Raw genomic sequence first — 72,089 nt, 5'->3', positions numbered from 1 at the left:
AGTGAGTATGTATATATATCATTGGGAATCTTACTACATGGAGGATTTGTCTTATCTCTTCAGTTGTTTTGCTTAATTATTTATTTACAAGAATGTGGACTCATTGATAATTATTTTATATTTTGGGTTATGATCTAATATTATGTTACTTATTTTCTTGCTCAAATTCCTCCAACTTTGGTCATTGGAACTTCTATCACTTGGCTCCTTGATAGTTTCATCACTTTATTTAGTTTTTGGAGCACTCTTTCGGAGAAGGCAGTGGCACCCCACTCCAGTACTCTTGCCTGGAAAATCCCATGAACAGAGGAGCTTGGTAGGCTGCAGTCCATGGGGTTGCTACAAGCCAGACACGACTGAGCAATTTCACTTTCACTTTTCACTTTCATGCATTGGAGAAGGAAATGGCAACCCACTCCAGTGTTCTTGCCTGGAGAATCCCATGGACAGAGGAGCCTGGTGGGGTGCCGTCTATGGGGTCGCACAGAGTCGGATACGACTGAAGCGACTTAGCAGCAGCAGGAGCACTCTTTACTTTCCAGCATTACTAGATGCTTCAGGCTCATCTTCTATCATCCTGTCCCAGGTTTAAATCAGTCATTTCTCCAAGAAGCCCTGGTTCCTTTTATTGGAAAATGATACTAGAAACCGAGATCTGGGTGTCAGGTAAGCTCACTGCTACTGGAGTGTTGTTGCTTTGAGGTCCTCTTGTCTGCCTGAGCAAGGAAATATGTGTGTGTAGTAACCATGTAGCTATCGTATTTCCATATGTAACTGTCTATATGAAGCCAAATATGAATTCATATTTATGTCTCCAATTCTAATCCAGCTTTGTCTCTTTGCTTATAAACTCTTCAACAGAAATAAACCTGGATTCCGTCATCTGTCATTTATTTATTTGATTGTGAATTCCAATGCGAATCGTGAATTGTATTCACAATGTGTTGTGAATTCCACACATACAGTGATTAGAGATTTGTTAAACTACATCTCAGTGGAAAACAATTTTATCAGAGCACAGTTCTACGTGCCGTTTCTTTTCCCGGTAGTCTTACACTCTCCACTCATTTCCAAAGTTACATACCTTTCCCCTACCCTCTTCATGGATATTTCTTTCACGCATTTGCAGTTCAGTTGGATTTTTTGGGTCACATTCTGCATTCCACCCGGGATTTCCCTGATAATTCCTCCTAAATAATTTATTTCTAATTTGGACATATTACAATTTTACTTTTTTTGGGACGTCCCTGGTGGTCCAGTGGTTAAGAATCCACCTGCCAATGTAGGGAACACACGTTCGATCCCTGGTCCAGGAAAATCCCACATCCCTTGGAGCAACTAAGCCCATGTACCACAACTAGTAAGTCTATGCTCTAGAGCCTGTACACTGCAACAGGAGAAGCTACTGGAATGAGAATCCCCTGCACTGCAACTAGAGAGCTGAGCCTGCTGGCCACAACTAGATAAACTGGTGTGCAGCAACAAAGACTCAGTACAACCAAAAATAGATAAATAAATAAATAATTTTAAAAATCTTTAAAAAAATTTACTTTTTTGCTGAAAATTTCTATGAGTTTTTAATATATAGTATTGCCTGTTTATTTTTTCTACCTGCTGTTATGGTAAAATTTTAAGCAATTAAAAAAGTCACTTCCATACAAACATAAGATATATCATAGTTTAGGCCAAGATGGTATTAGGGAAATTAAATGGAGAAAGCCTTGTTAAGGCTTCAGAAGCAGGAGGACTTGCCTCTGACCTGCTTCTGATCTGGCTGGACACTGTCCAGATTCTGTGTCTGATTGCACACACAGTAAGTTAGGTGACACTTTAGATAAGAAAGGGAGTGGGTCTTGGAATTCTTGGGCCCTCAGAAGTCTGGCCAACCCCCAAGGGTCTAAGAAGTCTTATAACTCACAAGGTGAAACAAACAGCATTGTTAAAGTAAATCCAGAGCTGCATTTTTGCAAGCAAGCTGATGAGGATATCAGTTTTCAGCCTGGGATTATAATCAGAAGCCTCCCAGACTACAATTTGAAGTTTCACCCGTGAGGTGCATCGTTCAGGACCCTTTCCCCATTGAGACTCCAGATTGCTGTTAATGTGGGACTTCCTAGTTGCTGTTCAAGTCTGGATATAGGTGTCAGTTCAATTTGGTGATATACAAGCTGTTGCTGCTGCTGCTGCTGCTAAGTCACTTCTGTTGTGTCCGACTCTGTGCGACCCCATAGACGGCAGCCCACCAGGCTCCCCATCCCTGGGATTCTCCAGGCAAGAATAGTGGAGTGGGTTGCCATTTCCTTCTCCAATGCAGGAAAGTGAAAAGTGAAAGTGCAGTTGCTCAGTCGTGTCTGACTCTGTGCAACCCCATGGACTGCAGCCCACCAGGCTCCTCCGTCCACCGGATTCTCCAGGCAAGAGTACTGGAGTGGGGTGCCATTGCCTTCTCCATTACTTCTCTCTATTGCTTCTATTTTTTTTTCTAAATGACTATATATTGAAATTAAGTTAAATAATGTTCTATTAAAAGTTGAAATTGTTTATTTGCATGTAATGAGTGATCTCTTTTGTCAGCAAATCCTTTGAACTTGAAATTAAAACTTTCAGGAAAATAGATGGCAGAGCTCGCCTCCTCTTGAGTGAAGTCTCTCAGTCTTCACTTAAAAAGAGATGTATCAGAGATTATATTTAACCCAATAATTACCAAAGGAAACATTAAGATGTTTAGTCCAAAGAATCCAAGTACCAAATATTGGATTGAGAACTAAATTAGATATAACAGTGGTTATTGTCCAGTAGGGCCATTAGTCTTCAATTCTGATACTATCTGTTTCATGGCAAAGAAAGTATTTTCATCTCCACCATACAAAAATATACAAACTAACTTCTGCCTCAACAGAGCTATAAAGTTCAGGCAATAGACTCAGTGGTCAAGAAGAGCACTGTACGGGGGTAACATCCAATAACAGTTTTTGGTTTTTTTTTTTTTTGAGTTTTAGATGGTTTTTCAGATACTGAGTTGGTAAAAGAATGAATTTGAGGTATCTAACAAAACCACCTAAATGGAAATAGGGCAAGAATAGATAAATTTATGACAGAAAAATAAGGATAGAGTGAATCTAGGGGTAAAGCTGTACTCAGAAATGAATACCTGAAAGCATGTGATAACTCCTAAAGAAAGATGGCAAACTCTACTATGAGGTTTCCAGCTCTCAAAGCAGAGAGGTAGCTAGGGGACTCCTAAGATTATTGTTATGCTTATAGGTGGTTCTGAAATACAGACGTTAGGTCTGATTTTTCATTAGAACACACACATAGACAAAGCTGTTGGTTAAACTGTTGCCAGAATGTTTGTAACTTCAGAAGCTAAAACCTATGGGACTAGAGAAGACCGCAGACCCTAAAGGTTCTTAGGTTTTCTGTCAAACTCCACTCTCTTGGGTGCTTCTACTCACAGTCCTTTGTTAACTAGACCAAGGTCATGGGCCCTAATCTGCTATAAGAGCAGAAGCAGCTCTCTGACGTGGCCCACTACAGTGTGTCTGGCTAGGTTAATTTTCCATAGATATCACCTCAAGGCTGAGTGCTGAAGAACTGATGTTTTCAAACTGTGGTGCTGGAGAAGAGTCTTGAGGGTCCCTTGGACAGCAAGGAGATCAAACCAGTCAATCCTAAAGGAAATCAACCCTGAATATTCATTGGAAGATCTGATGCTGAAGCTCCAATACTTTGGTCACCTGGTGCAAAGAGCTGACTCATTGGAAAATATCCTGATGCTGGGAAAGATTGAAGGCAGGAAGAGAAGGGGGAGACAGAGGATAAGATGGTTGGATGGCATCACTGACTCAATGGACATGAGTCCATTGAGCAAACTCTAGGAGACAGTGAAAGACAGGGAAGCCTGGTGTGTTGCAGTCCATGGGGTCGCCAAGAGCTGGACATGACTTAGCAATTGAACAACAACAATCACCTCAAAAGTTTGTAAGGTTGTATTAGCGGTGACAAAATATTAACCCCCCCACCAAAATGCCTATTACTATAGCTGATGTTCCCAATCTCCTGAAAGATTCCTATCTAAGGGGTGGGGGACTAAGAATTGCCAAGAGAGCTCTTTAGGCAAGAAACAGGGCTCAGAACAGAATTCAAGTCAAAGGTCAATCATAGAAGAATCAGAAGCCTGTTCTTTGCCTGATGTTGCTCCTATATTGTTTTGATGTTTTCTTGTTTAATCTCCCTATAGTTTCTACATTTTAGCTAAAGATCCTTTTGAAGTGTCATCTTTTTTTCCTCTGTCTGCATTTGGGTTTTAGAGATGGGACATACTGGATCTCTGTAGGTGAGTTTCATTCAAAGTATGAAAGAAATACTAGAGGGAAGAAAAAGCTATCTGAGACCAAAGTGGAGGTTACTTGTGTGGTTGGAACTAACCCATAGCTGCACTTCCCAGGAGCACATCTTTGCTCTAGCTTTAAAGGAAAACTTTATATAAATAGGTTCTTCTAAGGGTGATCCCCTGACTATGTTTTTATGTAGAGCTGGAGTTGAGACCCTTTTTGCCTGAATCATCTCTCAGTCTAGAAGTTCTGTGGGATTTCTTGCCCAAACAGGATTAATGGAAAATGGTTTTCTCTTTGAAAGGATGCTGGAAATACAATCTCTTCATTGGTCTCAAATTCAGGCAGATCATTTCCAAGATAAGTATTTTTTTTATTGAACTGTTTTCGTCTTCCCAGTGAGGTCACCACTCTGCCTCCCCCAGAGGCCTCCCACACAGGGAACATCACACCATCACACAAGCCCTGGAGATCCTATCTTGCTGCCTTGGCCCAGGTCCGAAACCTGAGACATGGAGAGAGCAGATATGGCCTCCTCCTCATCTCACCGGCAGAGATGTGAATCTTAGCACTTAGGGTGACAGTCTTGTGGTTTACAGATGGTGAGAAGTACTCATGGAATTGAAGCAGTAATCGTTTTAGCTGAGGGTGCTATTTAAACCCCAAATGTTGGGTTTAAGGCTACAAAAACTCAGAGGAATTTTCCATTTTTATCAGTATTTCTATATGATAAATTACCATAATGATTAGCTCCTGAAACATTCTGAAGGCCAAGGTAACCCTGATTTTCATAGGAGAAAAAATTCTAAACATCACAAAATCTAGTCACACATATGCCGAGATACGTTTTTTCATTACTTATACCAACACCATCATAAAAAAACCAACAGAATGGATCTGCCTAGAGCACCTAAAAATGTCTCCATATTTCCTGGGATTTTACTTACAAAAGATAGTTCTGAGTTAAGAAATCTCTCTAATGTTATAAATTATCCTCTACATTGAGGGATGCATGTGTGCATGCTAAGTTGCTTCAGTCATGTCCGACTCTTTGTGATGCAAAGGACTGTAACCCACCAGGTTCCTCCATCCATGGGATTCTCCAGGCAAAAATACTGAAGTGGGTTGCTGAAGTGTCCTGAAGTGTCCTCCTCCAGGGGATCTTCTCTACCCAGAGATCGAACCTGAATCTCTTACATCTCCTGCATTGACAGGCAGTTTCTTTACCACTAGTGCCACCTAGACATCAATCATTGACACTTAGGTGTTGTTTAATAACTTTTCCCCTCTAACATCCTTTGTATCAGCCCTTAAGGAAATGAGTTTTACTGGAAAGGAGTGGGAATCAAGTGAGAAGAACTTAGATTGGGGACACCGGGCCATATCTAAGAGCCCTTCAGACTTTCTCCTTGAATATTCTTTCCTTAAAAAATGTATGTTCTGTATTAAAGCCAATCTGGAGTATAATATGTGGCTATATTAATACACACCTGAGGATAGTCACCTAACAGAAACAGTCAGGGGCTCCAGCTCATTTAAGTAGCAAGAGAGCAGAGTCCAGTGAATAGCTTATTGGTCCCTGTCTAGTGCTTAAGGAGCGCTAGAGCTCTCAGTGGCTATGACCTTGAGGTGAGTTAGGAATATGGAAAGGCAAGTGGTACCTTAGTTTGGAGGTGCTCTCAGGCCGTTGAAAGTGAAAGTGAAGTTGCTTTATCGTGTCTGACTCTTTGCGACCCCATGGACTGTAGCCTACCAGGCTCCTCCCTCCATGGGATTCTCCAGGCAAGAGTACTGGAGTGGGTTGCCATTTCCTTCTCCAGGGGATCTTCCCGACCCAGGGATCGAACCCAGGTCTCCCGCATTGCGGGCAGACACTTTAACTTCTGAGCCACCAGGGAAGCCTGTTAGCATACGGCATACTCTGCAGCTCCCTCAGCTCCACGATCATCTCTGTCACTCTCTTACCCTATCCCCTCCCTTGGATGACATATGACCAGTTGTAACACAACCTCATTCATTCATTCATTTCCAAACAGGTATAAACTAAAGTTTAAAAACTGCAAACCACAGAAGCAGACTCTAATTTTAAAAAGGGTTTTATTATTAATAGAAGATAAAACAGGGAGCTGAGTAACAAAGTGCTAGTAGTTTGCAGATACGGCCATGGTTTTCCAGCCCTCTTTGTATCCACATCTTTGGCAATGTGTCTTTGCAGCTCCTTCCATCGAAGAGTAGAGTTTAATGCCTACCCCCTTGAATCAGAGCAGATCCTGTGACTTGCTTTGGCCAAGAGAATGCCATGGAAATGATGATGTACTAAGTTAGAGCCTGTGCTGTGTTTAGCTGCTCAGTCGTATCCAACTCTTTGTGACCCCATGGACTGTAGCCCAGCAGGCTCCTCTGTCCATGAGGATTCTCCAGGCAAGAACACTGGAGTGGGTTGCCATGCCTTCCTCCAGGGGATCTTCCCAACGCTAGGGATCAAACCCAGGTCTGGTGCCTAGGGCTCAGCAACCATTGTATGCTGCCACTCTGTCTCTTGGGACTTGCCCAGCTGCATGTGAGTAAATCCAAGCTAGACTGCTGGAAGATGAGACATCATGTAGAGCAGAAGTAGTCCCAGCTGAGATTACCCTAGACAGCCAGTATCCAGTTTATTTGATAACTATAAAATTTCTGGATTATTTGATTATAAAAGCTTACTGGTTCCAAAGCCTTGAGAAGAACAGATCCAGGAACTAGGGCATTAGTGGCTCTTCCAGAGAAGAGCACCAGATGACATATATAAAGTTGCCCTTCTGTCTTTTTGAATGCTTCCCATTCCTGGGTAAAAGGACTTGATTGGTCCATCTTGGGCCATGTGTCATATCCTAGGACGGGGGTGGGTTCCTCTGGTTTAATACCCTTGCTTGAACCAGAAGGACAAGAGGAAGGACAGTTCCTTAAAGGAGGGAGGGGTGGCCTCTGTTATTTTTAAGAAAAGGAAAGAGGAGGTCCAGGGTAAATAAGAGGAGTTAAGACCCTTAGTCTTAGCAAAGAAGTCTTGGTCTAACGTCTAGTATCAAGCAAGGAACAGTGTGGTTCTTGTTGTCACAGAGGGGCAAGAGGTGACTTTGACAACCCAGCAGCAGGACACCTAACCCAGACTCACTCCAGGAAAAGACTCTTAGAGGAGATGACAGAATTGAATTTTGTGAGATAAATGATGAGCTATGTGATGAGGCAGGAGTGATAAGCATCACTGAGGTTCTTATGGGCACTTGGACTGGCATGATTGAAAGCCTAGAGCCACCAAGAGTCATCTCATATCATGCTTATGCCTGGTTCAGTACGACTTCTTAAAAAAAGAAATTCTTATTAAAAAACCCAGATTCCACAAGTTTATTGTTTTATTTCCTTCTGTTCTAGAAAGCCTTGTGTACCATGAAGGAATGTGCATTTTCTACTACAGAGAATGGGGAGCTATTGCAGGCATTTGAGCAAGGGGGAAGTTGTGCTTAGACTCATATTTCAAAAAAATTGTTCTGGCAGCAAGTAGAAGGAAGATAGGGGCAAGAGAGGAGGCAGGGAGGTGAGTTACGAAGCTATTGCTGTTTTCAAGACAAGAAGTAATGGCTTCAACTAAAGGGTGTGGATGAGGAAATGGTGAGGATGGGATAAATTTTTGTAATATTGTTGAAGGATATATGAAGATGCCATTTACTTCTGTCTTTAACACTAATGTTGTCCTTTAGAGCGAAGTTATAATTTAAAAGGCCTTTGTTATTGTTAAACAGGTCTTCCTTTATGTCAAATAAAACATACCTCTTTTGGAGAAACAGTGATACACTAAAGTCTACATGATGCTGAGACAAAAACAAAAACCTCCCCATTCTTGTTTAGAAAAATAAATAACTCTCCTTGGACTTGCTCAACCTGCCAGAGAGCTAAGCAATTTCCACACCCACTTAGAGTCCTCGTATAAGACAGAGGGGCATCAAAGTCCAGATAGTGGAGGGATGGGAGAGAATTCTTGCCAGAGACCAATATCCCAACTTTTTGCTTTTTAGTGATTGGAGGTTGAATGTTCAGAGAAAGTACATCTTCTGCTTTAGTCACAACTCCACCAACTGAAATTCAATGAGTGCCTGCCTCATGAGGGATGATAGGAACAGCTTTCAAGAGCTCCATGCCAGGCTTCTGGGGAGGGAAGGCTGAGGAAGTGGTGGGGTCCTTGCTCTAAAGGGTTTGGACGGAAAGCAAAGAAAAAAGATGGAGTTGAATTTTCCTCCTTCAGTATCATAGAGTAGACTTGGGGAATAGGTAGAGATCTCTAGGATGTGGATGAACTGGGAGGCAAAAGAAAAACTATGAATTTAAGAAGGAGTGAAGCGCATTTTTGTCAGCTGGGACTTACAAAAAAACTTGATATTCAACAAGTATCAGTATTTCACTTACTATGTACGTGTTTGTTGTAAGTGTGAGAAGTCATAGCAGAGTATATGACCCTTTCAATCTGGCAGGAAGGCCAGACATTTGCACGGAAAAATGCCATTGTTAATACAAGGAGTGAAGGGTAATAGCAGCTAGAATCTATTGATGTTGGTGAAGGAAGGAGGTGCTTAAGGAAGGCAGTTTGGCAATGAAACCCAATTTTAGACTTGTTCTTATCTCCAAATGATTGAATCGCAGAGCTTCACTGACATGCCTGGAAGATTTTGTACATTAGAGAGATTTACACTTTGGTCTCCTCACCAGGCCACGTTGTCTACACAATGTAAGCTCAGTGCATTACTTGTTTTCCATAAATCTTGAAATTATGTTGTCAACTGCACACCTGTGGCTCTGCATGTGTATGAATGATCTGCTAAACAAAACATTTCAAGCAGATGACATGTTTTATAATCCTGTTTGTTGGGCTTCATCCTGCAGACCTGTAAGCTTTATAGTTGCTTAGCCTTGAGGCCGAAGAAAGAGCCCAGAGATAGCAACTAGAGACATTAATGGCTTAAGGGACAGGGAATCTTACAAGTCTGAAGCAAGATCCTGGAGGAACACCCCACCGTGTGTGGTAGATGATGAGCAGGAAGGACGGACAGAGGAGTAGTCTGCTACTCAGAGGAGGAGGCTACCATTTATAGGGGGAATTGATGGCAGGTGGGCTCATCAGCTATCACACACTAATGAAGCCCTATAATTAAGAGGATTGGGTATCATGTGAGTGAAGCAGGAGATGTACAGAGAGCAAGGACTGGTTGGGGACTAAAGACTAATAGGAACTTTAGATAATTGGGACTGCTTGAGCAGAAGATGTATAGTGAGCAAGAGAACAGCCTTCGTGAGTACCTGGCCATACCCTGTTTTTCCATTTTTAAATTTCAATTTTATTTTTGTACTAAACAAGGCAGTTTCAGACAGCGAATGTGAATCTGCCCCCTGTTGACAGTGTAGAGCTCCAGATTGCAACAGAGGAAATGTTAGGGCTGATGAGTGACCAAATAATAGTAATTAGATAGCTCAGCTGGTAAAGAATCCGCCTGCAATGCGGGAGACCTGGGTTCAATCCCTGGGTTGGGAAGATCCCCTGGAGAAGGGAAAGGGTACCCACTCCAGTATTCTTCCCTGGAGAATTCCATGGACTGTATAGTCTATGGGGTCGCAAAAAGTTGGACACGACTGAGCGACTTTCATTCACTTCACTCACTCACTCTTTATTGAAGACCTATATGAGCGAGTTACTTTGCCCATAGTCTTTAAAATTAAAAAAAAAATAAAGTAAATGCATTTATAGCAGAAACTACAGAGAAATCAGATGAAGAAGAAAATAAGTTAACCTGTAACACTGCAGGAAATCCCATCACTGGAAACCCCTCTTGGAAAGCAACCATATGATCTCAGAATCATGGTGCCCCAAAGTCGGCTGAAGTACCAACACTGCTTCTCCCTGGCCCATGGGACAGAAGGCATGGAAGAAAGTGAAGAAGACGCTGTTTCAGGGAATGAAGTCAAGAGAGGTCTCTCCAATATTAGGCACTACTCACTGCCAAGGGAGCATAATTCTGAGGTATCAGTGAAGGCAAGGGCCTCCCAGAACAGAAGTGGGGAGGATGGGGGGCTGCTCTTTAGAAAGTGGCCCCCAGTCTTTTCTTTCAATATTTCTCCTTTCCTGGTGGGGCTTCCCTGGTGGCTCAGATGGTAAAGAATCCACCTGCAATGCAGGAGACCTGGGTTTGATCCCTGGGTTGGGAAGATCCCCTGGAGGAGGGCATGGCAATCCACTCCAGTATTCTTGTCTGGAGGATCTCCATGGGCAGATGTGTCTGGCAGGCTATAGACCATGGGGCTGCAAAGAGTCAGACACGGCTGAATGACTAAGCATAGCACAGCACAGCCTTTCCTGGTGAGATGCCCCAAGCTCTTCTAATCCATTGGCTCTGCCTTTGGTGCAATCCATTGCACACCTAATGATGAGCACCTGGGGGGAAGAGCATGCTACCCCCTCACCCCCGCTACCCCCCAACTCCCTGCCAGGAGGCAGAGGATGAGCCATCAGAGCCTTTCTCAGACCTAAACCACAGAGCTGCTGGTCTCTCTATCCGCTGGGATTTTGTTCCTCTGCTAACAGTTTACTGTATCTTCCTTATGTGCTTCTCTTTCTACTCCTGCCAAAGGTCAGGGGAAATATTTCTCCTGGTGAAGAAATCTCCTTTCACTGAAGTGTTTCCAGGAGGGGTATAGTTTAAAGGCAACAGGACACTGTGTTTAAAGCGGGGCCTTGGTGAGCCCTACCTTTTCTTACTGTTGGAGTCCCCACCACGTAATGTATCAAACATACCAGCTGCACCCATATCCCATATAACATATACTTTTTAAATAACTTTTATAAAGATTTTTATATTTGTGCTTTAGGAATTATTTGGCTCTACATTACTCATTTAATTTATGATTGGCTATGAGTTCCTAATAATTACTGTGCTTGCTTAGGGGGGTTTGTGAAATAAGAAAATTGAACTTGTAAACTATATTTGATGGAATGAAATCGTTATGAATACTAAATTGAACAGTGAATGAAGCTGGCATGTTGGTACGTTTCGTAGGCATTTAATTAAGCTTTTATTCAGTTTTACATTTATTGTTTTCTTTTGGTAGATTTGGAGCCAATGACTGTTTTCTATTTGGGTCTCATACATTTTTTTCTAGGCCTATGAAAGGATCTTACATTGGGGATCTCATTGCATTGGGACAGGTTCTGATATAATAGTGATTCTCAAACATTGTGGCTTCAGAATCATTTTACATTCTTAAAAGTGATTGCGGGCCCTGAAGAGGTTTTTTACTTTTTATTTTGAAATATGGGTTAAATCTACTAATATTTATGTACTAGAAATTATAACTGAGAAATTTAAAAATCATTTATCTACTAATTCATTTAAAGATAACAATCATGAACTAATTACATTATATAAATAACATTTTTATGATAAATAATTATATTTTCCAAAACAAGTCATTGAGAAGAGTGGCATTTTTGTAAATCTTTTTAATGTGTGTCTTAATGGAAGACAGATTCTTATAATCTCATAATTCTGCTTTCACTGTGTTGCCATATACTGTTTTTCTTGCAGTATAGGAAAAAAAATTAGCTTTATGCTGCTATGTAGTTGGAAAAAGGAGATACTCAATAGGCTTTTTGATAATCGAACCTTGACTGTCAGGTTCTTAAACTGTTGTAATGTGGAATCTGAAATCATATCAGTGAAACTTTTATACTATATTACCTTAAAATCCACAGGCTATTTTATACTTTGAATCCATGTTTTACCTGTGCATGATTTTGCAACTTGATGCTTTGGACATTTAAGAAGCATTGGTGCCCTGAATTTTGCAGATATTTGAGATACTCACACATTTTTTTGATAATATCAAAATATCACATTTATTATCGTTACCACAGATCTCATCAGAAAAATCTGTAAGGATTGGGAAGCTGGCAAGTTAATGGAAACATCTGTGTTTTCCAAAGTTCTAGTTTTCACTTGAAAGCTCGATTGTTACCATTAGCAACAGATACTATTAGCTGTGCTTTTCTGTAACACATTCACTTAATTTTTGAGACCATCTGCCAATTACTTACATCTGAATGGCTATAGTTTTTCATTTGTTCTTTTAAATACAAATGGTAATCCAGGAAAAAAAAAGAGTTCAGATCAGATATCAACTCAGTGGTTTGTGCAGGTGTCTTTCCTTGAGAAAACAAAGGAACTTGAACACGTGTAGAAGTGAATGATGCCATCTTCCCTCATCCTCATGAAGAATACAGAAAGACATGTGCTCAAGGGTTGAGATTTAATAAAGGTAATAATTATTTGGCTTCATCAAAATCATAATGAAGTGAATTAGCACTTTTTTCCCGTTGGAAGAACACAGGGACCACGAGTATCCTTTGGTACACTGCCTTGATTCATGCTACGGCAGTGACATTTTCCCCCACCTTTTCTTTTACACCATTCAGTGCAAATGTCAATACACTGGGAAAGGAAAATAACCATTTTAGTGTTATTATGAACATTGTTTTGACCTTGTAGATCCCCTATCGGGGAGACACAGCCTCGCTTTGATACATAGCCTGATATAAGTACCTAAAAAAGATGGTGCCAGGCCCGTAATAAATGTTCAGTCAGTTGTAACTGAAACCATGTTTTCTTTGGCTTTCTAAGCATCATTTTCTTCTTTTTGAGTTGCATGAACCTAGAGCCTGTTGCATGAGTGAAGTAAGTTAGAAAGAGAAAAACAAACATTGTATATTAATGTGTATATATGGCATCTAGAAAAATGATATTGATGAACCTATTTGCAGGGCAGGAATAGAGACGCAGACATAGAGAATGGACTTGCGGACACAGCGGGGGAAAGAAAGGGTGGGATGGATTGAAGAGCAGCATTGGAATATGTACACTACCATGTGTAGAAGAGCCAGTGGGAAGCTGCTATGTAACAGAGGGAGCTCAGCCTGGTGCTCTGTGACGCCCTAGAGCGGTGAGATGGGGGGTTGAGGAGGAGGCTCAGGAGGGAGGGGATATATGTGTGTGTGTGTGTGTGTGTGTGTGTGTGTGTGTGTGTGTGTGTGTACTTAAAGCTGATGCATGTTGTTGTACGACAGAAACCAACACAACATTGTAAAGCAATCACCTTCCAATTAAAAATAAACTTTTAATAAAAGTACGGTTACTATTACTTCATAGGGTGGTTGTGGAGATCAAACGCAGCAAAATATGTAAGATGCTTAGTGTTCAGCATATAATGCGTTTGTGATGAATATGAGATTTTATTAGCATCGCTAATAATAAGTCATATAAAAGCTTCCTGGAGAACATCAGCAGGATTCCTCCCTACTGTCAGTGCACGACTGGACTCCCTTTCCTTTTGAGACTCTTAAATGAGTCTTTTTCTCATTTGGTCTTCATGCCTCAGACTAAGGCTGCTGCTGCTGCTGAGGATCCGTTCCTATGCACTCTGGGAGGAGGGCCTCTGCCAGGAATTTCCACTTGTTCAAGGGCCACAGGAAGCTGAGGTCATCCCCCGCCCCCCGCCCACTCCCCAGCTCTTACAATCTTGTCTAGACACTCTGAGGAGGTGGGGGATATAATTACAGCTTGAAACCCTTTACAGGCATCAGCAACTCCACTCCCCCTGAACGTGTGTGACTCAAGCCCCAGGAGGCCAGTGAAATATGATGACTTGCTTGCCCAGATAAGCTGGAAGTGAAACTCTAGAGGTCCAGGGTCCAGATGCCCTTAGCACACAGCATCTTTTACTCAAAACCAATTTCTTCATTTGGTTCAGTTGGATTAAAAGCAGCAAATGCATCTTGCATGCCTCCTAGACGTCCGCCCTCTGTGTTCCATGCTGCACCTGCCATAGTGCTGGTTATCCCCCACGGGCTGCTGCACTCTCATGCCTGCTTCCCTCCGGCCTGCTCTGTGCCTCGTGGTTGATCTCTATCGATGACATCACCAGGCTCTTTTGCCCTCTGGCCTGCAGCTTAATTTGTCTGTGGCAGTAGTTGGCAGGGCAGAGTTCAGAAGGCTAGAGGAGAAATAGGTGGGCCCTCCCCACTCATAGCTAGTTCTCCTTTGACTACATACTCTATGGGGTGCCTCCCCATCATAATCTAGTAATACCATTTTTGCCCCTTGTCCCTTCCAGGACGGTAGCAGCCTTCCTCTGTGGCTAGTCCCTGGCAGGTCACTACCTCCTGCTATTCCCTCGTCCTGCCCACATCTTTTTACACACCACCTTCACTGTACTTTTTGTTGGCCGTCCAGTGCAGCATGTGGGATCTTAATTCCACCATCAAGAATCGAACCTGTGTCCCTGCAGTGGAAATGTGGAGTCTTAACCACTGGACTGCCAGGGAAATCACAACACTCTTTTGAATTAAGACGTTCAGCGAACCATCTGTTCCTTGGCTGGACCCTGACTGACCCAGACAGGATCCTGCCTCAGAGAAGCTCACAGTCGGCTTGGACTGGTTATCTCAAAATCTGTCAGGGGCGTGCCACCTCACAGCTGCTATATCCAAAATCCAGTTCTATTATGCACTAAATATTTGTGCTTCACTTGCCCCACTGTTGTTTTTTTTTTTTTTACCATATATTAATTTAGGTTCAAAAAGAGACTTTTTATCACCAGCTAAATAGAAAAAGACCATACTTGCCAAAATAGAAGACAAGGGTAAAAACAAAACAGTATTGTTAAACTTGACCTTAGCAGTGTTGTGGTTACGAGCACACTGGATACCCTATCTAGGTTGGAATCCTGCTTTGCCCACTTTCAGGCTGTGTGACCAAGACTGAGTCACATAACCTCTCTGTGCCTCGGTTTCTTCATCTGTACACTGGGAATCATGATTCTATCTACTTAATAGGGTTGTGGGGATTAACTGAATTAATTAGTGCAAATATGTGTCAAGCCCTTAGAGCTCTTCCAGGCACACAGAAAGCCTCATATGAATTTCAGCTGCCATCGTTTTGGTGACAGTGATGATGATGGTGGTGGTGATGAAATTACCTGACTCAGGCTCTGAGCTGGAGAGTTAATAGCAAGGAGATGAAATCCTCCAGACTTTCTCCTGGATGTAATCAGAATTTGGAAAGAACTGAAAACAATAATTACACGTTCATTGAATTTGGTTCAGTGTTGTTTGTTTCTCTGTGTATCATCTAAAATGTGGATGTACCACAAAATCTGGCCTTAGGTAGCACCAGTGAAATACTTTCCACACCTTAGAAAATGCAGACAGGGAAACATATAACTGTTATGCAGAACAAACCAACCAGCAAAATGTGAGAGGCAGCCAAGGGAAATGAGTGACTCCAGTGGAGAGTCCGAGAGAAGCCGCTGGCCAGGTTTATCAGAGTCTGAATTGGGGTTGGAAACAGGCAGATAAAGGGGACTTTGCGGGTAGAGGGACTAGCCTATTCAAAGGCAGGTGGATGACTTAGCATTGTATGTTCAGGAAAGGAAAATATTCACAAAGAAATCACAACTCCCTAACCACCCCTCCATGGACCGCCCCCCCCCCCGCCAACCCCCAACAAAAGAGGTGTCTACAGAAGCAGTTCTCAAAGTGTGGTTCCCAGAACTGCAGTATCAACAAGATTTAGGAACTTGTTAGAAATGCAAATTACAGGCTTTCAGACCTACTGAATCAGGAACTCTGGAGGTAGGTGTCTCCCAGCAATCTGGGGTTTAACCAGAGCTCCAGGAGAGCCTTGCGCATGCTAGAATTTAAGAACTACTGGCCTAGAGCAAGATGGGAGAGCACCAGTAATAAACAAGGGTGAGACTTTTGCACACAATAATATTAATAGTAAGAACCCTTTACTGAGCACTTTCTATGGACCACATATTGTGCTAGTCCGTCTACCTGTTTTATCACCTGTAATCTCCACAAGTAGATATACTACTGATATTACACCCATTTTACAGATGAACAAATTGAGGCTTGGGTTGACAACCATATGTTCCCAAGGCAATAGAGCTTAGAATAATGAGGCCGTTGGGTGGTAGAAAGAAAGCCAGAGGCTGGATTTGAACTAATTGTCGAAGACTGTCTACAGTAGCGCTGTCCAGTAGAACTTTCTCTGGTGGTAGCAGTGTCCTGTACTGGCATGGTCTGATAATAGCCATTAGTGTGACTATTAGTGTGACAAGCATGAGACAGGAACTGAATTAAAAACTTTACTTAATTTGAATGAATTTCAATATAAATAACCACATGGGAGCTAGTGGCAACCATCTTAGTGCAAAACTAAAACCATAGAGCAAGTTCAGAGGCAGCAGTTGACGTTAGGTCTGTCTGACTTCCGCAGCCGTGGGCTTACCCACTAGTGCTCTTGCCCAGCGCCTGAGAAGAACTGGGATCACTTCTGGGCAAGTTCCTGAGGAAGTACCTCTCTGATTTAGGACAGCACTCTCAGCATTGTGTCCTTAGCTGATTGGTATTTGCACAGTGGTTGGAGGTAAGGGATAAAAAGGAGCCCCGATAAGCTGACCCGCAAGTGTTCCCAATGGTACAGGGTAGAGCTTTTAGGACAAAGAGGTCACACACTGACCCCATCCTTTCTGAGCCCTTACTGAGCCCCTGCTGGCCCTGACGTCAATAATAGACACTGACCTAACCAGAGACTCCAAGAGGTCTCCTGAGAAAGATATTTTTTAAACTAAGTACCAGAGCTTGAGCACATTTTATTTTTTTTCCTTGCTCGATTCTCCATGGAACTGATGGAACATTGAAAACTCCTGCTCCCAGGAATTCTTGGCCTCATCAGTCCTATAAACTGTTCAGTTTCACCTCCTGCCTTTCTTTCCACCATCCAATGACCTCATTATTCTAGGCTACGGGTTGGCAGACTTTTTCCCAAAATGAGCCAGGTAGTAAATATTTTAGCCTTTGTGAGCCATGGAAGGTCTCTGTTTCATGTTCTTCTTTGTGAGAGGTTTTTTTTTTAATACAATGTTTAAAAAATGTAAAACCATTCTGAACTCTCCAGGCAGGATCTGGCTCACCAGCCATGGCTTACTGTTTGTTCTAGGCTCCTTTGCCTTGGGAATAAATGTTTAACAAACTTTTATGGGTATGAGGATATTCTGGGTGAGTCTGCTGAAACTATAGCTTCCTGTGCTTCTTGGAGATTAAAGTTTAGTGACTTAAGCTAGAGTGTAGAAACTACATGTTTTAACAAATGTTCTAAATGACACTTTTAGTGCGTATGACCTGTGGACCACCTTTTGAGAAACACCCTCGGTGGTGGAAGGGCTCTGAGAGCTCATGCATGACCAGTCCCATCATTGGACAAATTGGGGAACTGAGGTCCGGGGAGGGAAGGGATCCGTCCTGAGAGTATCTGAGTTAGGGCTGCAAGGGAAGTGAGCCATAGCAGGAAGAGGCCGCTGCCAAAGGCGGAGCAAAGGAGTTGGAGAGAAACTGGATCTTTGGTGATTTAATTTAACCTCGGGGAACAGACCTCCTCTGAAGGTGGCCAGACCGTTGCACTTTCCACAAAATCCCCTTTCTGTCTTAAGCCAGTTTGAGTCAGATGCTCTGCTGCTGGCAGTTGAAAGTGCCCTAACTGATACAGACCCCTCTTTCCACCAGCCTGCTTTGATCCACCTCTTTTGAGAGAACTGTCTTTGAAGGAATACTCTCAAGGCATCATCCAAATGCTTAATCCTTTAAATGTCAAGGCCTTTGTAGTAAGCTGGGTAGGTCACACATACCTCCCTGCACCTGAAGGCAGAGTGTGTGGGGTTGAAAGTGGTCCAGGTCCGGAATTGGGAAATCTGGCTTCTAATCTCGCTTGTATGACTGTTTGAAATAGGTGAATTACTTAATTTTCTGAGCCTAGTGTTCTCATCTGAAAAAGAAGGGGCAGAAAGAGCCAATTGAAGGTCATTTTTGTTCTAGATATCACCATTGCGTTCTAAGAGTCAACACTATTCATTTATTTTCTTAATTCACTTCTCCCCCACCCCACACACACTTTCTCCTCCCTTCTTTCCTTCTTCCCTCCTCTCTTTCTCTCTCCCCTTCTTCTCTCTTTGTTTTCTCTCTTTCGAAAGAAGAAAACACAAAACATGAGTGCTTTGACTCTGGCCCAATCTGTTCTTCCTGGCAGAAATTATACCCCCGTGGGGCTCATTTATCTTCACATTTGAATCAACAGCCCTTAAAGGTTTCTCTAAGGAATTTGAACATGTCCTTCCTGGTTTGAAGAATGGAGTTAAATGACACAATGTGAGTTTTGAGCAGGTAGAAAAAAAAATTTTTTTTCCATTTGGTAAAAAATAATCAGGTTCGTCAGTTGAACAGAGACAATGATTGAAAAAAAAAAAAATGTGCTCAGCTTTCGGTCTGGTGGCGCAGGTGGAATGAATGACCTGTGTGCGATACCCCTGGGAGTGCAGCCACCCGGTCTTGGCAGGTTCTCCTCTTCATGGAGGGAGCACGTGACCTAATCCCACCTTCAGCAGGTTGTGGCAGGAGCCAGGGAAGCCTGGGTGGTTAGCGCACACTCACGTGAAATCATTCTTGTTTGACTTTTCATAACGTTTGTTCTTTTTCTCTTTTTAAATCCCCAAGCATTACATGTTCAAAGCAGAAAATGTGGTAAAACAGAAAACACACAAAGGAAAGAAGCGGGAACACACATTGCCAGTAATCCTCCAAGCTGGGATGACCACATGCCTGTGTTCTGTTTTGTTTCAACCACTTCTTTTCTAATCACCAAAGCGAAAGATGCTCAGTGCTCAAGCAAACAGGCAGAAAGAGACATTAAGTGTGGTTAATCCTACAGCCCAGGAGCGTCACGGGAAGGCTTTGAAGGTCTGCCCTGCCGGCCCGGCCCGCTTGCTGCCTCTCCTCACCGTGGTGTTGTCCCCATGAACCAGGATTACACGTTCTGTGCGTTGAAGCCACCGGGCCTGGCAGAAAGGCACAGAGTACTTGCTTTAGCGTTTTAGAACGATGCTTCCCTGAGGGCTGGGCTCCAGGGAGGGGCTGTGCATCAGAGACCCAGACTTCATGACTCCGCATTGAAGTTGGTACTGAGTATTGGGTTTTCTAGGTAGCACTAGTGGTAAAGGCGGAGAAGGCAATGGCACCCCACTCCAGTACTCTTGCCTGGAAAATTCCATGGATGGAGGAGCCTGGTAGGCTGCAGCCCATGGGGTTACGAAGAGTCGGACACGACTGAGCGACTTCCTTTTCACTTTTCACTTTCATGCATTGGAGAAGGAAATGGCAACCCACGCCAGTGTTCTTGTCTGGAGAATCCCAGGGACGGGGGAATCTGGTGGGCTTCCGTCTATGGGGTCGCACAGAGTCAGACACAACTGAAGTGACTTAGCAGCAGCAGCAGCAGTGGTAAAGGACCAATGTAGGAGACATAAGAGATACTGGTTTGATCCCTGGGTCAGCAAAATCCCCTGGAGGAGGCATGGCAACCCACTCCTATTATTCTTGCCTGGAGAATCCCATGGACGGAGGAGCCTGGCGGCCTACAAGTCCATGGGATCGCAAAGAGTCAGACATGACTGGGTGACTGAGCATGCACGCACACATGTCTGGACTGCTCCCACAAGGGGCTTGCAAATTGGTTTGAATGCCCACTGTACTCTCAGGTGGCAATACAGTCAAAAACAGGGTTATTTGCAAGTTAGCTTCAGATGTTCTATTGGAATGGACCGTCTTTCTCCCCAAACCAGTTCCCCTTTTCTGTCCTTCTTACTTCTGCCAGAAATACCATCACTCTCCCGAATACCCAGGCTCCACTTTCGTTGGCCCTGTCTTCTCTCCTTAGAAAAAGTCTCAAATATTTTCTTACCGGGTATGTGATAAAGAGTGGTAGGATAAACATACCCTTGGCTCTGAAGTCAGGTTGACTTGGATTTAAATTCTGCTCCTGCCACTTAACCAGTGTGAGAGCTTGGATGCACTAGTTAATCTCCTTGAATCTGTTTCAGTCTCTGTGAAAGCTGATAGTACTTTTATTCCATGTACTGAGTGTTTACTAGGTGCATAACACTCTTCTTACTGCTTTGCATATACTAACTCATTCAATCCTCATGAACACCTTATGGGTATCATAATTTTCACTTTATAGGACAAAGAAATTGGCTCAGAGAGGTGAAGCCACTTGCCCCAGGTCACACTAAGTGGCCAAGTCAGAGTTCAGATTCAGATAGTCTGTTCCCAACCGTTCTTCTGCTTACCCTTCCAGTGGGGGGAGTATTTACTAAAAGGGCAACCTGAAGATGGAATGGGAATTTACATACAGTGCCTAAAGCAGAACCTGACCAACCCGTATGTCTTACTTTAAAAAAAAAATTCTTAGAAAATTTTCCTTTCTAAATTTTATTATCCTTGTGCTTTCTTGTTTTTTTTTGGGGGGGGGGGGGAGAAACTGGGGTAGGAGTTGCAAAAACTGGAATTTTAGGAAATGCATATGGTCTGTAAATTTTAATGGCCAGGTCATAAAAACAATTGTCTACTGTGCACTTACTATGCTCCAAGTACTATGCTAGACATTTTAAGTAAATGATATGAGTCCTCATGGAAGCCTGGTGTGATGTACAATGTAAGGTCATCATTGGACAAGATTCTGCTTGGCCGAGGAAACCTGGCCAAGGGTACACAAGTAAGTGAGAAAGTTGAAGCGAAAACTTAGGCTTCTTCAGTTCTGAGCCTGAATTCTTCCTCGCTTTTGCTAAAAGAGGTCATTCTTCATGGTGTTAATGCTTTTGCAGGGTGTGAGTTAGGTTGGGGTGGAAATAGATGGGATCCTCTTTGAAAGAATGTGGAATGGTCATCCAAAGAGGGACACTGGTAAAAGTTGCTCTGGCATCCGTGGGTAGGGGGCCATCGCTGCAGAGCCCTGAGTCATGGAGACATCAGACCGGGAGCAAGAGCACGGGCGTGAGGGCTGGGAGCTTTTGTAGGGACTTGATATCCTCGGTCCCCCAGACCCTCTTGCCTTCTCTTTGTATAAGACCTACTCTGATAGGCATGGGGTAGGAGAGGACTGCAAACGTTTTTTTCTTTGCACTGAAACCAAAGTGTGGTGATTTAGGGCTTAGGCAATGAGATTAGAAAATGAAAATGGAATCACAGTAAATCTTGAAGCGATTGGGGTTTGTGTTGCAAGGTTTTTTCCTTTTCTTCCTTTTTTCTCCCTTCCCTCCTTCCTTTCTTCCAATCTTCCTTCCTTCTTTTCGTTAACAGTATCTCCTTTGCCTGTTATGAGAAGGGATAAAGAATTACGTTTACAGAGTTCCTACTAGGTTCCTGATGCTTTGTACCAACATTATTTCTTTTGAGCCTTGTACCACGTTTTAAGGTAGAGTGTACGTACCAGCCCCATTTTGTAGATGGGAAAACTAAGGCTCAGGAAGCATGGGTGACTTGTTCAGGATCTCAAAGAACGAAAATGGGTGAGCTGGGATTTGAAATAGATCCTGGGACCCCAAAGCCTGGCATCTCTCTGTGACCCAGGCATGAAAGGACAAGAGTGTGACTGGAGACCACATATAACAGATGAGGTCTAGGTGTGTTGTTGCATCCAGTGGGGCCAACATTCGGTGCCCAGCGCAGCCCAAAACCCACAGTACGAGATCAAGGTCAGTCCTTTGTGGGAAAGAAATGGAATTCTGCCTATGTCCACACTGTGTGTGGAAGTGATCTTGTTCCAAAAATAGCTGCTTGTTTGTTTCCCATTTCAGTTGTCAGAATGAAGAAGGGTCTGAATGAGTTAGAAATTGTTTTGGGCAATCTAAGCTTGGTTGGTACAACCAACCAAGGTAAATATGTGGGTACTGAGTGACCTCCCAGAAAGGAATTCCTACCGGAAGCTTCTTGGTTCAAACTCTGCCGGCTTCTGGATGGTTCCATCTGCAGTTCCTCTGGGCAGTCTTGCCAGACACCTTTGCTCTGCCTGGGAGAATCTTGTCTCTGCTGCTCTCTGCAGTCAGCTGGGGCAGCACAGCCCACGGGGATTAGTGGGATTTGTGACCAGCCAGTGAGCTCTGCCCCTAGAGGGCTGGTCAGCAATTCCTGAATGACGCACCACCATGACACAAACAGCCACCAGCTCCCTTAGCTATTTCCTGGAGTTTCTTGGTTTACTTAGGTTATTTTGTGTGTGTCTAGTGATCCTTTAGTTTTTTTTCCCTTCTCTTTTTTTGAACTTTATTTTTAACTGGAGGATAATTGCTTTACGATGTTGTGCTGATTTCTGCTGTACAACAGCTATAAGTATATATATATACTTATATGAGTCAGCTATAAGTATATATATATCCCCTCCCTCTTGAGCCTCCCTACCACCCCCAGACCATCCCACCCCTCTAGGTTGTTACAGAGCACAGAGCAGAGCGCCCTGTGTTATACAGCAGCTTCCCACTAGCTAGCTAGCTATTTCATACACGGGAGTTTCACTTTTCACCTTCATGCATTGGAGAAGGAAATGGCAACCCACTCCAGTGTTCTTGCCTGGAGAATCCCATGGACGGCGGAGCCTGGTAGGCTGCAGTCCATGGGGTCGCTGAGTCCGGCACGACTGAGCGACTTCACTTTCACTTTCACTTTCATGCATTGGAGAAGGAAACGGCAACCCACTCCAGTGTTCTTGCCTGGAGAATCCCAGGGACGGGGGAGCCTGGTGGGCTGCTGTCTATGGGGTCGCACAGAGTGGGACACGACCGAAGCGACTTAGCAGCAGCAGCAGCAGTGTATATATGTCAATGCTACCCTCTCAGTTCGTGCCACCTTCTCGTTTCCCAGCTGTGTCCACAAGTCTGCTTTCTATGTCTGCATCTCTATTCACGTGCAAATAGGTTTATCGATATCATTTTTCTAGATTCCATATATACATATATATATATGCATTGATACAAAATATTTGTTTCTCTCTTTCTTATTCACCCTGTATGACAGACTAGAGGGGCAGCTTGCAATCTTTCCTGGGGAGAAGGAACTCTAGGCCATATAGTCCTTTCACCACAGGCTACTGCCCATGGAATTTTCCCTGATGTCTGTGTGGTTCTCAAGTTTCCTAACCTGCTCACCCCAGCACTTGGAGTTGGCTTTTCAGCTCAGAGAAAAACACTCTGAGCTGCCAGGCCACCAGTTTAGCCTTAGGGCTGGGACTAAATAAATAAGGGGGACCCCCTCCCCTAGCCTGATCAGTTTATTTTCAGGGATAGGGCTTTCACAGATGTGGCCAAGGGGCTGGCAGGGAGGCCCCCGTGGGCTGCGGGCTGCTGCGGCTGCACATGGGCAGTTGGGACCTGCCCCGTGTAAGTCCCACTGTGAATGATGATTGGAATGGAAAAAAAAGGCCGCTGCAGATGGACAGGCATCTGGGATAAGCGAAAAACAAGTGCCTTTTCCTGGCATCCGTCCCTGCTTGAGGTTGGGCGGGGGCACTGTAAGTAGTCCAGCAATGAGCAGCATGGGGTTTAAAGTCAGACAAAGAGTTCAGATCCCATCACTCACTGGCAGGACAACTTGGGTGAATTTGTAATCACTTTCTTGAAAGGGGAAAGGGATAGTAATACCTGTCTCTCAGAGTTATTTTAAGGATGACATGAGACAACACCGGGGAAAGAAGTTATGGCAGAGCCTGGCAAATGGCTATGATTATTTTGTGATTATATAAAAATAGCCCAGTACCCGGCACTGAGGAAATGCTTCATAAACGGCAGCTGTCCCATGGGGTCTTGGAATGCCAGCACTGGGAGGGATCTCGTCTGAAGCCAGGTTAATTCTATCTCCTCTCACAGGTGAGGAGTCTGAGGGCCAGAGAGCACCACTGGCTGGCCCAGGACCACACTCCTAGCTCGTGGCAGAGAGGGCTGACCACATCACGCTGCCTGCCTTCTCTCCCTTTGAGGACCACTCTGCTTTGCTCATCAGACTTAGTTTGGGGTTTTAAAGCCTGGATTTGTGAGGGGAAATTCTATTTTGCAGAACCTCTTTGAAAGGGGTCCTGGTCTCCAGTTCTATTTGATTTGGGAGTCAACGGCATGATGGGGGGAGGGAAACAAGCACTGGACGTGGCAGCTGCAGACATGGGTTCAGATTTTGCCTGTAAATCATCAATTCTGTGGTTTCGGGTCAGTGACTAAACTCAGATTCAGTTTCCACAGTCCTTTCCAAGGTCTGTCTAACTATTTTTGGGTGCACAGGTGGGCTAGGGTACTCCTGAATCCCCTGCGTGTGGTGCTGAGTCCCACAATTCCCATGGGTCACTTTTGTTCATGGATGGATGTGTAATTAGTTGTTAAAAACGGGGAGGGGAAGAATGTCTTAAGCTGCCATGATGCTGACATTGGCCCTGAGACTCAGTTTCCTCTTTGGTAACATGGGGATGTAAAGAGTACCCACCTCAAAATGTGCTGATGAAAATTATTGAGTTAATATAAAGAGCTCAGAACAGTGCTGGGCACATAATACACAATAAACATTGCTGTTATCATTATTCCTAAAGGTCAGGTGCATGGTCTAGGTACTTGGAAGCTTTTCTTGCCCCAGGCTAATTTTGTGCCTTGGCGGTTGAGTTGGTGGTCTTGGTCACAAGACAAGGGGGTAGCTAAGCAGCTGTGGGTGGACTGGTGGCATGAGAGTACCCAGAATTCATGGGAACAGGAGGGCATGGACTTATTTGGCATGGATTTGGGATGGACATCTGAACCCTCTGTGGTGGTGGCTGTGAGAGACACATATTGCATCATGCTTGCTATTTTTTTGTGGCTGGAACAGAGCTGAAGCTTTTCTTGGTTCAAACAGGAGTCACAAGCAAGGCCAAGCAGAGAAGCAGGGCAGCTGTCAGGAGAATTCAGGCTGGGGTGGGCTTAGTGCCCGGGGCCGGCAGCCTGCAATAGGGAGGAACCCTGCACAACCGTGACCCACCCTCCTCCCCTCGTCCAGCTGCTTGGGAGGAGGAAGGAAACTAGCATTTTCCCACCGCCATTGTGTACCTGACAGGTTCATCAATCTTAGCTCAGTGTATCCTCTTAACCTCTCAAGCTGGTTGAGAGGTTCTTTTTTTTTTTTTAAACCGAAGAGGAAGAGGGGAGGAGAAGTGTCCAAGGGCACAGGGAGGCACAGAGCCAGCCTACAAGCCTGGAGTCTCGATGCCGAGGCCCACCTTCCTTTCATGGCATTGGATAGACCTCAGTGGCCCAGCCGCATATCAGCGGCATCATCTGGCTTATCCTCAATCAACACGTGCGTTCCAGAGGAGGCAGAAATTGACGAAGAGGCAGCCAGCTCCTGGCGCTGATGGCCTAACGAAAGGGGAAGCTTGAGCTCCAGACTCCTTCCTTGTTCGAGTATCCCTCGCTGGCCGACCCCATCTTTCACCTTCCGGCTCCCAGGGACCTGGACAGACCCTTGGCCTGGAGGGGGCAGCCTGTCCCAGTGCCAGCTCAGCGGGCTTGGCCCTTGTAACAATAGCTGGAAGGGCCTTTTGGAGCAAGTACTTCCTGAAGTGCCCAGAACAGCCGCTGCCGTCCTGGGGCGCAGGAACAATCACAGTGCACGCCAGCTCCCGCCCTCCTGGGAGCCTCAGGGACTGAGACTTCAGGCTCCAGGAGGGCTGGGAGGGTCAGGAGGGCCAGGCAGACCAGAAGAGCAGGGCTCAGACTGACCACAAGCCTGCACAGTGCAGGAAGGAGCTCAGATTTTTTTTTTCCTTTTTCACATTGAAGCTGGATGGAAAAATCCTAGATTCTCACTTTTCCTTACCTTTCCTGTAAACCAACTGCCTCATCCTTGATCTTTGTACCTCTATCATTTTTCTTTAGGCTTTGTAAACAAGGAAAGGGAAAAGGAAAAAATAAAAAAAACCGCCAAAAGGAAGAAATAATTTCTGGAATCAGATGATGCACTCATTTAATCATTCAGCAACACTGAATGAGGCCTGGTATGTACAAAAGACAATGGGGAACAACATCGGATGACTCAGTATTCACTCACTTAATCAACTTATCTATTTTCCCTACAAATGACACAGCCCTGCCCCAGGGCCAGGTGCTGTGGATGTGGCGATGCCTGGGTGGCTTGGGCTCTGCCCAGTGTGGGTGGCAGATAAGTGAGCCAGGAGTAGAAATACCCAGTTTATGTGCTGAGTGCTAGAAGGGGAAGTGTAGGCAATGAGGGGCATGCAGGAGGGCTGTAGACCCCGGTCAAGAGTCCGAGAGAAGGAACTGGAGGAAGCCTAGGGGAAGATAACTCAGGCTGTGCAGTGGGGGAAGTTCTCCCAGAAGAGATATTGGCATTTGGGAAGCTGGATGGGATAGGAATGCACATTTTCCAAGAAACATAAAGTTCATCCCTGTGCCCAGTTCGCGAAAGGAATGATCACCTCCAGTGGTCGTGACTCCAGCCCGCCTGGGTTAGAGTCCTCACTTGGCCACTTCTTACTGTGTGTGCTTGGCCAAACTGTCAAACTTTCTGTAAGGAACTTTTCTTGTCTATAAAATGGAGAGAATGAAGAAAACAGTCTGTACTTCATAGGTTGTGATAAAGATTATAATGTGCTAACACATGAGAAGTGCTTCAGGGCTGTGACTGGTGTGCAGTGAGCCCTAGGGAAGTCATAGCTAGGGAGAGGTGGGGATAGTAATGGGAAGCTTGGGGAAATGAGCTCTGATTGAGGGCCAGGCTCTAGCAAAGTGGGCTTCCCAGGTAGCACTAGTGGTAAAGAATCTACCTGCCAATGCAGGAGACCCCGGAGATTTGGGTTCAAACCCTGGGTGGGGAAGATCCTCTGGAGAAAGCAATGTCTACCCACTCCAGTGTTCTTGCTTGGAGAATCCCATGGACAGAGGAGCTGGTGGGCTATAGTCCATAGTGTTGCAACGAGTCAGACACAACTGAAGCAGCTGAGCACGCACACACACACTCTAGCAAACCAAGCAGAATCAGAAAGACCCAGCTCCTGCCCTTGGGAAATCTGCAGAACTGAGTTGGTAAGAACTTGGACCTGGAATCAGAGACACGTGGATTCCAGTCTCATCTCATCTGTGTGATCTTGGGCAAATTATCTGCCCTTCCTGAGCCTCGCTTTTCTCCTTTGTAAAATGGGTGTAATGACAGTACATTTCTTATATGGTCAGGGTGAGAATCAACTGAGATAATATATATAATATAAATAGCATTGCAAACACAGTGTTAGAAAAATGGTAGTTATGATGGCAGCTGGTATAAGATGAAAGAGAAATAACCCCAATATTAATATAAGTGCAAATATCTTATAATAATCAAGAAGATGCTGCCCTTGGGTACTGTGGCTACATCCTCTCAGCGGTTCCTACAACAAAGAGTGCTTTTTCACTGACTTCATCTCCTGTCTTCATCTTTCCTGCTTGCTTTCTACTTTAGCTATCCTGTTTACATCTATGCTGGAAGGCTCTACTTCCAGACCTTTGGATCACAGGTGAAACATCATTTACCAGGAGAAGTCTTCCCTGACCACTGCTGCTGCTGCTGCTAAGTCGCTTCAGTCATGTCCGACTCTGCGCGACCCCATAGACGGCAGCCCACCAGGCTCCCCCGTCCCTGGGATTCTCCAGGCAAGAACACTGGAGTGGGTTGCCATTTCCTTCTCCAATGCATGAACGTGAGAAGTAAAAGTGAAGTCACTCAGTCGTGTCTGACTCTTAGCGACTCCATGGACTGCAGCCCACCAGACTCCTCCGTCCATAGGATTTTCCAGGCAAGAGTACTGGAGTGGGGTGCCATTGCCTTCTCCGTTCCCTGACCACAGGCGTGGTCAAGTTTATGTCCCCCTGCTATACGCTTTCTAGTACCCTTTATTTTGGTTAGTGTTTGTCGTTCCAGGTCAGCTATAAGCGCCACGAAGCCAGAGATCATATCTATTTTTACTTATTATTATATCTGTGGCACTTAGTATAATCCCCAGGTTAAGAACCGATAAATATTCATCAAATGAATGAATATCAAGAATACAGCATAAGATACAATTCTTAGACAGGGAGAAGCTGTCCCTCTATGCTCTAAGTCAAAACAGCAGAACTGAGACCCCTGTTTCTTTGCCTGGACAGTGGTGTAATTGATCCATCCCACTGTAATGAACTGGAGGGCTGATTAAGAGCTTATGTAAATGTCGAAACCTTTGGCAGCCCTTCATTTCCCTCCGCTTTTGCCATGACTCAAAGCACGGAAATTTGTCAAAAGAGAAAGCTTTCAGAGAACACCCACACCCAACGGTGGAAACCTTAGAAGAGTGGAGCGCAGGGGAACGTCCCTCGGTGAAGGCTTAGGGGGTTCTGGACAGGTTTTCAAAGGCATATGGAGACAAGATGTCAGTGTGAGCTTGTTTCTCTGACAATCTGAAATGCTTTTAACCAGCAAGTTTCCAAGAGGCTTTTAAGTGAAGAGGTTAACGTGGTAGGTTTATAAATAAATGGATGTATGTGGTGACTTCACCATGGTTCATGTGACGGGGTGAACTGTGGGGAGAGGAGACGGTGCCTTGAATCAATAGCTTAACTGCTTCTTTTGCCTTTTGGTTCAGTGAGCAGGAGAAGAGAGAGCCCTGAATGAGCCATGGGGGGCAACTTTCTTTCTAATCCTAGCCTTGCCTCTGACTAGCTGTGTGTGATTGTGGACAACAAAGTAACAGTTCTCAGCCTCTGTTTCTTCATTTGTTCAATGAAAAAAAAAAAAAAAAAAAAAAACTCATTAAAGTATTGTAAAATTAACATGTAGTAACTATCTCTAGAACTCATGGAGTCCTTACTACTTGTCAGTACTTCTATGAACTTTGTTGATCTTCCCAGCAACCTATGAGATAGATTTTACTGTTATTGCCCCCATTTTACAGATGAGAACACTGAGGTGTAAAAAATCTAAGCACCTTACCTTCCCAAAGTCACACTGCTGCTAAGTGGTGGAGCCAGGATTTGAACACAGATTGCCTGGCTCTGGAATCGGTTTTAATAACTGTGCTACACTATACTGTCTCTCAAGGTAGGGGGCACATGGCTTGGGAAGAGCTTTAAGAAGAAGACAGCCCAGTTGCTTCCTGGCTGGCCAGGATCTCAACAGAGTCTGGGAAAGAGAAGTGGGGAGTGGTGGCCAAGGAGATATTATGTCTCTATGGTAACTGCCCCTTTTGGAAGGTGAACTTTTCATTTTTATAGCTACTATTGGGGAATTCGAGTGCGAGACCCTGAGCTGGGAGACAGGTATGGACTTAGGTTAGGGTTGGCTACTTGTGTAACTATTAGGGTGAATTACTAATCTGATCTGAGCTTCATAGCTCACCTGAAAAATGGACCTAGAAATTATCATACTAAATGAAGTCAGTCAGACAGAGAAAGACAAAGGTAGTGTGATATCACGTATATGTAGAATCTAAAAAAAGGATACAAATGAACTTATTTACAAAACAAAAATAGACTCACCCAGCATAGAAAACGGACTTAGGGTTACCAAAGGGGAAGGTGGGGAGGGATACATTGGAAATTTGGGATTCATAGATACATACTACTATATATAAAAGAAATAATAAAGATGTATTGTACAGCACAAGGAACTATATTAATATCTTATAACTTGTAATAGAAAAGAATCTGAGAAAGAATATATATTTCTAACTGAATCACTTTGCTGTATGCCTTAAACATTGTAAATCAACTGTATACTTCAATTAAAAAAATTGGACTGTCAAGATTATAGGGTGTTTTATCAATTACATAAGAAATTGGCTGGCACACATTGGGCACTCAGTGAGTTTCTCCCCCCTTTTTCTCATGGCTGCAAGAAGATGAATTTGTTTAATCACACCTTAAAAGTAGTTTGGGATATATTTATTCTCTGGGTTCTTCAGACAAGCTGCATTTGTCTATCAAAGAGCAATTTCCTGGTCCTTTGGTCTGAGGCAAATGGCCATTTCCCATGAAGTCTTAGCCTTGTTAGGGGTAGGGTCTCAACTCCATTTCAGTGATGAGCTGGAAATGGATATGAAATATGAGACCATTGGGTTCCATACACTTTTACTGGGCACCATTTCCATGCCAGGTGTCTGAATCTAGGGACTTGGTTGTTTAACCGTGAAGCCAACTGGATGATTGGCTGTGGCCTTGGCTGTGAGACCTGAGGAACTGGCTAAGGCTTCCTATTAAGGAAGCAGGAAGCCAAGATCACCAACAGATAAACCCAAGCCAGCCTCCAGGATGGCTTCTTGGAGTCATTTGCCAGAGAGTCCAGAAGCAGGGTCCAGTGAGGTCAGGAGGGACAGGGAGGATACATAAAAATTTGAAAGCTGGATTGGATCTGGAGAAGCTTGAGATCCAAGTGGGGAAGGTTCTAGATAAGCCCAGGTAGACATGTGTGTGCGTGCTTAGTTGCTTCAGTTGGGTCCCACTCTTTGTGACTCCATGGACTGACTCTAACCCCCCAGGCTCCTCTATCTAGGGGATTTCCCAGGCAAGAATACTGGAGTGGGTTGCCATGTCTTCCTCCAGGGAAACTTCCTGACCCAGAGATCGAACTGGTGTCTCCTGCCTTGCAGGTAGATTCTTTATCACGGGTGCCAACCGGGAAGAGGTGCACGGCTGTGAGTGCCAGGTGTTAGCCTGAAGACAGTGGGTGGGGATAGGGCTCAGGTGGTATATTCAGCATTGGAAGAGAGCCAGATAAAACCTGAAATTCTCTTGCTAAACCAGTCCAGGGGCAGACATTTTAGGTGGGGGCCACTTTGAAACAGGAAGGAAAACTGACTTTGCTTCTGCCCCCGCCTACATGGTGATAATAACATTTGTATGTATTGAACATTTACTGTGGGTCAGGGGCTGTGAGCGCTTCCCTGGTGGCTAAATGGTAAAGAACCCGCCTGCCAAGCAAGAGACACAGGTTCAATTCCCGGGATGGGAAGATTCTCTGGAGAAGGAAATTGCAACCCACTCCAGAGTTCTTGCCTGGAAAATGCTATGGGCAGAGGAGCCTGGTGGGCTATAGTCCATGGGGTCATGAAGAGCTGGACACGACTTAGGGACTACACAGCACAGCAGCACAGGGGCTGTGAACACGCAATCTCCTTTAATATCCAGAGCAAGCCTACAACATTAGAACCTATTTTCTCCATCTTATAGACAAAGGACCTCTGGAGTTCAGGAATATGGGATGACTAAGTGTTGGTCAAATATTTAGAAAACATGAGGGCTAAACCAATGATTTCCAACTCCTGGGCTTCCTCTTTTGGCATGTTTTCTGGGCTCCTGTTCTTTCTCCATTCACATCCCTTCTTTTTCCCTGGCCAGGTCCTGGAAGGCTCTTGTGGTTTAATTAGTAACCAGAAAAATGCTGTCTGTTGCCATTTTTCCCACTTACAAGTTCTTAACGAAGAGCTGGTGTGCCTTCTCTCCCTCTACCAACTTTGGCCACCTGGTTTAAGGACAGCTTCTCCTACTAGTGTTAGGATTTCAAGGGGGCACAAGTTTCCTGACCTTAGGCTAGAGGACCCTTGAATAGCACTGTATAGGGTCCCTCACAAGCATGACCAGCCCGCCGGCAATTAATGACATTTCAGGAGAGAACCTTGAGACATGTTCTCCTTCCAGTGAATGATGCCCTTGCCTATTGATAAGTCTTCCCCACTAATGCCTGTTTTCCTTTGTCTTGCAGCATTCATCCCAGGGCTCTGGGGGACGTCTGCCTGGCCCAATGTCCTTGCAACACTTTACTCAAGGTCTTTTGGGTTGTTATGCCAACAGAACACCTCAGGCAATATTCTCATGGCTACTTAGAGATTGGAAAAAAGATTAGACTCCCTTTTTAAAAAACTTTTAATTTAATATTGGAGAATAGCTGATTAACAGGGCTGGTGGTCCAGCTGGTAAAGAATTCACCTGCAATGCAGGAGACCTGGGTTTTATCCCTGGGTCAGGAATATCCCCTGGAGAAGGAAATGGCAACCCACTCCAGTATTCTTGACTGGGAAATCCCATGGACAGAGGAGCCTGGTGTGCTATAGTCCATGGGGTCACACAGAGTTGGACACGACTGAGCAACTAAGCATGAACGTGAGCACGATAGCTGATTAACAATGTTGTGATAGTTTCAGATGGACAGCAAAGGGACTCAGCCATACATATACCTGTGTTCATTCTCCCCCAAGCTCCCCTCCCATCCAGGCAGCCACATGACATTGAGCAGAGTTCCCTGGTCTACAGTAGGACCTTGTGGGTTATCCACTTTAAATATAGCAGTGTGTACACGTCTATCCCAGACTTCTTCACTATCCCTTCCCCACATCTTTCCTCCCTGGCAACCATAAGTTCATTCTCTAAGTCTGCGGACTCCCTTTTTATTGAACAGAAAAGTGTAAAACTTGGCTTACACTTTCACCTTGTCCTCTAGATGTGGATATTGTCATGGACACAGCTGGATAGGATGTTAGAAACAGCCTTGTGGTCAGTCTAGTTCCCCATCCTCTCTTCTAAGTTTAGGGCCTGAGGGCTAGTTTTGGTATCTGCCTGGCTGTGGAAGGTGCTTCCTTCCCTCTACCTCATTCACTCAATTTGTATGACTTGAGGAGCCTACTATGTGTCAGGGGATGTTCCAGATGGTAGTGATATGAGATAGACCCTGCTTTCACAGAACTTTCGAATTCTATAAAGGTGATTGACATTAGTAAAGGCAATTACCGATATGACAAGCACTCTCATCAAGGAAGCAGCAGGTGCTACAGGAATTCATAAATGGAGCACTACCTAATGAGATCACGGAAGACTTCCTGATAGAAGTAACTACTAAACTATGCCGACACTTGTGAGGCGTTGATGAGTGAAATTTCCATGAATTGTGTCATCAAGGTTTGAACGTTTTCTTACTTCAAAGGGGATAGTTAAATTCACTGTATAAATGGAGATTGAGCAGAAATTTGAAATAATTTGAAAAATTCTAATTAAAGACTCATGTCTAAAATTAAAAAAGGTCTAGGTTTCTCCCTACCATCTCCCTCACCCTTAGGGGTGGGCAGACCTATAATTTAACCTGGGTATGGTTAAATCTTTTGAATTTTAATTGACATTGACAAACAAGAGGATGTTTAAAAAAGGGGGTCGCCAAGAGGTGGAGAGACTTGAACCTTTGTCATACAAGGACAGGACTGTATTTTTTAAAGGCATGAATATTTTCTTTATTACAATGTTTAAAAATATGCATTATTTCCAGATTACTCTTTTCTAAAAATAACGGCTTTATTGAGATAATTCACATGCAATTCATTACATAGGACACAATTCAGTGGATTTTAGGAGATTGCACAACCATCACCACTATGTCAGTTCAGAACATTTTCATCAGTCCTCAAAGCAGACTTGTGCCTATTAGTCACTCCTTACTGTTCTCTCCCTCCAGCGCCTTGCAGCCAGCGATCTACTTTCTATCTCTAAGGATTTGTCTATTCTGGCCATTTCATTATAAATGGACTTATATAACACGTGGCCTTTTGGTTTCCTGTTTCTTTTACTTAACGTAATAATTTCAAGGTCTCATGCATTCTTGATAAGGTATAAATTAGCTCCATATTTGGATAAAAATGTGTTACTATCAACCAAAAATTTACATGCATCTACTCTGATTCAGAAACTTTATGTCCAAGAATTAATCCCTCAGAAATGTTCTCACAATAAGACAGTTGTGAAAAGCCATTGGTTGAAACATTAACAAAGACTAGGAAAAAAAAAATCTAAGGCTCTCAGTTAGGAATCTGGCTGAATATATTACAGTCTATAGTAGAGAGATGTGCAGACATTCACAGAATAAGAAGGTCCTGTATGAAATCGTGTGGAATGATCTCCAGAAAGTATTGATAAGTGAATATAAGGGAACATAGCAAGACAGAGAACAGTGTATAAAGCTGACTTTCACCAGTGTAAAAAAAAAAAAGTATGCATATACATTTATGTGTGTGTGTATATATATGTGTGTGTGTATATATACACACACATACAGAGAGTGAGAATGAGAGAGCGAGAGAGAGGGTGGGAGGATACAGAGGGAGGAGGGAGGAATAAGACAAAGGAGAGGAGGAAAATGTCTCTGGCACGATGTCTAAAAATGATTAATAGTGATTGTCTCCAGGGAAGGGACACAGGAAAGGGGGTCTAGAAGACAGGGAGGGGAATAGAGGGAGACTTACTTCACATTGCTCTCTTAAAAAAAATTGAACCAATTTATAGACATGCAAATATTTAGGATTGTATTTTAAAGGGGATACAGTAAGGCAGCAGCAGAGCCATGAGAAACCTCACATTTTGCCTGGGACAGAGTAGACCTCCATCCCCCTCCTGCTCATTAAATAGTACATACATTCCAGATGGAATGCCCTATATGATGACTCAGAGTCATTAATAACATGACCACTTGTGCAGTGCCAAGATTAGACAGCCAAAAGCCGAGAGTCTGTTGTGCTGAAGTGGTGCTGGGTGGGAAGCACTCTCTCCAGAGATCAGGGCAGGGTATGACTTGCCACAGGAGGGTTCATAGAATGTTTAGACTGTGACTCATGAAGGTCGCAGATGAATAAATAGCTCTCTTTCTGCTGTGACTGTTGACAGAACTGGTGACAGCTTACCTTTGCAGTTGCCAAAAAAAAAACCTGATTCTGATTTTTGACAAGTCAGATTTTCTTAACAAGCCAGGCCCTCCAGAGGGACCACCATGAACCTGGCCAAAGGCAAAGGGCAATGAAGCAATGGGTGCTCTTGAAAGCTATGAAATCAGAAAAGCAGACATCTCCTCCCAGCCAAGGAAGAATCGTCACTGGGAAGGAAGGAATGGAGGAAGGAAGCTTTGCTGTTCTAGAATTGGAGTGGTTATCTTGTTTCTTCATGTGGCTAGTTGGCCATAGACTACCACTTTGTTCTCTGTTAATAGCCTTAGAGTCTCATAATTCCAATGAGAAGAAACATGATCCTCTTTTTGGAAATAATTGTATAATTTAGGATATATTTGCTTACAAGTAACAAAAAATCTGACTGATAGCGCCTAAGCCATAAAGATGGTTAACTATCTTATGTAATATGAAGACTGGAAGTAAGTACTCTAAAGTGAGAGCTTTAGCACAAGAATGTCATCAAGACGCCAGGAACATTTCCATTCTCCATACATATGTGGGTCATTGATTCTCCTGGTTTCCCTGTGGCTGCAAGATGGCTACCATATTCCTAGATATCACAACAGTATTCAAAAATATAAAGCTGATAGGTGGGGTGTAGAGAGGCAAAGGGTCCTTTCCCTGGAATGACTATGCCATTTTATCAATGAAGGAACAAAAGTATCACAGAAGCCCTCCCAGTTGACTTACACTTATATATAATTGATCAGGACACTATTAATCAGAATTGGGTCATGTGTCCATCTACCCTTAGCTGTAAGGGAGACTGGCAAAATGAAACTGTTAATGAACAGCCGTGAATGACTTAGACATTATGATTCAACCCTACAAGCCTGGACACTTTGCTGTCTTGTCTGTTGACAAGGAAGAAATTTACTGAAGGCAGGGAATGGTTTTTACCATATACCCTTAGAAAGCTACTTAAACATACTATGAAGACACATCATTAACATAAAATTAAAAAAAACAGGGATAGAGGTGTGAATAAGTAGAATTTTCAAGGCAAGAAGATCTACAGGGATGTGATGTATCCCAGAGACTTAGCGGGTGCTCATAGAAGATTGCAGAGAAAAACAACATCACTTAACATGCCCTTTGCTATTCTCATCCTCTGTGAACCTTCCCAGCTTCCCCAGGTAGAGTCCCAGATCTTTCTCCCTGCTCCTGTTGCACTCTGCACACTCATTGATCATACCCATCACCACACTGAATTCAGAGTCAACAGAAAGTTATTGTGTCCCTACTCAGTCCCAGTCCTGTGTATTGCGTCTTTCTGCATCAGTGCTGGGAGATCTTCCATGGCTTCCCATTGTCACCCAAGAATGGGCTTTCATTGAAGGTAAACCCAGGTGATCATTTAACTAAGCTCACAAGGCCTTTTGTGCTCAATCCAAGGTATTTCTTCAGTCTCACCTTTCCCCACTTGCTTCTCTTTGACTCCTGTATTTCATACACACTCAACTCGTGGAAGCTGCCCCTCTCTCCTCTTGACACCTATGCACCACTATCCTTCTGCACAGAACACTCTTCTTTCCCTTCGGTGTCTGGTCAACCTCTACTCACCCTTCCAGCTTTAGCTTAGGTGTCACTTCCAATGGAAAGCCTTTGCCAGCTCCCAGACTGGGCTCAGTAGCCTTGCTCTGTGTTCTTTCACACTCTGCATATCTCTTGGTAGTGGCACTCTGGGTTTCCCAGCGGTGGGACTGGGTTGCATTCACCCCTTCATTGCCGATGCTGGGTACAGTGCCTGATTCATCCTGCCTGAATGGCTGAGTGACAAAAGCTTTTTTTTAATCAAACATTTTGTGCCATATCAGCTGGCAGAGCCCACAGGTGCAGCCCTGGTCCAGAGGAGGAGATCACTGAGCACTCAGTAGGGCTGTAGTAGAGTAAACCCTGGGTCGGCTGCCCTGTCATTGTGTGACCCTGGACAAAGCATGTCCTCTCTTTGGGCACCAATATTTCTCTTTTTAAAGAGGGGGAGAGAGAGAGAGGTGGGGGAGCAGGGAAAAGAATTTGTTTTCAACTTTCAAAAATAAAAATCAGGAAATGTCTCCTTTGTTTTATTTCCCCAAAGAAATATCACACTAAAGTCTGATCTCAAAAATGTAATACTGGAGAGGCTCTGGCTGAAGCAGGGGCACACCAAGTTTTTGGTGTTGTCATAAGAAGTCACCACCACTAAGTTAGTGGCTTAACACCAAGTGAACTGAGTATTTTACAGGTCTGTGGGTGAGAAGTCAGAGGAGTCTCACTAGGTGAAAATCAAGGTGTTGGCAGGGCTACAGCCATGGAAAGCCTGGAGGGGTGAACAGTTCCTGGCTCATGGCCCTTCCTCTGTCTTCAAAGCTAGCACTGTGGCCTCTCTCTGACCATCCTCCCATAACCACAGCTCCCTCTGACCACAGCTGGGAAAGATTTTTCACTTTTAAGGTCCTGGGTGATTAGATTGGGCCCAGTGGATAATCCTGGGTAATCTCCCCATCTCGGGGTCCTTAGCTTCATCTCATTTATAAACTTCATCATAGCCACAAACTTTGTCACACCTTTTTGCTACACAAGGCAATATATTCACAGATTCTGAGGCTTCGAACATTGACATCGTTGTGGGGACCATTATTTTGCTACTGCAAGTCAGTGGGAGCAAAGTGGGCTTGATAGGAGCCTTTCACTCTGGCTTACCTTCTTGGGCAGCCCTTGACCTCACAGTGTTCCCTGAAGTCCTAGAGCCGAGTTACGGATCTCAACAATCTCTCATTTTTCTAAAGAAGACATACAGATGGCCAATAGACATATGAAAAGATGATCAACACCTCTAATTACTAGAGAAATGTCAATCAAAACTACAATGGGGTACCATTTCACACCAGTCAGAATGGTCATCATTAAAAAGTCTACAAATAATAAATGCTGGAGAGGATGTGGAGAAAAGGGAACCCTCCTACACTGCTGGTGAGAATGTAAATTGGAGTGGCTGCTATTTAAAACAGTATGGAGGTTCCTCAAAAAACTAAAAATAGAGTTGCCATATGACCCACCAATCCCACTCTTGGGCACATATCCAGAGAAAACTCTAATTTGAAAAGATCCATGCACCCTAATGCTCATTGCCACACTATTTACAATAGCCAAGATATGGAAGCAACTTAAATGTCTGTCAACAGATGAATGGATAAGGAAGATGTGGTACATATATATAATATATATATCTACACATATACACACAATGAAATATTAATCATAAAAAAGAATGAAATAATGCCATTTTCAGCAACATGGATGGACCTAGAGATGATCCTACTAAATGAAACAAGTCAAAGACAAATCCAATATGGTATCGCTTGTATGTGGAATCTAAAAAATGATACAAATGATTTACAAAACACAAACAGACTCACAGACATAGAAAAATGCATGGTTACCAAAGGGGAAAAAGGGGGAGGGATAAATTAGGAGTTTGGGAATAGCAGATACAAAGTACTATATACAAAATAGATAAACAATAAGGTCCTATTAATACTATGTAGCACAGGAACTATATTTGTTACTCTGTAGTAAGCCATGATAGAAAACCATATATATATACATATATATACATGTGTATACACATATGTATTTACATATATATAGATACATGTAAAACTGAATTACTGCTGTACACCAGAAACTAACACAACATTGTAAATCAACTATATACTTCAATAAAAAATAAAATATCTCAATGGTCTCTACGATCTCTTCTGGGCTTGAACAACTTTACTGAATAGCTCTGTGACCTTGAAAAGTTATCTCTTTGTTCCTTCATTTTCCCAACTGCAAAAGGTGGTAATGTCTGTCTGCTGGGTTGTGCTGAAGTTAAAGGAAACAATCTATGCAAAATGCTTAGCCTAGTTCTGGGACACAGTCAACCTTCACCAAACATTAGTTATTTTTGTTATTAGGTGTCTAAGGAGCCTTTCCATTTCACTACCTGCAATTCAAAACATATATACAGCAGAAGGGATAAAAAAACCACCTGGTTTTCCTGGGTCATTTAACCACCACTCTGAAAATTTTAAAATGTTTCAGTTATTTGACCTCAAAAACAAAGCATATTTTTGTGCCTCTGGGTTTAGAGACTCATGGGAAAAATAGGAAATAGGGTGGGTACCAAGGAGAGCGAGGAGGCTTGCAGACGGCAGGGGTCTGCTCACACCAGGCGGCAGCATGCAGGCCCTGGTGTTTATTTAGGAACGTATAAAAAGGTCTGAGGCTGTGGCTGTGAGACAGCTTATGAAACACAAACATTAGGGAAGTTGACTAAAGATCAGCCTTGAATTTTATTGCTTTTGGAAGAAGCACCACATTCCAGATGACAATAAAAATCTGGCCTTCTAAAGGTACCTGGCCCCTTGTGTCACTTTTGAATACATGAACCCACAGGAATGTTCAAGGGAGGGGCCATTCTTTCTCAAGAGATACATCGCTCTTCTCTAGTTTTCAGAGTCTCATGGTGACATCTTGGGCTAAAGTGCTGTGCCTCCGGTGGTGGTGACCGTAAGTGGACTCATCCTCTCTGTTGCGGTGTCATACCACTTGGAGGATTCTACCCTAAACTAAAATGTGGAAAAATTTGATGCACCAAGATGTTAATTGCAGCTTTATATACAAAAGTTCCTAAATGGAAAGCATCTCAATTTGGCTGTGTTAGGAGAAGGACTTAGTGAATTACAACACATCCAGATAATGGAATAAAAGGCAGCCAATGCTTATAAGAAGCTTTGCATAACATGAGGAACTGCTTAGAGCACATTAACTGAGAAAACAAAGATTCAGGGTACACATTTCTATAAGCGATCTAATCTCTATGTTGTTAGGAAATATATCAAAAAGTTTTTTGTGCTTGCTCCCGAGTGTCTGAAATATGGAAAAGTGGTTCCCCCTACTTATTAGTATTTTTCTCTATTTTCTGTCTCTTACAGCCAGAAGAATGGCATAGTGCTTAGATACATTGGGTATGAAGGCTGACTGCCTATGGCCAACTTCTTAACCTCTCTGAATCTGTTTTCTGGTCTGTCATGTGGGAATAATAGTCATCCCTAGTTTGTAGGATGGATATTAGCATGAAAGAGAATCCAGGTGAAAGGCTTGACACAGAACTTTGTACATAGTCAGCACTCAAGGGATGCGAGCTGGTGTCGCTATTTTCCTGATAAAAGTACCTCCAACAAAACTCAAAATTATAAAAAGAGGAATATATAGGTTGCTTTCCTACCTTTAATTCAGTCAAAGACTTACCCCGAAGTGTTATTTAACAATCTTTCTTTTTATTTGTCCTTAATTACCTATGTTATTTTGGAAAGCAGTTACATAGACAGCAGCCGAAAGACTTTCGGGCGAATGAGAATACCCAGCTCTTCTATTTAGGGAAAAGTCTAAGACCCCGACTCTTCCTTTATCTGCCCACAAACCCTGAGACTCTACTCTCATCTTTCATTGCTTTGGGAGGTCTCCTGAGATGCCCATCTGTGTATCTACCAACTGTGTCAATTTGGCTGTATATAACAGAAAGTTGATCCAAGAGGTATAAAGGAGCACATTAGTGATTTATTGCTGTATAACAAAATGCCACAAATTTAGGGGTCTAAAAAACATGCATTTATTAAATTCACAGTTTCTGTGGGTCAAGAGTTTGGCTTGGTTGAATCCTCTGCTCAGGCTCTCACACGGCTGCAATGAAGGTATCAGCTGGGCTGTATTCTCATCTGGAGGCTTGGTTGGGGAAGAATCTACTTCTAAGCTCATTCACGTTGTTAGCAGAATATATTTTCTTACAACGATAATAAGACTGAGGTCCTGATTTCTTACTGTGTGGAGGCCCCTCTCAATTCCTAAAGGGCACTCATAGTTTCTAGAGGCCTCCTAAAGTTTGTAGTCTTTCTGTAGTTTCTAGAAACCATCCATATTTCCTGGCCATGTGGGCTTTTCCAACTTGACTGTTGACTTTTTCAGAAAGGAGAGTCCTTGCAAGAAGCAAGTCCAGAAACTAGAGGAAATCTTGTTACATATAACCCAATGTTGTGGAAAATTCTGAAAGAGATGGGAATACCAGATCACCTGATCTGCTCTTGAGAAACCTGTGTACAGGTCAGGAAGCAACAGTTAGAACTGGACAGAGAACAACAGACTGGTTCCAAATAGGAAAAGGAGTACGTCAAAGCTGTATATTGTTACCCTGCTTATATAATTTATATGCAGAGTACATCATGAGAAACACTGGGCTGGAGGAAGCAGAAGCTGGAATCAAGATTGCCAGGAGAAATATCAATAACCTCAGATATGCAGATGACACCACCCTTATGGCAGAAAGTGAAGAGGAACTCAAAAGCCTCTTGATGAAAGTGAAAGAGGAGAGTGAAAAAGTTGGCTTAAAGCTCAACATTCAGAAAACGAAGATCATGGCATCTGGTCCCGTCACTTCATGGCAAATAGATGGGGAAACAGTGGAAACAGTGGCTGACTATTTTTCTGGGCTCCAAAATCACTGTGGATGGTGATTGCAGCCATGAAATTAAAAGACGCTTGCTCCTTGGAAGGAAAGTTATGACCAACCTAGACAGCATATTCAAAAGCAGAGACATTACTTTGCCAACAAAGGTCTGTCTAGTCAAGCCTACAGTTTTTCCAGTGGTCATGTATGGATGTGAGAGTTGGACTATAAAGAAAGCTGAGAGCCGAAGAATTGATGCTTTTGAACCGTGGTGTTGGAGAAGACTTGTGAGAGTCCCTTGAACTGCAAGGAGATCCAACCAGTCCATCCTAAAGGAGATCAGTCCTGGGTGTTCATTGGAGGGACTGATGTTGAAGCTGAAACTCCAATACTTTGGCCATCTGATGCGGAGAGCAGACTCATCTGAAAAGACCCTGATGCTGGGAAAGATTGAGGGTAGGAGGAGAAGGGGATGACAGAGGATGAGATGGTTGGATGGCGTCACCGACACAATGGACATGGACTCTGGGAGTTGGTGATGGACAGGGAGGCCTGGTGTGCTGCAGTTCATGGGGTTGCAAAGAATCGGACATGACTGAGTGACTGAACTGAACTGAATGTAATCACGGAGGGACAGCCCATCACATTTGCCCTATTCTATGGTTTAGAAGCAAGGGGAGTAGGTGGGAAACCTGGGCCCATTCTCAAGTCTGTTGCCACCAAAAAGAAGGGGACTAATTTCTCATGATAACAAGAATCCTGAGCCAGGGAGATGGAGGTTGAGGGAGCATCTCCATTTTGCCATCTATGTCCCAGGGTCTTTCCTTCTATTTTACTATCCTTTTGATCGTAAAATGAGTGTGCTCCTCTAAACACACCCATATTCAAAGAAGAAAGCATGGAAAAGTGCAAAGGACACATGCCCACGAAATAGCAATACAATAGATTCCCAGAAGTCCCATCTACACGCAAGCACACTGCTTCTCACTGACCTCATCAGTGTCACCTGGCTGCTTCTACCATACCAGCCATCAGAAAATAGACATATCTTAATAAACCATATTCATGGGACCCCAACAAAATGAGCAATATCTGCCCCAAACATTTTCAACACATAGGCGCATGGGATAGAGCTTCCAGGGTGGGCTAGCCTATGAATAAATGATAAAGCTTGGATAAGAAAATTCATGAAAAAAATCGTTTGCACAGTGCCTGGCACATAACAGCATCTCGATCAATGCTGCCTTTTTGCTCCCTTCTCCCTTTGCTTTCTGTGTTGCCCCCACCTCTGGATGTGAATGCTCTGAACTCAGCAGCCCTTTTGGAGTTAAGCACCCTGACACGCAGGCAAGTCTGCCGAGGAAAGCTGACGAGGGAGGAAAGAAATAGCCGCAGCTGGAGTCCTGCCAGGGGACCAGCAACTGCAACGCCCTTATTTGCTCTGGGGAGGAGCAGCTTGGAAACTTTTTATGAGATTCCAGAAGCAGCAAGGTCATCAATTTTATGGCCATCCCGCTTCATTTGTAAATACAGCCTTTGAATGAGAATGTTTGGGCTCCTTGACAAGAGCAAGGCTGATGAACAGGGGACAATCAAATAAAAGATACTTTGTTCCTCACCACCGAGGCATCCTGAGTCACATTAGATCCCAAACAACAATAACAAACCAGCCGAACCTTCAGAGAACTGGATTTTACAGTCATGTCCCCCTCCCCGCCCCCGCCGCACCGTGTGGGTCTGAGGCAGGTGATCTGATTTGTCTTGGTTACAGGCGTGGCAACACGTGTTTACGATCATGCTTGTTTTCCAACCAGCTGCAAGTGCCTGGGGGACAGCTCGTGGTCAGGCATGTTTGCTGTGATCAAGTCAAGGCCGAGGAAGAGGGCTGTGTCATAGGCAGCCTCCGCATGTTCCGGTCAGTAGGAACCAGCGGCTCCAGGAACACCTGGGCCCCTTTCTCTAATTGCTCCCTGAACTGGGGCTTTTGCTGCAGCTGAGTATTTACCAGGCTGGGCCCCGGAAACTGTCAGCCAGCCTTCACTGTCTGGCCAGATGCCAGGGCAGCCTCTGGTGGCAGTTGGGTAGGGGGACAGGGTCACACTGCCTTTGGTCTTCTTTTCTCTGGACCAGGAGGCAGCCAGGCAGAGGCAACTTCTGCATGTCTGTTTGTGGGGATTGAGGGAGGGTGTGGCAAGAGGAGGCAGGAAGTGGTAAGGAGGCAGAGTGACATTTTTCATAAATGGATGAAATTCTCCTTTACAGGCACAATTCCTGGCTCCTGATACACTTTTTTAAAAACTTTAAGATTATGCTTACTTTATTTTTTAAATTGATTTTTATTGGCATATAGTTGATTTAGAGTGTTAGTTTCAGGTGTACAGCAAAGCGAATCAGTTTTATATATATATATATGTATACATACATATACATATATCCACTCTCTTTTAGATTCTTTTCCCATATAGGCCCGTTACAGAGTACTGAGTAGAGTGCCCTGTGCTATACAGTAGGTTAATTATCTATTTTATATATAGTAGTATATATATGGGGGCTTCCCAGGTGGCACACAGAATCCGACTTGACTGAAGCGACTTCGCACAGCTTAGCACAGTATATATATGTCATTTCCAGTTTCCCAACTTATTCCTTCTCTCTCCCATTCCCCCTTGGTAACCATAAGTTTGTTTTCCACATCCGTGACTTTATTTGTACCTTTTTTTTTTAGATTCTACATTTGAGCAATATCATATAATATTTGTCTTTCTCTGTCTGACCCACTTCACTTACTATGACAATCTCTAGGTGCATCCATATTGCTGCAAATGGCATTATTTCATTCTTTTTTATGACTGAACTGTGATACACTTTGAATGGCTATTTGTTGAAGAAATGAGTGATTTTAGTTATTTGATATTTATCGAATGCCTATTATTTACCAGAGGCCTAACATATGATGACACAATGCAAAACTTCACAGATGATATTTGAACTCTCCTGGAACTTCCATACTAGTGAGGGCACAATGGAAATAACAAACGAATGAGCAAGGTCATTAGGTAATTAGAGAGAGTGATAAATGCCCTGTGAACACCAGCAGGTAGGATGACATGGGAGGGGAGGTTGAAGATGGACGTTTGGTTTAGACAGGGGGCCTCCTCCCAAAGGAGATGATATGTGAACTGAAACCTGACTGGTGAGAAGCCACTAGTCATGGTGGATGGCAGCCATCTAAACGCTCCATTGTCTCTGAAGCTCTGTTGAAGGCCCAGACAGAAGTAATCACTACTTTCTCGGTGTTCTCATGGTGCCCCTAATTCACTCTTTCAATCTCTCTCCTGACTCTGGTGGGCACTAGTATTTGTACCATGCTTTGTAATTCACAAGGTACTTTCCTGTACATTTTTCTCATTCTCAGCAACTCTGTGACGTGACACTAAGCATAGGGAAAAAGAGGCCCAGAGCGTTGAGGTTGCTAGACTGGCTTTGTAAACCATGATTACAAATCAGACAAAATCATCTGACATATCTAAATTCAGTAGCCAAAGAATGCAGGATTCTGTAAAGAGTTAAATAGAAAGGACATTTACATTGCTTTAGATTCTATTACATTAAAGTGCCTATAACATTAGATGGAAGAGGCCTGCAGAGATCTTAGGAGCCAAAGAAAACTTGTGATCTAATCAAGAGATCAGGTTGAATTGGAGTTGCAGACATTTGTTGAGTAGACATTTGTGAGGCTGGGTCAGGAGCTGTGTATAACTTGAGTCCCACAGTATGACTGTGTCTCTTTTGAAGTTACAGATTCGTTGACATAACCTCTAAAAATTGAGTTCAGGACATCACATCAAGGTTGCCAAAATCTCTGATCACAAGAAATCCCAAGAATGCTGAGATGGCAACTCCCATACTTCCTTGAGATGATTTAACAATTTTAATAGTTTTCTTAGTGTTTGCAAAAAGCACCACCCAAGGAGCCCAATCTCTTGTCCAGCCAAACAGCTCTGTGCAAGGCAATTTCAGTTAACAGGGGTATGGTTGCCTTTCTTACTGGGCAAGCATCTTTCATTCCTTGGAAGTTTTAGATTACATATATACATGTTTAAAGTAATCAGGACTAGAGTATAAATATTTTTGTATTAAGGAAGAGGCCATTTCTGGTATCCTTATATACTTGTAATGCTTAAGAAAATTTGACCTATTAAAATGATATTCTTGTGATTCTAATTTAAAATGTATAATTGACAAATTGTTGAGATATATCTTTAAGTGGAAATTCATCTCAATCACATTTATAAGCATAGTTTATCAGGTTAACTATTTGGGAGTATTTGTTGGTCAGACAGTTGATCTTAAAATGAAAAATTGAATTATAAATGAAGCTTAAACTATCTGAAGGAATCCCATTACCTAAGTTTTTAGATGTAACCAAGTATTGGTGAAAGGCTCTTTAAAAGTGACTAAGAAAATTGATACTTAAAATTTGCTCCGCTTATAAACTGGAAAACAATATTTGTTGCTTTTTTTTATGTGGAACATAAAATCTAAGGAGAAAATATATGTTTAAATGTGTAACTTTAGAAAATTGACTATTAACTTAAAAATCCAAGGAAGATGTCTCAGTGATCATTTTGGTACACAGAATTCAATCTTAGGGCATCAGGATACCTTAAACCCACAGAATTGACCTGTCCAGGATCACATGGTTAGTAAGTGGCACAGTCACCACTTAAAGTCACGGTCTCCATTCTGTATCTTTTGGTTGAACTCTGCTATCCTTTTTTAGTTGCCTTTTCAGTACCTCTTTTATAGCCCCTGCAATATTTTGCCTTGGTTTGGAATTATTTATCCATGTCTTATTTTGATTATTTGCCTCTCCTTAGCTTCACAGGGAGAGGCATGGGGTAGAAGTGGGGGAGAACTCAATAAATGTATTGGATTCAAATTGTTGTTGATCATAGATAGCCTATGAGAAAGGGTGGCTGGGAAGGGGGGAGGGGTATAGACTATTACCTTTCTGTGACGCTGTTTAGCATTAAGGAGGCTGAGTCTTTAGGCCTGGAATCCAGCTGCCCAAGCTCTGATGAAGTGGCTATAAACTAACTCCATGCTGTCTGCTTTCTTTTAAGATTAATTCCATGGATGTCCTTCAGTGTCTTCCCACTGCTCAGGAAAAAGACAAAAGCCTTTCTAAACTTAATGAGATCAGGATGGTCCAGCCCAAGCCCACTTCTCTAGACTTTTGCTCCACTTGCTCTAAGGACACAACCTTCCTTTAGTTCCGTGGACAAATCATGGTCTTCCCCAGATGAAGTCAGGTTTCTAGTTGAACACTTACAGCTTTCTGAGCTCCTTCACAGCACTGTTTAGAGGCTGTAATGCTATATTTTTGTTTGTAGCTATTTATTTAATATCTAGGAAAGACCTGTACCTCTGGGCACCTTGGCTCTTTTCCCCACCATTATACTTGGTGCTTGTTGGTGCGTGCTCAGTCACTTCAGTTGCGTTTGATTCTTTGTGACCCTATGAACTGTAGCCCACCAGACTCTTCTATCCATGAGATTCTCCAGGCAAGAATACTGGAGTGGGTTGCCATGTCCTCCTCTAGGGGATCTTCCCAACCCAAAGGTCGAACTCACATCTCCTGCATTTCCAGCATTGCAGGCAGATTCTCTACAGCTGAGCCACCTTGGCAGTGCAAACTTAGTGTATTGTAGGAGCTTAACAAGTGTAGGCTTTTATTATTGTTATTAACATTTAATAAATGTCTGTTGTTGGGATGAATGAATGAAGCAATAAAAAAGAAGGTTCGACTTTGTGGCAATCATTTAGACTGGCCTGATCTCCATTCAGCTGGGAAGGATTTTAGATGAAATCGTATCAGACAGATAGGGGACACGATGTCTGAGATTTCTTCCAGGCCAGTGAGCCTTTTGCTCCAGAAATGCTGTTTGTCACTTTGCTTTAGCCATTGCTTTTATCATCCTCCTGGGGAACTCTGTGTGTGTGTGTGTTTCTAACAGAGAGACATAAAATAGAGACAGAGAGACAAAGAGACTCACATAGAAAGAGACAGAGAGACAGAGAGGGAAAAACAGATTGCACTGGCATGTAAGGTGATGGGAAATGACCCAGTAAGGCCCCTGGAAACGACAGTGGTCTCCTTTCTAGCCTCATTCAAGCAAGTGGGATCTCATTTGGCAGGCAGTAGGCTGGCTGAAAAATGCCAGGTCCCTGAACATCAATGAATTTTGCATTTCCAAATAATGGGTTTATGATTAAGCTCCAGTAACTCAAATGAACCTTCTGTGAAGAATGCCAGATTCAGCTGGTAATTCTTATTCTCTCAAATCCCTTCCCCCTTTATTTTTTAGATCTGTGCCTCTAGTCCCTCAATCACAACCATGAGTGAGGAGTTAATGAAATTCTCTGATGACATGGAGATGCTTCCTCATGATGGTGAATTTGTCCTGAATATTGTAGGAAAAGACACTGAAGGGCAGGCATGAGGCTGGAAAGTCAGAAGAATTCTTTAGAAATAGGATCCCTACTTTCCTCCTCTGGGAGACTGGTGTAATACTGACCTCTAGCTGGATGGAGTGAGTGAATTCAGCTGGTGCCTTCTACTCTGGCTGGACGTTGTCAGACGTTGACTGGTGTGAAATGAACAGAGAATGTTTGGAAATCTCCTCTTCTTTAAGGATGTTTCTGGTATCCCACTTGGCTTTTCTTCTCTTCGTATAACGGTATCACCATTTGTTTAGTATTCATGATGTGCTAGGCTTTATGAGTTCCCGTTTTAGCTCTAGTTATTCCCAACGACCCTGTGAGGTAGATACAATTGCATCCATTTTCCTGGCAGGAAGACCGAGACTCAGAGAGTTTTGCAATTTGCCTGGCACATACTCTTAGGAGCTGGCTGGACCAGTATTCTAAGTCAGGTTTGTCCACTCCAAAGCCTGTCCTCCTTCTCTGGACTCTTGAGTCTGGTTGAAACCCCAGGGAGGGTTTGGGTGTATGTTCTACTTCCCGGGGCCCGCTCTTTGGGAAAGATCTCTCAATCAGCGTGCTTATTTGTTCTGCTTCTACCTGACTAATTCCTGTTTACATTCAGAAGCCAGGCTGAATCTCCTTCCAGATACGTCAGTTTCTGTAAAAGAAGCCAGCTGTCTCCCAGGCCCCTGACTTTGGTGATAACATCTCTGTTTTCACAGACTTCGAGCTCTGTTTTAAGCCATCAGGTGACTGGTTAGTGGTGAATCAATGAAGCTACCCAATCATGACCTAGCATGGAATTTGAAAAATCTACTGGGGGATGAAATGTCCAAGAAAGTGCAATTCAGCTTTCAGTTTACCTTTTCTGTGTGTTTTTAAGATGTACTAGTTGAGATTTTTCTGGTTGATGGATGGATTTCAAACTGTTAAAATGGGATTGGAGGTAAAATGTAGGAAAAGAGTTTCATTCTCACCTTGATGAAATGATTCAGCTGAGCATGTGGGTGGTGAGATGGGTGCAATAAGAGGAGTTCTGAAAAAAAAACAAACTAATAAAATTCTGTTTTTTTAAAACACGTATTAGCTGATGTAAAGACGACTGTGGCTTATATAATGGGGTGTTTCAGCTTTCCATGGTGGGGAGTTCCCTAGCACGTCCTTGGGTTAACCCACAGACATAGATGAGACTTTTCCAAGGCTTGCAACCTACTGGTTTTTGTCTGGGTTGGTTTGTTCCTGGAAAACCTTGCTTTTGGCCATCCAATATGTTCCTTTTAGGGTACGGTGTTTACCTGACTTCACAGTATCTTATCTAAACATTTTAAACAGTTACCCAGCTAATGAAAAATAACCACATACTCTTTTAGACATTTTCTATAAATAAAATACATTACTTCCGCTTAAAAAGTGATTATAATATGCAGACTACAATTTTTTAAATTTATTGACATAAGTGCCTTCTTTCTTCTGCAAGGCTGCAAATACTTTTATTTCCTTTAGCTTTCATTGTCCCACATGGATTGAGTACACACACTCCCTGATGCAGTGCTAGATCCCCTTCCATTCCATGGGATGAATGAGCCATCATTTAGTTCATGAATCTCACTGATGGGAATTTTGATTTTTTAAAATAACATTTTGGTAGTAGAAGCATTGCTATGATACACTTGCTTGTGTCAATATAGGATTATTCATTAGAGTAAATTTTCAGAAGTGGAGTTGCTGGGCCAGGGTGACAATTCCACTTCTGAAAATACATGAAAATACAAATACATGAAAATACAAATTCTTATTCTATGAGGTAAGTCAGACAAATATCATATGATATGTGTGGAAGCTAAAAGGATGATACAAATGAACTTTTTTTTAAAGGTATGAAGTAAGAGAGATACACACTCCGTAGGAAGAATGTGGGTCATTGTGGAAAGTGAGAAGCCCAAATGAACTTATTTACAAAACAGAAACATACTCAGAGCACACGAACTTATGGTAACCAAAGGGGAAATGGAGGGCAGGGGCGGGGGATAAATTAGGAGGTTGGGATTAACATATACACACTATTATATATAAAACAGATAATCAACAGGGACCTACTCTATAGCAAAGAGAGCTCTACTCCATATTCTGTAACAACCTGTATGGAAAAAGAATCTGTAAAGAAATAAATATATGTATATGTATAACTGAATCACTTTACTGTATGCCTGAAACTAATCTTGTAGATCTACTATATGCCAATATAAATTTAAAATGTAAAATTTCCTCCTTTGAAAAGTTACATTATTTACATTTTGCCCATGCGCATGACTTCCTAGCCTACTAATAAGCAGTGTAAGAACACTGACAAAGTTGGAGACTTTAAATATTGTTCAATAATCTCAACTTGAGGACTTCCCAAGTGGTGCTAGTGGTAAATACTTGCCGATGCAGGAGATGCAAGAGACACAGTTTTGATCCCTGGGTCGGGAAGACCCCCTGGAGGAGGAAATGGCAACCCACTCCAGTAGTCTTGCCTGGAAAACTCCATGGACAGAGGAGCCTGGCGGGCTACAGTTCATGGGGCCTCAAAGAGTTGAACATGATGGAGTGCCTGAGCTTACACACATAAGCTCAACTTAGAAAACACCTGAAACCGATAAGTAGGAGTGAGCGTTCTTCCAGCTGGCGGGAAGACAAATGCTATGAAGACCAGTCATGGTTTGTAAAACACCTGTGAAGAGTCAGGGACCTGGACAGGAAAGAACAGAATGTGTCTGGAGAAGCACCAATAGACAGCATAGCTGGAGCAAATTGGATAACAGGAGGAGAGACAGAGGAAGGCTGGGTGTTCGGCGCTTGATTGTATGGAGACTGATTTTGGAAAAAAAAAATTACTAGTTTAGCTTTTAAGAAAAGAGTTTTCGATTTGTATCTCAAAAGTCATCAGTTTGAATTTCTCTCTCTGGGGTTGTGCTGGCCCTTTGGTTGTGAGTCGACATGAAGGCTTTTGAGAAGGAGGATGTTAGTAGATTTGATTTTTTGAAAATCATCCTGGTTCCATCTCATCTTTGTCCTTCTTGTCTTTATCATCCTCCTGCTTTCTATGGGAAGTAAGAAGAGAGGATTGAGAAAGTTCATGGTTGTTTGTGTCTGCCTGAGTATTTACTCCTTAAAATTCAAAGTGTGGGGTAGGGAGGGTTTCCCTTGTGGTGTTGGCCTTTGTGTGGAAACCTAGAAGAGCTTGAGAATAAAGCTGAGGACCAGCCAGAAGTGCTGATGACATTGTAATGCAAAATTAACTGCTTATTACCTTTTTGGGGGGCCTGGGGTTAAAAATATGGAGATTGAATTTTGAAAAAAAAATTACTAATTTAGCTTTAAAAGAAGACAGTTTCAGTTTGTATTTCAAATCATCAGTCTGAAAAATGTTGAATGAATAATAATAGTCTGACCTTATGTTTCAGGAGAATAAATATTATGCATTGCCTTCTGATTAAAAATAAATGAATACTACAGTTTAGTTCTGCAAAAGATGTCGCATTTGAAAATCTACAAAGTTAGAAATATATTAACAAAGAAAAGGCAAATCAAAGAAAGGAGAGGTGTGTAAGAAGTGAACAAAGAAGAGAAATTGAAAGCTTGAGTGTGATCTTTCAAGTCCTTTTTTTCTGAAGCAAATTCTCCTTTGAGCAATTTTTTTCATCTCTCTGTAAATCTGTTAGAGACAAAATGATAACTCATGATTACATTAAATTCTTGTATCTGTCTCTTTGTATTTCCTTCTTTAGGATCATGTAGAAGGGAATTCAAGAGCCATAATATTCTGGCTTCCAGCATGACATGTGACCAGAGTAGGTGCCCATCCCAAACCAGGAGCCTTCCTCTTCATCTTTCAGTTCATAGGCAGGCCTCCTTCTGGACCCAGGAGAGGAAATGACAGAAGATAACAGATATGGAAGTGAGCTGGAAGGTTAAAAATTAATTCCTCACAGACACAAAACTTTAGAAAAATTCCTGTTCTCTTTTAGATTAATTTAATATAACAAATTGAGACACGTGTGAGACTGTCACCAGGACAGAGATCTCCTGGTGATATTAATATATCACATCTCTTTCACATTGTCACCAATACAGAATGAACCCCAAAGTAGTACGTGTTGTACCAATATTGCCAGGCAGTCAACAACTGGTTTCCCTTAAACATCGCTGTTTCCAATTCTTCTAAAATTACAGATCATACTTGTTTTGTTTCACATGTGTGTGTTTTCCCCTTTTAGTAACTGAAACCAGGTTTATCTGTGGCTCTTTTGGTGTAGATAATTTTTGCTAATTGGTCTTTTAATGTCTTACACATTGACTAGGAGTTTATTGACTCTTGTTTATAAATGAATACTAATAAAGACAGGTGACATAATCATCGTATTTAAGGATTTCTGGTATGGTTAGCATTTGGACAATGACCTATAATTTGCTAGCATAAATGTCTCATTTGTAGAAATGGAAGAGTCATTCTCACATTCTGTTTCATAACATTCATTTATGCAGATTTGCAGCACAAGTTAATTATGGGAACTGAAAGGAATAGTCACATGGTTGTCTTCTCTAGGTAGGCTTTTGCTTTTGACATCTGAACCCCTGTACCATCACTCCTTAAAAAGATTCAATACATTTTCCTAAAGAGACCTCTCCCCTTCACTTTTATCTACCGTATAGTAAAGACGTTGTTTTCTGTATACAGCTGGAAACTCTCCAACTTCCTTTAAATCTTGCTGGCTTTAGATGGGCCCATGATGTTCTATTTGAGGATAACCTAGTAAAGGGAAGAATGTTAAATTATCTGAGGCCATTGGCTCAGCTTCTAACAGAGTGATCCCAGGTCTTGCTTAAGATGAAGGGAATTGATGATCCTGTCCTGGCTGGAATTATTGATGGAGGACTCGAGGTGCCCAAGCTGACCCTTTGGCCTTCAAATCTGGTGTAACATGGAAAATCCCTCCCAGAGTCATCTTTCTTCACGGCAGTGTCAGGAACCTTCTGTTTGAATATCTGACTTGTTTGGAGCCCTACAAGAGAGACAGGGTGCATTCTGAAAGAGATGATGTTTACCATGAGCAAGAAGACTGATGGAAAGTCCCAGCTTATCTAAAACCCAGGGGCCAGACCTTGAGATAACAGCACTCTGTTTTAAAAGTATTTACGTTCAGAAAAAGAATTTCACAAAGCCCCAAAGCACGGCCATTGTAGCATGAATGATGTCTCCCTAACCACTGTCCAATCCTAGAATGTCTATTTTGGAGAGGACAAAGATGTCACTGGGAAAAGGAAATTATATAGTATTTACATAGAATTTTAACAGTTGGTAATAGCAAAGTGAAATGATCTTGGCTTGGGAGAAAGTAAGCCAAAATATTAAGGGAGATTTATTTATGAATCTTCCCTCTCCACTGGCTAACAATAACTATTAACTTCAGGGCTTACCGTTCTAAATGCTTCATATAGACTTTGGACAACCTTGATTTTTATCATCCCTTTTTATGTATGAGAAAACTGAGGGTCAGAAAACTTAAATAACTTTCCCATGACACAGAGCTGCATACACAGAGACACATACATCCACAGATGAAAGCTGTCTAGACTAAGTGGGATTAATGAGCCATGTGCGTTAACTATTAAGAATCTCTCCCCATATTCTACTGTTAAGAGCAAGAGGCCAATTAACAGACAGCTACAAAAATAGCTTAGTTTCCTCAAAAATACAAGTACAATCATAGCAAAAGTCACCCCAGTGAATTTTGTGAAAACAGTAAAATTCATTCCTATGCCTTTTTCACCTTTACCCACTACCCTGAACAGTAACTCGTGCACTTATTACTGGTGAAAAATGGTGCCAAAGGCCTGTCATATTTTCAGTTTATGAAGAACATTACTGTTATTTTTTGCTGACTTTGACATTCAGAGTAGCACAGAGGGTTCCCACTTTCGGGAAAGACTTTCAACCCCAAAGAGTGGAAACACAAAACTTGCTTTGCTTATTCCTCAGTGACCCGGAGCATTCCAGCTCATTAAGGTTTCTGTGTATTGATTTGGTATATGGTGGCTGAGCAGAGTGAGAGCCAGGAGAGTGGTAGATGAGGCTAGAGAGGTGGATGACGAGATCAGAGCATGTTGTGTGGGCCCTGGAAAGATCTGTGGTTTTATTACAGGTCAGAGAAGCCATTTAAGCGATTGGTGCCAGAGGGTGATATGATCTGATGTATAATTTAAAGAATCATCCAGGCTGCTTTGTGTATTTAATGCTTGTGTACGTACGCATTAGAAGAAGACAAAAGAGGTCATGGCATCTTAGATTTGGGGAATGGCAATGATGGGAAAGAGGGGATGGATTTGAGATATATATGGAAGTAGGAATTAGAGGATTTGGTGATTGACTGAATATGGGAAGATGGTGGTGGGGGAGAAGGAAGAATTAAGGATGACTCGCGTTTGCTTGAGCAAATGGGTAGATAAAAGTGACATCTGTTGAGATGGAGAAGGTTGCCAGAATAAAAGGCTTAATAGAGGTAATCAAGTTTGATTATAGAAATGTGAAGCAGATATCCCAGCACAAGCATGCAATACGCAGTTGCAAGTTTTGGCTGTGAGGTCAAGGAGTTATCTGGAATAGAAAGATAAATATGGGAGTCATCTGCATATGGATGGTCTTTGATGTCTGGGGAATGGGTAAGAACCGTTGTGGTAAAAATGTCAAGTGAAAAGGAAAAGGACTCAGTACTGTGCTTTGAGGACTTTAATTTTTAGCAGAGGAGGTGGAGCCAATAAAGGAAACTGAGAGAATGGAAACCAAAGGAAGAATATTTCAAAAAGGAGGGGATTTTATTAGTGGGGATCAAGTAAAATAAGATTGCACAGCAAAGTTAAATAAACATTTACCAGGGAAAACTAGATGCCATGAGTGTTCTCGAAACTGGAGATTTGGGAGGATCTCAGGACATGTGTTAGGCAAATAATAGAAGTTTACTGTTAGCTTGTAGAGCATAAAAGTTGTGTTAAATCACTTTTCAACCTAGCTGGGTAATTAGTATCCTGGGGGTAGGGCTTGGGGCAAAGTCAGGACTCCTTATCTATTTAAAATCTTCTACTGGACAACTCACACAGAACACCAAGTTCTTAGCAATAGTTAGGGAAGGGAGAGAATTCAGGGAGCATTATTTGCAAAACCGAGAACTGTGGAGGCAGGGCAGGGTACATTGTCTTTATGAACACAGCAGAGTTACTAGGCATTTATTTTCATCTTCATTTAACAGACTTAAAAAAAAGCCTTAATTTTTATTTTGGAGAATAGTTGATTAGCAATGTTGTGTTTCAGGTGTAGAGCAAAGCAAGTCAGTTATACACATGCATGTATCTGTTCTTTTCCACATTCTTTTCCCATTTAGATGTTACACAGTATTGAGCAGTGCTATATGGTAGGTTCCCTGTGCTATATAGTAGGTTCTTATTGGTTGTCCATTTTTATTTTTTAAATTAATTTTATGGAAGTATAGTTTCTTTACAGTTAGTTTAACAGACTCTTTGGAGAGCAGATCCAATGTGGGGGGTGGGGGCTGGTCTTGAAAAAGCCAAAGGTTGTAGTAGGCTTTAAAAAAGGCTAGATCTTGCTTTTGAGGGGTGGTCTAGATCAGGCCCTGAGGTTCTTTTTAATAGAAAGAGAAGAAAGCTATCCTCTTCTTATGTGATTACTTTCAAGATTTCCCCTCAGGTGAGTTTGAAAATAAACTGACCAAACCACCTTGGCCCAATTTAGGCTTCTTTGGAGATTGAAAAAAAAGAAAAGGTGAAGACTAAAATAGAACAGGAGATTATATGCAAAGGAGATTAAGAGATTTCTGGCAATCACTGCAGAGAAAGAGGGACACGCATGCCCCGCTGGAGACTGGGAGGGAATGGGACACAGATCACACAGAGAGACGCTCATGGCACTGGAGTGGCAGGCGACACTATTGTTGGGAAGGACGAAATGTTGAAACTTTCCTCGTAAAGGGACTGTATCATGGAGGAACTGTTTATCTGATTAGGTCCCAGACCTTTCCCCAGTATCTTTCAAATCAGAAAAATATGCACAAGGGAAGGAAAAGAATTAAGGACATAGGTGGTTTTATTTGTACTGCAGAGCCTTTGAGTCTCTTTGGACTTCTGAAGTCAATTCAGGGTGAACTGAACATCCCCTTTAGAGGATGCAGTAAAAGAACCGAGAAGAACCCTCCCGCTGGAAGATGAGAATGACAAGAGATCGACACTTTAGCTTTGGGGACTGTAAGTCATGGGATGAGTCTTCGGTTTCTTGTCTTTTGGGAATCATTTCCCTACATCAGGTTGCTTTGTAGCTTTATATCAGGCAAGTTCACTCACTTGACTAGTTTGTTTCTCCTTCTAAGAATTTATTGATTCATGAAATCATCAAGTATTGCTACTGGATGCATCTCTTTCAAAGCTGGCAGTAACTGTTGCCTGGTTCTAACAGAAGCCTACTAACTCTATTGTTAGTAGAGTTATATTGTTATTTTATAACTTTTAATTTAATCTTTGTTCTGCCCCCCATTATTAAAGATGATTTCACAGATAGCCACTCACTTTCACCCCAGCTCTTAGAGCCCCTGGGGTGTAAATCTTGAGGTTAATCTGACCTTCAGCCTAGATCTCATCGCAAGCCTACTCCTTGGTTTGAAATAGCTTCTATTTCTTAAATTAAGGGGTGGATTACAGGGTGAGTATTTATTACATTTTATGCCTTGTTATTTATATGTGTGACATGCATTCTTTAATAAGTAGTGACAATTGCATAAGAAAAAAAATGAAAAAGAAAAAAAAAATCACAGGATATTTTCAGAAGAAGGAACAAATCAGTCCAAGTGTGCCAGGAAAACTAGGTGAGGTGGAAGAACCAGGGGTTTCAGAATAGAAAAAACACCCTCCTCTAACTCTAGACTGATTTGCCTAAGGTTATAATGCTTTGAAAACTTATTCTTTCACACTTAATTAAATGACCTCAACTAGATTCCTTTCCTTTTTTAGGCCTTAGTTTCCCCAACTGAAAAAAAAAAGAAAAAAGTGGGGCCTAGCATGGAAAATCAGGGTTGGCAAATCCATGCACATCACACTCTAGTCCATGCCCATGGCAGACATGAGTGATTGATCACAGCACTCATTTTCTCTAAGTTGGGAAAAGATTTACCAATTGTTTTCAACATAGAGCTTCAGTTGTTCACATATAAAAAGAGAGAATTCTAAAGTTCCTTCAAGACTTGTCATTCTGTATCCCATCCCTGTCATTCTCTGTTTAATCCTCCAATTAGTCTGGGAGCTCTTTAAAGGGTGGGACACATTCCTTGTACTCAGTGGACACTAGAATTTCAGTAAAAACCAGCTTCCTGGAAAGCGGCATTTCTCCTGCCTTTCACACTATTCGTATCCTAGATCAAGAATGGAGCAAATCTTCTAGAGACCAGTAAGTGGACTCTGATTGTGAACTAAATCCATTCCACCCACTAGGCTATATTCAAGAGGACCAGGATCTAGTCTCTGCTGGAGACTTGTGAAAAATACAAGGGAACTTGGAAAAGCCACGTGAAGGAGAGAGGAGCAGAAGTGCACTCAGAACTGAGTGAAGCGAGGCCATGGTGTGAAGGTCTGTATGGGTCGACTATTAAGGGGAAATAAAGGTAGTTGAAATGGCACCATGCAGATTAAGATTTTGCTCTGTTGGCTTTGCCAGCTCACACATTCTCTCAGGCCTACCTCTCATATGTTAACTCTGCCAAATGAGGGAGGTGGTTTCTTTGATGCTGTGATTCCAACGCAGTGGACTGAAAATGAAGTTGTGAGCAAGAGAGCGAAAGCCCAGAGGGACAGTTTACAACCAAGCACCGCACGCCCTCCAGTGGCAGAAAACCAGTAACTCGGGTGAAAATGAACCTTCAATTATTACCTAAACTAGACTTTGGAAGTAGTATAATTTTTTTTTTTCTTTTGCTCTCACCTGGATACTTAGGATAACTATACAGATTTTTTTTTCAAATGCTTGAATGAAACCCATGAGTGTTATGTAATGTTATCAATATTTAGAATGTACGAACTGAAATTAATCATAAAAATAACTTATCTGATAACTAATAACATTTTTTAATTAATCCTAATAAATGAAAGTTCAGAGAGGTTGGGGGACAGAACTGATGCTTCACCGCTATCTTCTGACTCCAAATTCAGCTCTTGTTTTACTCTTCATCTTGGCTTCTCTATAGCAGTATCTTTTCTCCTTTTGTAATTGTTCTTAGGCTTTATTTGTATGTTGTTACATATGTCATATGTTGTCACACATATACTATTGTGCCTTTTAAAGCTGAAAATACATTAAATAATAGTCATGAATTTTTTGACATTAAATGCATAAAGAAGGCTTCTCAGGTGGTGTAGTGGTATAAAGAATCCACCTACCAAAATGCGGGAGATGCAAGAAATGAGGGTTTGATCCCTGGGTAGGGAAGATCCTCTGTAGAAGGAAATGGCAACCCACTCCAGTATTCTTGCCTGGAAAATTCCATGGACAGAGGAGTCTGGCAGGTTACGGTCCATGGGGTCGCCAAGAGTAGGGCTTGACTGAACGACTGAGTGCACACATGTAAAACCAGGAAAATGTATAACAGAAGCTGTCATGACAGACCAGAGAAGGGCATTCAGTAGATGGCATATAGTCTCAAATATTGAGTTTTTACATGTTCTATTCCTCTATCTCCACAAAAATAATTCTTAAGATTTTGTCTCAAACCAATGGCATATATAAGTATATTGAATTTTCATTCTTCCTTTTAGAAAAACCTCACATTAAAAAATATACCATCAATTAGCCTCTCGTAATACAGGGGGAAATGCATAACAAAGTAGGTCCATGGTCTTGTAAAATTCACTGTATTTTATGGTTTGGAAAATTAGCAAAGAAATTTCAAACTGATCTGGATGGCATCACTGACTCGATGGACGTGAGTCTGAGTGAACTCCGGGAGTTGGTGATGGATAGGGAGGCCTGGCGTGCTGCGATTCATGGGGTCTCAAAGAGTCGGACACGAATGAGCGACTGATCTGATCTGATTTGAAGCTGATGAAAGGTTAAATGATAATAAAAGTTTAACTGCTGAAAAGATAATTTACTAAGCATACGAATGACTATTCATTGGAAGGACTGATGCTGAAACTGAAGCTCCAATACTTAGACCACCTGATGAGCCGACTCATTGGAAAAGACCCTGATGCTGGGAAAGATTGAGGGCAGGAGGAGAAGAGGGTGATGGAGGATGAGATGGTTGGAGGGCAACATTGACTCAATGGACATGAGTTTGAGCAAACTCAGGGAGACAGTAAAGGAGAGGGAAACCTGGCATGCTGCAGTCCATGGCGTTGCAAAGAGTTGGACTGAACGACAACAACGAGAATGACCAAGTTCTGCATCTTAGCAGGTTCCTGCTGAGCTCATTCAATAATTCTAATTTACACAGTGATCAACAGTAAGAAGAAATAGTATTTTTCTTTAACATTTGTCACGGACATGGCACTGTGCTAGGCATCCTTGAGAAATTATGATACCCATTGTATGATACCCATGGTATGATACCCATACCAGTTACCCATTACTGAGTCTTATTCTGGGCAGAGTGCTGTTCTAAGCAAGTCACATTAATTTCTTGTTAATTCTCGCAACAGCCTTAGGGATAGCAGTATTCTTATTTTGTAGGTGAAGAAACTGAGGTGCAATGTGATATTAAGGGAGTTAATAAAAGAAGCAGATGATATATTCCCACTCATGTTGGAAAGATCGGTTTTCTTACCTCTGCTGAAAGGAAAGATACATCTGTAATTAACTACGGCTAATTTGTCTAGGACACAGAGTTTTGGAACCAGAACTTTAAGGCCTGAGAAAGAAAGTTGGTATTCCAAGTGGATTCTTTGCAATGTTGATGGATGGGACTTACATCAATACTGCAGGACAAGATGACCAGTAGGTTTCAACTCACATAATCTTCCCTATTGAGCATCATCTGCCCTCAACTGCATTCTACCTGGTGAACCTATACAGGCTCAGGAGAAAAGTGTGTTTGACTGACTAGTGATCTCTATTATGAGTAAGGGATGTGGGCAGTTGGCATGAGAGCACATATTTGTCACAATTGCTCCACATGAACTAAATTCTACAAAACCTAGACTTTCTGAAGTGTTATATGCATGTACAGAGGCATTGACATCATTTGGGAACTTTATAGAAATGCAAAATATCAGATATCATTCCAGACCCATTTTATGAGCATCTTCATTGTAAGTAAAGTCTGAAATGACTTCTGTGCCCATTGATGTTGAAAAGTTCTGAGGTCAAGCTTGTTTACAAACACAGCCATGACATTTCAGAAACCAAGGACTGTGTTCTCTTGCATATGATTCAGTGATGTGATTATTTCTTCTCTTTCCTTCTTTCATTAATTTTATTATTAAACAGTCATACAATAAAATTGACTCATTTTTGGTCTATAGTTCTATGAGTTTTAATACAGATACAGATTTGTAGGGCTTCCCAGCCAGCGCTGATGGTAAAGAGCCTGCCTGTCAATACAGGAGACATAAGACATGTGACTTCGATCCCTGAATTGGGAAGATCCCCTGGAGGAGGGCATGCAACCCATTCCAGTATTCTTGCTTGGAGAATGCCATGGACAGAGGAGCCTGGTGGCTATGGTCCATAGGGTTGCCGAGTCGGATGAGACTGAAGTGACTTAGCTATGTGTAAGCCACCATCTGACTCAGGATACCGTATAGTTCATTCGTCCCCCCAAACTCTCTTGCTATCCCTCTCTAGGCTCACCTGCCACCATCCTGAAGCCCCAGTGACTACTCATCGAGTCTCTGCCACTATACTTGTGTCTTTTTGAGAATGTCACATGAATGGAACCATAGCGTGTGTAACTTTTTGAATTTTGCTTTTCACTCAGCATAATGCCTTTCATAACAGGATTTTGATAACACCTTTCTTTGTCTCACAGCTGTAAAGAAAATACTGTAGAGTAAAATTCTGTGACTCCATAGAAAAATGGTGATTTCTCACATCAGTGTTGACAGTCTAAATTGTTCTAGGAATATATCAATGTATTTGGCTCCATGTTCTTTCAAGTGTGAAACCATACTCCAAGTTTACTTCCCAGACACATTCATCTGATGTCTTGAGTTAAATTGTTACTCAGTGTTTGCTCTATTTTATAAATGCTGCTTCATACTTGCTTTATTAGGCTAACATTTCATTTTTTCCCCTTTTTCAAATAATATTTTTAAAAGGCAGTATTCCTTAACCGTCTTTGTCAATTATCTTTTGGATGGAACCCATAAGTACATCCCTGCCCCATGCCACCAAACATTCCCAAATGGAACAGACTTTAAAAAATGTTTTGAAACACAGAGTTCTAAAGGTTCCTTGGAAGGAGGACTACAGCAACAGAAAAACACAAAAGAAGTCTACTCTAGAATATTACTGTTATCATCCTATTCCTCCTTCACGTTTGCAAATCAGTTTCCCATCCATTCTCAGTTAGAGATCGACAGTCCTGGGAAATGCAGGAACCAAGCCAGGTGTTGTTACTATCACTTTGCAGACGGGGAAAGTGAAGACTAGATGGGGAGGCGAGAAGTCAAAGGTCACACAGCTGGCTGTGATACAGCCAGAAATAGGATGGAAAATTCTGAGTTCTATTAGGCACCTGGTATTAATATTATAGGATTTTTCCTATTAGATAATCACAGAAACTATTAGATCTATTGCATTCCAAAAGACAGGGATAATTTCTTTACATATGAAAACCCAAGTTTTTCTAATCACGGTAATCGTCTAAAACTTCATGAATATTTTGATAGCAAGTCTGTTCTGTCATGCTATTTTTGTTTGACTCTAGTCACACAGAGCAACCTTGTTTGAGGATATAATCACTTGTCATTACAATCTCACAAATAGACATTTTTCTTTCTAGAAAGTAAAATTCTGAAGACTGAGGCCATTTTCTACTTCAATTTCCCTTACTTCCATGTTAAAGCTTTCCGAGGTTGAAGTCTATGATGAGGTAGCTCTTTTTAGGACATGAGACAGACCCCTTTCCTCCCTTGGAATTACCGTAGGATCTGGTAGCTGCTTCTTTACACCCTCTGCTAAGATTTATTGATACATCTTATGATCCAGGAAATAATTGATCATTTCAGTGGAAGTGGTCATAATTTTTAGTTCACATCTTTGGGGACACTTTTTAAGGCATGTAATCTGATATGTGCAGTGCATTTGTAAAGCAGGAGTCAGAGTCTTCAAAGTTGTGGAAACTAAATCTGAGAGCATCTGTGAATTGTATTAGGATGGTTAACCTTCATGCATGAGGCTTGCGTTCTATCGTCTCAGCTGCTTTTTACCCACCCCCACGCATGCCCTGCAACGCCCCTGATTAACACCAGTGCCCAGGTGTTGTGTGGCTCTCCTGCAAGGATGACTTGCCACCATCCCGTGATGCAGACGTCTATTCAGGGTGAGCACCAGGCCCAGAATTCATTAATTAACAAGGGTGATGGGAAGTTGTAAACACAGCTGTCAGCTGCAGGCTCGGCAGACCTGCCTGCATTCAACAAGTAAAAAAAAGCCGGGTGGTAACATAGTCTGATTGTCTGGGGCCTCCTCAACCAAACTCGAAAGCAGGTCTCCGGCAGAGGAACCAACAGCATGCCCTAGTCTCTCCAGAGCTACCCAGAGGCTGGGCTCCTTTCTGTCTGGAGTTTCCATTCTTAGAGCCAACTCTAAGACTTCCTTAGAGTCTTAAGGAAAGTGAAAGCGGGGAGAAAGTAGCGACCCTGTTACAAGAGGGCACATTTTCCAGACATTCAGCACTTGTGTTTTTGGTGAGTTCTTGGAGGAGACTTGGGCTTCCCAGGTGGTGCTAGTGGTAAAGGATCTGCCTGCTAATGTAGGAGACACAGGAGACATGGGTTTGATCCCTGGGTTGGGAATATCCCCTGGAGAAGGGAATGGCAGAATTTCATGGACATGGTCTGGTGGACTATAGTCCATAGGTCACAAAGAATAGGACACGACTGACCATGCATGCAAGCAAGCAGTAAGTATAAATATAAAATGTAAGTATCTTTTAGTATTTACCTATTTATAATTGGGCTTCCCTGGTGGCTCAGCTGGTAAAGAGTCCTCCTGCAACACAGGAAACCCCAGTTAGATTCCTGGGTTGCGAAGATCTGCTGGAGAAGGGCTGGGCTACCCACTTCAGTATTCTTGGGCTTCCCTTGTGACTCAGCTGGTAAAGAATCTGCTTGCAACGTGGGAGACCTGGGTTCTATCCCTGGGTTGGGAATATCCCCTGGAGAAGGGAAAGGCTACCCATTCCAGTATTCTGGCCTAGAGAATTCCATGGACTGGAAAGCAACTTTCACTTTCTTTCACTTTATTTATAATTGTTCTTTGCAAGCTACAAATGTATTCTATATATTATTATGTTCATTATATATTCAGTTCAGTTCAGTCACTCAGTCATGTCCGACTCTTTACGACCCCATGAATCGCAGCACGCCAGGCCTCCCTGTCCATCACCAACTCTCGGAGTTCACTCAAACTCATGTCCATCGAGTCAGTCTGGTGATGCCATCCAGCCATCTCATCCTCTGTTATCCCCTTCTCCTCCTGCCCCCAATCCCTCCCAGCATCAGAGTCTTTTCCAATGAGTCAACTCTTCGCATGGGGTGGCCAAAGTATTGCAGTTTCAGCTTTAGCATCAGTCCTTCCAAAGAACACCCAGGACTGATCTTTAGAATGAACGGGTTGGATCTCCTTACAGTCCAAGGGACTCTCAAGAGTCTTCTCCAACACCACAGTTCAAAAGCATCAATTCTTCAGTGCTCAGCTTTCTTCACAGTCCAACTCTCACATCCATACATGACCACAGGAAAAACCATAGTCTTGACTAGATGGACCTTAGTTGGCAAAGTAATGTCTCTGCTTTTTAATATGCTATCTAGGTTGGTCATAACTTTCCTCCCAAGGAGTAAGTGTCTTTCAATTTCATGGCTGCAATCACCATCTGCAGTGATTTTGGAGCCCAGAAAAATAAAGTCTGACACTGTTTCCACTGTTTCCCCATCTATTTCTCATGAAGTGATGGGACCGGATGCCATGATCTTAGTTTTCTGAATGTTGCGTTTTAAGCCAACTTTTTCACTCTCCTCTTTCACTCTCATCAAGAGGCTTTTTAGTTCCTCTTCACTTTCTGCCATAAGGGTGGTGTCACCTGCATATCTGAGGTTATTGATATTTCTCCCGGCAATCTTGATGCCAGCTTGTGCTTCTTCCAGTCCAGCATTTCTCATGATGTACTCTGCATGGAAGTTAAATAAGCAGGGTGACAATATACAGCCTTGACGTACTCCTTTTCCTATTTGGAACCGGTCTGTTGTTCCATGTCCAGTTCTAACTGTTGCTTCCTGACCTGCATACAGGTTTCTCAAGAGGCAGGTCAGGTGGTCTGGTATGCCCATCTCTTTCAGAATTTTCCACAGTTTATTGTGATCCACACAGTCAAAGGCTTTGGCATAGTCAATAAAGCAGAAATAGATGTTTTTCTGGAACTCTCTTGCTTTTTAGATGATCCAGCGGATGTTGGCAATTTGATCTCTGGTTCCTCTGCCTTTTCTAAAACCAGCTTGAATATCTGGAAGTTCTTGCATATATAATTCTTCTGATCAGGTTTATTGGGACATTATTTGGCTCCAAGTCACAACGTACTATTGTGCATCTGTACTTTGCAAAGCCCAACAGTAGAAGTTGAGGGGGTATCAGAAATGATTAACCAGGCTCCCTGCTTTTGTGTTGCTTCCCATCTCAAGGGTAAGACTGACCTGTTATAAGTAACTTTTAGAACAAGAGGCTGAATGAGGCAAGTGCTATAACTGAACGAAAAGCTAAGTGCTATGTAAGCAGAGGAGGGATACCTTGTTCTGATTGAGCTAATGGAAGACTTCAGGTAGAGGATGGATTTGTGGTGGGAAAGACACACTGGGCTCAGGGCCTGAGGAGCACCAACTGGGGTGTCTGCCGTGTTCTGTTTCACCAGGGGAATGACTGTAGGGTGAGGGACCTGTGAACAGTTGGGAGCAGAGAAAGGGGGCCAGGCTTAAAGAAGAATGGTCACACAGGTGCTCAGATTTGAGGTGGGATTATTAAAGGTTTTTGGTCCAGGGCATGGGAAGGCTTAGATCTTCCCCACCAGTCACTTTTTCTTGCATTTGATTTCCCAGTAGGAAATACAGTCAGGAGTAGCAGTTAATTGGGACTCCAACTGATCTGCATGAGTGAGTATCCAATAATGCTCACTGTTATGTTCTGGGCTGAATGCTGACTTTAGCTTAAAGACTAAGTTGGGCTTCAGGTCTCAGAAACTTGAATCTGGATCCTTCTAACCTGCTGAATTATATAGAGGCAAAGGCCAGCATGCCTAGGCATGCATATGGAAACACAGTGGGCCTGCCTGGATGGCTACTTGTAGTCACCTGGAGAAGGTAAAGGGATAGATGGGTCTGTACCTTCAGCACACAGGAATCTGACCCCAAAGAAAATGTGATGTGAAAAATGATCTAGAATTTTGATCAATCAGATGAATAACTCTTCCTCTCTTGAAAAGTTAGGGAGTGAACTAGGAAGAGATGGCAAAAACTTGCATGATGGAAGGATAGTGGTGGAAGTGTTTCCTCTCCTACAGGCAGTGACAGGTGCAAAGTGGATGAGGGTCCATGAACCAGGAGAGCAGATTTTAGTTAACAGAACAAAACAGGAAGGCTCAAGTCCTTGCTAACACTTAGGAAGTGGTCAAGTTGATGGAGCCCATGAATCAGAAAAAGGTGGATGATCAAAGGGCCAAGAGATTGACAGCAAATGAGGAGCAAAGAAAGATAAGTAGGAGAAGAGACAAATGGCCCTGACAAGGCAAATGGAAGCACTGCTGTCTACCTGTCCACTTAACTGGTTGAGACCAAGTCCCTGGTGACTCTCAGACAATGGTGACCGCAGGTAGCTGACCTAGTAGTTAATGCAGCGTCACGTGTGGAGAGATATCTGTCTGTGTGGTGGGAAGTAGGGGTGGGCAGGAGGCACTTCAGCTTCCCTCCTCCAACTCTGACAACCTCTGCTGTGTTATAGACACATGAGCAATATACGATACTGTTTTCTTAAAGAAGTAATGTTTGATATGTTTGAAAACTATTGGTATGGCAGAAAAGACTGGACTGGAATTTAGCAAGCAAGAGTTTAGAAGTCATTCCAAGCATCTTTTCTGACCACAAGGCAGTAAGATTAGATCTCAATTACAGGAGAAAAACGATTAAAAATTCCAACATATGGAGGCTGAACAACACGCTGCTGAATAACCAACAAATCACAGAAGAAATCAAAAAAGAAACCAAAATTTGCATAGAAATGAATGAAAATGAAAATACAACAACCCAAAACCTGTGGGACATGGTAAAAGCAGTCCTAAGGGGAAAGTTCATAGCAATACAGGCACACCTCAAGAAACAAGAAAAAAGTCAAATAAATAACCTAACTCTACACCTAAAGCAACTAGAAAAGGAAGAAATGAAGAACCCCAGGGTTAGTAGAAGGAAAGAAATCTTAAAAATTAGAGCAGAAATAAATGCAAAAGAAACAAAAGAGACCATAGCAAAAATCAACAAAACCAAAAGCTGGTTCTTTGAAAGGATAAATAAAATTGACAAACCATTAGCCAGACTCATCAAGAAACAAAGGGAGAAAAATCAAATCAATAAAATTAGAAATGAAAATGGAGAGATCACAACAGACAACACAGAAATACAAAGGATCATAAGAGACTACTATCAACAATTATATGCCAATAAAATGGACAATGTGGAAGAAATGGACAAATTCTTAGAAAAGTACAACTTTCCAAAACTCGACCAGGAAGAAATAGAAAAACTTAACAGACCCATCACAAGCACGGAAATTGAAACTGTAATCAAAAATCTTCCAGCAAACAAAAGCCCCGGTCCAGACGGCTTCACAGCTGAATTCTACCAAAAATTTAGAGAAGAGCTAACACCTATCCTGCTCAAACTCTTCCAAAAAATTGCAGAGGAAGGTAAACTTCCAAACTCATTCTATGAGGCCACCATCACCCTAATACCAAAACCTGACAAAGATCCCACAAAAAAAGAAAACTACAGGCCAATATCACTGATGAACATAGATGCAAAAATCCTTAACAAAACTCTAGCAATCAGAATCCAACAACACATTAAAAAGATCATACACCATGACCAAGTGGGCTTTATCCCAGGGATGCAAGGATTCTTCAATATCCGCAAATCAATCAATGTAATACACCACATTAACAAATTGAAAAATAAAAACCATATGATTATCTCAATAGATGCAGAGAAAGCCTTTGACAAAATTCAACACCCATTTATGATAAAAACTCTCCAGAAAGCAGGAATAGAAAGCAGAAAGAAGGAACATACCTCAACATAATAAAAGCTATATATGACAAACCCACAGCAAACATTATCCTCAATGGTGAAAAATTGAAAGCATTTCCTCTAAAGTCAGGAATAAGACAAGGGTGCCCACTTTCACCATTACTATTCAACATAGTTTTGGAAGTTTTGGCCACAGAAATCAGAGCAGAAAAAGAAATAAAAGGAATCCAAATTGGAAAAGAAGAAGTAAAACTCTCACTATTTGCAGATGACATGATCCTCTACATAGAAAACCCTAAAGACTCCACCAGAAAATTACTAGAACTAATCAATGACTATAGTAAAGTTGCAGGATATAAAATCAACACACAGAAATCCCTTGCACTCCTATACACTAATAATGAGAAAACAGAAAGAGAAATTAAGGAAACAATTCCATTCACCATTGCAATGGAAAGAATAAAATACTTAGGAATATATCTACCTAAAGAAACTAAAGACCTATATATAGAAAACTATAAAACACTGGTGAAAGAAATCAAAGAGGACACTAATAGATGGAGAAATATACCATGTTCATGGATTGGAAGAATCAAAATAGTGAAAATGAGTATACTACCCAAAGCAATTTATAGATTCAATGCAATCCCTATCAAGCTACCAACAGTATTCTTCACAGAGCTAGAACAAATAATTTCACAATTTGTATGGAAATACAAAAAACCTCGAATAGCCAAAGTGATCTTGAGAAAGAAGAATGGAACTGGAGGAATCAACCTACCTGACTTTAGGCTCTACTACAAAGCCACAGTTATCAAGACAGTATGGTACTGGCACAAAGAAAGAAATATAGATCAATGGAACAAAATAGAAAGCCCAGAGATAAATCCATGCACATATGGACACCTTATCTTTGACAAAGGAGGCAAGAATATACAATGGAGAAAAGACAATTTCTTTAACAAGTGGTGCTGAGAAAACTGGTCAACCACTTGTAAAAGAATGAAACTAGAACACTTTCTAACACCATACACAAAAATAAACTCAAAATGGATTAAAGATCTAAACATAAGACCAGAAACTATAAAACTCCTAGAGGAGAACATAGGCAAAACACTCTCTGACATACATCACAGCAGGATCCTCTATGACCCACCTCCCAGAATATTGGAAATAAAAGCAAAAATAAACAAATGGGACCTAATTAACCTTAAAAGCTTCTGCACATCAAAGGAAACTATCAGCAAGGTGAAAAGACAGCCTTCAGAATGGGAGAAAATAATAGCAAATGAAGCAACTGACAAACAACTAATCTCAAAAATATACAAGCAACTCCTGCAGCTCAACTCCAGAAAAATAAATGACCCAATCAAAAAATGGGCCAAAGAACTAAATAGACATTTCTCCAAAGAGGACATACAGATGGCTAACAAACACATGAAAAGATGCTTAACATCACTCATTATCAGAGAAATGCAAATCAAGACCACTATGAGGTACCATTTCACGCCAGTCAGAATGGCTGTGATCCAAAAGTCTACAAATAATAAATGTTGGAGAGGGTGTGGAGAAAAGGGAACCCTCTTACACTGTTGGTGGGAATGCAAACTAGTACAGCCACCATGGAGAACAGTGTGGAGATTCCTTAAAAAACTGGAAACAGAACTGCCTTATGATCCAGCAATCCCACTGCTGGGCATACACACTGAGGAAACCAGAAGGGAAAGAGACACGTGTACCCCAATGTTCACCGCAGCACTGTTTATAATAGCCAGGACATGGAAGCAACCTAGATGTCCATCAGCAGATGAATGGATAAGAAAGCTGTGGTACATATACACAATGGAGTATTACTCAGCCATTAAAAAGAATTCATTTGAATTAGTTCTAATGAGGTGGATGAAACTGGAGCCTATTATACAGAGTGAAGTAAGCCAGAAAGAAAAACACCAATACAGTATACTAACGCATATATATGGAATTTAGAAAGATGATAACAATAACCCTATGTACGAGACAGCAAAAGAGACACTGATGTATGGAACAGTCTTATGGACTCTGTGGGAGAGGGAGAGGGTGGGAAGATTTGGGAGAATGGCATTGAAACATGTAAAATATCATGTATGAAATGAGATGCCAGTCCAGGTTCAATGCACGATACTGGATGCTTGGGGCTAGTGCACTGGGATGACCCAGAGGGATGGTATGGGGAGGGAGGAGGGAGGAGAGTTCAGGATGGGGAGCACATGTATACCTGTGATGGATTCATTTTGATATTTGGCAAAACTAATACAATTATGTAAAGTTTAAAAAAAAAAAAAAAAAAAAGAGTGTCAAACCCCCCCCCCCCAAAAAAAGAGTTTTAGTCCTAATTCTGCTAGTTTGGCTCCTTGAACAACAATAAAAACTACAATAAAGGCCACGATGATACTGATAGTCTGCTAAGCTATATGCCACACAGAGTGTGTAATCATACCTTCTATGTAGTATTTTATCTGATCCTCACAATAACCCTACAAAATAGGCATATTATTCCCATTTCACAGATGAGGTGCAGAAAGGGAACTTGCTCAGGGGGATACAGAACTGGTATCAGATCCAATTCTCAAATTGAGGTTTATCTGATATTAAAGACTATGATCTTCTAGCACTCACTTGACTGCTATAACTTCACTCTTACCTCTAATAGATGAGTAAATGTCTTTACCTATGAAAAATGCTATTGGTGTTTTGATGGGGATTGCATTGAGTGGTAGATTGCCTTGGGTAGTGTTTAACAATATTAACCTTCTAATCCAAAAATATGCTGTATCTTTCCACATAAGTCAGACAGAGAGAGATAAATATTTTATGATTTCACTTATATGTGGAACCTAAAACATACAATAAATAGTGAATATAACAAAAAATAGCCACAGATATAGAGCATAAACTAATGGTTACCAGTGGGGAGAGGAAAGGAGGAGGGGCCATATCTAGAGGTAGGGGATTAAAAGGGACAAACCATTATGTATAAAATAAGCTACAAAGATATATCACACTACACAGAGAAGATAGCCAATATTTTATAATAACTATAGATGGAATATAAACTTTAACAATTGTGAATCACATAACCATTAACAATTGTGAATCACTATATTGTATACCTGTAATTTATATAATACTGTACATCAACTATACTCAATAAAAAAAGAAGTATGATGGAATTTCAAATGAATAAATGGTTGTGACAAATCATTGTAAGCTAAAAGTTCTTTAAAAAGGAAGCAATTATTATCCTACTCCAAGTCTGGTGCTTTTAAATGTTTGTTGAATAAATACAAATTGGAAATACAATTTATCTATCTCTCTATACACTTATCTCAACTTTTTTTTTTTTCAGTTCTACTTATGCAAAGAAGAATTGTTGTAAACTGCCAAAAAAGATCTTCTAGAAAATCTCTAAGTAGAAGGGCTGCTTTCCCAAGTTTGGTTAGTTTTAGAGGATTAAAAAAATGATTGATGACTTCCCTGGTGGTCCAATAGTTAGGAATCCACTTGCCAGTGCAGGGGACACGGGTTCAATCTCTAGTCTGGGAAGGTTCCTCATGCTGAGAGGCGACTAAGCCCACGTGCTGCAACGACTGAAGCCTGCGCACCCTGGAGCCCGTGCTCCACAACAAAGAACACCGCTGCAGTGAGCAGCCCGTGCGCCCTGGAGCCCGTGCTCCACAGCAAGGAACACCACTGCAGTGAGCAGCCTGTGCCCCGTAACGAAGTGCAGCCCCCACTGGCGGCAACTAGAGAACGTCTGTCCTTACACAAAAACCCAGTGTGGACAATAAATGAAAAAAAAAATTTTTTTTCTTGGGATTTTTTTTTTTTTTTTTGATCTTAATCTTCTTTTTTTTTTTTTTTTCTTGATCTTGGGATACCCTTTATGAAGGTGTATAAAGGTGGCTCAGTGACAAAGAATCTACCTGCCAATTCAGGAGACGCAGGAGACACAGGTTCAGTGCTTGAGTTGGGAAGATCCCCTGGAGGAGGAAATGGCAACCCATTCCAGTATTCTTGATGGGATAATCCCATGGCAGAGGAGCCTGGTGGGTGGGAAAGAGTCCGGCATGACTGAGTGAGTGAGCACACGCATACCCTTCATGAAAGGAATCATAAAGGAGCTCCCTCTGTTAAGTACACTATATGTTAGGGACACTTTCTAATCTCATTTAATCTTCAAATTGTGGGCATTATTATTTTCATTTGCTCGGTAAGGAAACTAAACCTTTGAGAAGTTGAGAAATTCACCCATATTCATCTTGGTCAAAGTACAATCATGAAGCCTGAAAATACTGGATGTCTTGACATAAGAATCTAGCTTTGAAGGCAAAGCTTGAGAATAACTTATTATGACCTTTAACTTCTTACCAAGTCAAGAAAAGAAAAAGGATTCCAGGGCCTATTGGAAAAGCATTCCCCAAAGGTTTGGATAAATGAATAGTTTCGGCAGTCCTGTGACACTGAAGAGTGAGGCCCTGTTTCTCCCTGGAGCCCTGGGAAGTATCTCCAGCTCTTCCCAGTAGCCTT

General features: G+C 42.2%; 2 long non-coding RNA genes across 2 annotated transcripts; one reads left to right on the top strand and one right to left on the bottom strand.

The window, feature by feature from the left end:
- Positions 1-20,745: 20,745 nt before the first annotated feature.
- On the bottom strand, positions 20,746-22,344 carry LOC139187179 (uncharacterized). Its single transcript, XR_011570789.1, has 2 exons — positions 22,218-22,344; positions 20,746-21,609 (listed from the first exon to the last, which is right to left on the bottom strand). It is a non-coding gene; the product is annotated as an uncharacterized lncRNA (long non-coding RNA).
- A 20,935-nt stretch (positions 22,345-43,279) lies between these two features.
- Positions 43,280-71,802, top strand: LOC109569243 (uncharacterized). The gene is made up of 3 exons (XR_002182324.2): positions 43,280-43,410; positions 57,516-57,651; positions 70,909-71,802. It is a non-coding gene; the product is annotated as an uncharacterized lncRNA (long non-coding RNA).
- Positions 71,803-72,089: the final 287 nt, after the last annotated feature.

This window comes from Bos indicus, chromosome 15 (assembly GCF_029378745.1).
Source record: "Bos indicus isolate NIAB-ARS_2022 breed Sahiwal x Tharparkar chromosome 15, NIAB-ARS_B.indTharparkar_mat_pri_1.0, whole genome shotgun sequence".
NCBI classification, from domain to species: Eukaryota; Metazoa; Chordata; class Mammalia; order Artiodactyla; family Bovidae; genus Bos; species Bos indicus.
This window is presented reverse-complemented; position numbering and strand designations above follow the sequence as displayed.